This window comes from Triticum urartu, chromosome 4, assembly GCF_003073215.2.
Source record: "Triticum urartu cultivar G1812 chromosome 4, Tu2.1, whole genome shotgun sequence".
NCBI lineage: Eukaryota > Viridiplantae > Streptophyta > Magnoliopsida > Poales > Poaceae > Triticum > Triticum urartu.
Genome location: NC_053025.1, coordinates 162,262,720 through 162,334,808, shown reverse-complemented (window position 1 = coordinate 162,334,808; position 72,089 = coordinate 162,262,720). Strand labels below are relative to the sequence as shown.

General features: G+C 49.7%; 1 protein-coding gene across 1 annotated transcript; it reads right to left on the bottom strand.

Moving 5' to 3' along the window:
* Positions 1–47,281: 47,281 nt before the first annotated feature.
* Positions 47,282–62,540, bottom strand: LOC125551210 (nuclear pore complex protein NUP93A-like). Its single transcript, XM_048714368.1, has 15 exons — positions 62,254–62,540; positions 62,051–62,142; positions 61,851–61,917; positions 61,099–61,158; positions 60,938–61,027; positions 60,064–60,330; positions 59,761–59,856; positions 59,504–59,635; positions 53,803–53,856; positions 53,627–53,710; positions 52,713–52,799; positions 51,481–52,383; positions 50,826–51,007; positions 50,440–50,731; positions 47,282–47,629 (listed from the first exon to the last, which is right to left on the bottom strand). The coding sequence occupies exons 1-15, from the start codon at positions 62,374–62,376 to the stop codon at positions 47,552–47,554; spliced, it is 2,607 nt and encodes an 868-aa protein (XP_048570325.1). The 5' UTR covers positions 62,377–62,540; the 3' UTR covers positions 47,282–47,551.
* Between the last annotated feature and the right edge of the window lie 9,549 nt (positions 62,541–72,089).

Below are 72,089 nucleotides of genomic sequence, written 5' to 3'. Positions count from 1 at the left end.
ACAACCCACCTGGGCGCTCCAGGCGCGCCCTGGTAGCTTGTGCCCTCCTCGGCCCACCTCCAGTTCCCATCTTCTGGTATATAAGTCATTTTGACCTAGAAAAAAAATAAGGAGTGGACTTTTGGGACGAATTGTCGCCGTCTCGAGGCAGAACTTAGGCAGGAGCGCTTTTGCCCTCCGGCGGAGCGATTCCGCTGGGGGAACTTCCCTCCCAGAGGGGGAAATCATAGTCATCATCATCACCAACAACCCTCTAATCTTTGGGAGGCCAATCTTCATCAACATCTTCAACAACACCATCTCCTCTCAAGCCCTAGTTTATCTCTTGTGTTCAATCTTTGTACCAGAACCTCAGATTGGTACATGTGGGTGACTAGTAGTGTTGATTACATCTTGTAGTTAACTACTATATGGTTTATTTGGTGGAAGATTATATGTTCAGATTCATTATGCTATTTAATACCCCTCTTATCTTGAGCATGATTGTCATTTGTGAGTAGTTACTTTTGTTCTTAAGGTCACGGGAGAAGTCATGTTGCAAGTAATCATGTGAACTTGATATGTGTTTGATATTTTGATGATATGTATGTTGTGATTCCCTTAGTGGTGTCATGTGAACGTCGACTACATGACACTTCACCATATTTGGGCCTAAGGGAATACATTGTGGATTAGTTATTAGATGATGGGTTGCTAGAGTGACAGAAGCATAAACCCTAGTTTATGCGCTACTTCGTAAGGGACTGATTTGGATCCAAAAGTTTAATGTTATGGTTAGATTTTATCTTAATACTTTTCTCGTAGTTGCGGATGCTTGTGAGGGGGTTAATTATAAGTAGGAGGTTTTTTCAAGTAAGAACAGCACCTAAGCACCGGTCCACCCACATATCAAATTATCAAAGTAGCGAACACGAATCAAACCAACATGATTAAAGTGACTAGATGAAATTCCCGTGTACCCTCAAGAACACTTTGCTTATTATAAGAAACCGTTTTGGCTTGTACTTTGCCACAAAAGGATTGGACTACCTTGCTGCACTTTATTTACCATTACCGCTACTTGCTTATTACAAATTATCTTGCTACCAAACTACCTGTTACCGACAATTTCAGTGCTTGCAGAAAATACCTTGTTGTAAAACACTTGTCATTTCCTTCTGCTCCTCGTTGGGTTCGACGCTCTTACTTATCAAAAGGACTATAATTAATCCCCTATACTTTTGGGTCATCAGTCACTTGTACGTGATTGGTGGAGATGAAGAGAGAGAAAGAAAAGAATGAATAAAGACAGAGAAAAGTTGGTCTGGGGTGGGTCACAACCTACATGGAAGATTGACTGGATGTGTCCGCGAGCTCTCATATCCTCCCTACATTTGTCCTTAATATGAGGGTCCATGGATAGCCCAAACGTATAGTGATGATATAAGAGGTCTGGTTGAGTCATTTTTTCATTCTCTCTCCTATGCGTTCACTGACCGGGCGCATCCACGGACTTTTAGGAATATTTGACGATCTCGTTTACAGGTGCTCTAACTCTGCTTTGCCACTAGTGTCTTTCAGTTAGCATACAATAATGATAAGCTATATCCAATATATATCTAAGTAGTTAATCTTCACTATCTTAATTTTCTTAACATGCAACTACATCAACTCATCACTAGGTACGGAGGATACCAAACACGTATGGGAAATTTGGGGGATGTATGGAGTGGTTAAAAAAGCTTGTGTTGTTGATCGTGTAGGAGTGGCAGTCCTTAAATTATTACTCCTCATGCCAGATCGAGAACTATCTATATTGGGTTCCCATAATGCACGGGAGCTAATCGCTATAACCATGTGGTATTTATGGTGGAATAGACGGAAGCTGGTTCATGAGGGGAAGTCTAAGAGGCGTTCCAAACCTCGATGGGGATTCGTGCTATAACGGCAAATTATGTAAATACCCACTCGCCTAATGCAAATAGGAAGAATGGAGCAAACCTCCTATGGGGTTTGTTAAATTGAATGTGAATGCTTCATTTGATCATAATCTACTAAGGGGCATAGCAGGTGCTGTTCACAGGGATGACAAAGAAAACTTTATTGTAGGTGAAAATTGGCACATTGAGTGGTGTGTTGATGCTCTGATAGCGGAAGTGTTAGCACTTAGGTTTGGCTTATTGCTATCACAAAAGGTAGGCTGCAATCGTATCATTATTAGTTTTGATAAAAATGGAAGTCATTGACAAAATGAAGAACGGAGGACATTCTACAGGAGCGGCAGCGGCAATCTTTGATGATTGTTTTTTTATGGCTTGTAGTTTTTCTCTTACTAGTTTTGAACATTGTAATAGGGAAGCAAACAAAGTAGCTCATGAGCTTGCTAGACTAGCAAAATGTTCCAGGACTAAGGATTGGACCGAGGAGCCTATGAAAACTATTGTATCTTTTTTTTAACGTCGACACTTTATTGACTAAATAAAAAAGTCATACAAAGCCTCCTGGATATATTCTGGAGCAGAATTGAAAACACAAAGACCAGAAGAGTTAAAACAAGACCTAGCTAAAACATGATCCAACATGCCGACGAACATGCACAAATTAAACTGAGGAGAAGCCTAGAGTTACCATCTTGATATCATCAATGATGGAACCAACAACAGAACGATCATGGGCTTTGGATTTCAGCCTTTGCACCAAAGAGAGGCAATTAGTGGCAAAGATCACATGGAAAAAGTGTTCCAAGCATGCCATGTCAATCGCTCTGTGAAGAGCCAAGCTTTGGCCATCTTGGGTGTGAGAGAACCAGGCAAAACTTCAGTACATGCCTTGATGCATTGACCCATATGGTCCAGAGCTACTACACCAGCCCCAGACTTGTTGAATTTATGAAATAAAGCCGCATCAGGAAAAAAACATAACCGTACCTGGAGGCAGTGGAGAAAATTAGAGCTAGAAGCAATGGTCTCACATCTATTCACAAGAATAGGTTTGGAAATATGCTCAAATATCATGTCAACATAACCATGAATTTTGCTTGCAGTGCTTCGTAGAGTAGGAACTTCAGGAGTGTTTTGAGCCGAGTTTCGAGCATCCCAGATGTGCCAAATGGTTACAGCCATCATAGTTGCCTCATGATCCGTGCATCGAGACAAGAAATCAAAAAGGCACTGTTTTGGAGACCTGGATTCACCATGGCACAACTGGACATGAAAGAAACTCTTCACTTCATCCCACACATTTCTTGCATAATGGAAGAAGAGCAAGGCTTGCCCGATACTCTCTAGTCGGCCGCAGAAAGCACATGCAGTAGGAGCAGGAACACTGCATCTACAAAGTTGTTCCTCGGAAGGTAGCCAGTTATGCACAAGATGCCATAATATGATCTTCATCTTGTTAGGAGCAATAACAGACCATATAGATTTCCAGTCCTCCTCCACCGCTCTGTTAGAGGATTGGCCACGGTCATTACTACTAATATTTGCCATGAAGCTTTTCGACTGAGCCATGTCATATGCTGAATGAATGGAATAATGCCCTAACCTGGTAATAGGCCAATATGCAAAATCGGAACCACCATGCCTACTGATAGGAACCTGTAGGATCGCTGCCGCTGTGTCCGGCTCGAAGAACGCATGCAGAGTCTGATCGTTCCAAGAAACAGTATCTTCATCCAATAGACAATGAGCCGTGGCTATTTCCGGGATTGGCGAGGTTGTCCTAACCATGCTAGGAGGAAAAGAAAGGATCCAATGATCAGACAATATATGAGTGCCTTTACCGTCACCAATCCCCAAAAAATCCCTTGCTTCAGAAGTTCCCGGCCATAAACGATGCCTCTTCACGTGACTGATGCAGACCGAGGAGCTGTAGCATTCCAAAAGTCTCCATGAGGGAAGTATCTCCCTTTGAGAACCCGGGCACATAATGAATCTGGTTCTGTAAGTAAGCGCCATCCTTGCTTCCCAAGCATAGCTTGATAAAAAAGCGTCATATCATGAAAGCCCATTCTCCCGAGAGATTTTGGCGTAGTGAGCCACTTCCAGGACCGGCAGTGCAGTTTCTTATTCCCATCTTCCCTGCCCCACCAATGGTCTGAGATAATCTGACGAAACTTCTCACACGTGGCCACCGGAAGCCAAAAACAGCTCATAATGAAAGTCGGAATCGCCTGGGTAATTGATTTTGGCAAAACTTCCAACCCTGCTCTGGACAAAGGCCTATCAGACCAACCATGTATACGCTTCCAAGCTCTATCAGGGAGAAATTTAAAAGTACTCGTAGGAGACCGTCCAACTACAGTAGGCATACCAAGACAGGAACCATGGAAAGCTTCATTTGCGATTCCAAAACTTTCCTTGACACGGTTCTTTACACTCACAGGACACCTATAGCCAATAATTATCGAGGACTTGTCCTTATTGATAGGTTGCCCCGATCCTTCACAAAATAGCTTCAAAATGGAATCCAAAGAGGCCACACTACGGATGTCACTTTTGGCAAAGAAAATGTTGTCGGCAAACGGGAGGTGTGAGATAGGTGGGCCAGAGCAATCGTTGAGGATGCCATGTAGCTCGCCACAATTCTCCTTCTGTAATAACAGACTCGACAAGACTTTTGTGCACAAAAGAAACAGGCAGGGGCTAATTGGGTCCCCCTGACGAATACCATGTGAAGGAACCACAGGTTCAGTGAGCTCACCATTAACCCTGACTGCATACCAGACATTGGTGACACACCTCATCACTGACTCAATCCAGGCCGGGGCAAAACCAAGCCGGCACAAGCAGCCCTGAAGATAACTCCACTCAATACGATCATATGCCTTCATCATATCAATCTTTAGGGCAAAGAAAGGTTGCTTCGCCTTTTGTTGTCTAATAGTATGCAGACATTCATATGCAATAAGAGTGTTGTCGGTGACCAATCTACCCGGCACAAAAGCACTTTGGCACTCCGACACCATAATAGAGAGAAACACCTTTAGTCGGTTAGCCAAAACCTTGGAAGCAATCTTGTACATAACATTGCATAGACTAATAAGACGGAAATTCTTTAGCTGCTACTGTCTGGCATCCTTGGGGATTAGAACTATCACAGAATCACAAAACCCCTCCGGGATAGATCACCCCTCAAGCAAGCTTCTCACAGCATGGCAAATATCCTCTTCCAGAAAACTCCAATGGGTATGATAGAATAGAGCCGGAAAACCATCAGGCCTAGGTGCTTTCGTTGGGCCCATCTTAAACAAAGCCTCCTTGATCTCTTCATTAGAATAAAGTCTACACAGGTCCTCATTCATTTCCAAAGAAATTTTGGGAGAAATGGCATCAAGAATATCATCAGCATAAAAACAAGCTTTAGAAGTGAACAGTGTTTCATAAAACCTTTGGATCATACCTTTGATCTCTTCTTCCGACTTACATTTAGACACATCCTCACGTTCCAGCAAGTAAATCATGTTTGTTCGTCGAAGCTTTGCCGCTCGGGCATGGAAGAATCCTATGCTCCGGTCGCTCTCCTGGGGCCAACCCACCCACGAACATTGTCGCACCATTATCTCCTCCCGCTCAAACAACTCTTAAAGCACAAGTGCTACCTGGGTGATTTTGGTAATTAATGTCAACATATCTCTTGTTGGACTAATTCTTTTATCAAGTATATTTCAGATAAGTTCAACAGTGGAGTGGCATGGACAAGAGGATGTGGAAACCCTTCGTGAAGCTAAGGACAAGGATTGGCAAAAGCTCAAAAGCTCAGGACTCTTCACTTTCATTTTAGTGGTCCAAGATCACATTGAGTCCATAGGAAAACCAATACTATTAAAAGGGGATGAGGTGTTGCTTAATGGCTTCCTTGCTCAAAGTGCTTAGTGATATGCTCCAAAGCCCTCAACCACTTTCTCAGTTCCACATATGTCCCAAACCAAAAGTCAAACTCGGCCCCACTGATTTGATCTATCCGGTGCCACCGAGTTCACTTGACATAGCCACTGCCAGAAACCCTAATCAGATCGGTCTCACCGAGATGGGCTTGCAAACTCTCTGTTACCTGTTGTAATTATTTCGGTCCCACCGAGATAAGCAATCGGTCCCACCGAGTTTGCCTGACCAACTCTCTGTTTTTCTTATTACCAAGATTGTTCCTACCGAGTTTCTGTAATCGGTCAAACCAAGTTGAGGTTTTACCCTAACCCTAGCACATCGGTCCCACCGAAAATCCTAACATTCACATTTTGAACTAAATCGGTCTGACCAAGTTTCTTGATTCGGTCTCACCGAGTTTGGTAAATTGTGTGGAACGGCTAGATTTTGTGTGGAGGCTATATATACCCCTCCACCCTCACTCTTCATTCATGGAGAAAGCCATCAGAACGTGCCTACATTTTTACCATACATTTTTTGAGAGAGAACCACCTACTCATGTGTTGAGACCAAGATATTCCATTCCAACCACAAGAATCTTGATCTCTAGCCTTCCCCAAGTTGCTTTCCACTCAAATCATCTTTCCACCGAATCCAAATCTTCGATAGAGAGTTGAGTGTTGGGGAGACTATCATTTGAAGCACAAGAGCAAGGAGTTCATCATCAATACACCATCTATTGCCCTTTGGAGAGTGGTGTCTCCTAGATTGGTTAGGTGTCACTTGGGAGCCTCCGACAAGATTGTGGAGTTGAACCAAGGAGTTTTTAAAGGCAAGGAGATCGCCTACTTCGTGAAGATCTACCCAAGTGAGGAAATCCTTTGTGGGTGATGGCCATGGTGGGATAGAAAAGGTTTCTTCTTCGTGGACCCTTCGTGGGTGGAGCCTTCCGTGTACTCGCGCAACCGTTACCCTTCGTGGGTTGAAGTCTCCATCAACATGGATGTACGATAGCACCACCTATCGGAACCACGCCAAAAATCTCCGTGTCTCCAATTGCGTTTCCACACTCCAATCCCATCCCTTTACATTCTTGCAACTTGCATGCTTTACTTTCTGCTGCTCACATACTCCTATCATGCTTGCTTGAAATGTATTGTGAATGGTTAAACTTGTGCAAAAACTCCACCTTAACTTGAAGAAATTAAAAACTTCTACTTTTCTTTGTTAAGAGTCTATTCACCCCCCTCTAGACGCATCTTCTCGATCCTTTCAATTGGTATCAGAGCATTGGTCTCCATTTCTTTGGTTCAATCACCATTGGAGGATGATGGATGAGTCTATGTTGGGGAGTCCTAGACGTGGAGTTCGTATACTTGATGGATAGTTCTTTCATGAGTGGAAAATTGAGATGCTTGAGATTTTCAATGAATATCACTTGAACAAGTTCATTACTACTCCTTGTGCGCGCCTTGTTGACCCCTTGCATCCTACCCTTGATGAGTCTATTGACATGGTCCGTAATCTTAGAACTATCAATTTAATCACTAGAGGATTACCTAGAAACTTGCTTGGTAGCTTGCCTGCTCTTGATTGTGCCTATACTATATGGAGATTTCTTGAGGAAAGATTTCCAAATTATTCCTTGCAAAACTTAGATGAAATCCTTCATAAGTCCATTGCTTTGAGTAAGATGATTTCCAATGATCCTAAATTTGGTGATTGTCTATTTGAGCTTACTAATCTTATGCATGCCCAAGGAGATGTTGGAATCATTAGCAATATCATCTCCGAAGCTATTAGAATTCATAAAGACGACCATTGTGATGATCACTTATCTAATGAATCACTCTCTCTAGGAATTGATCAATCACAAGACGATGTTGAACATGGATACTACGGTAAGGATGATGATAGTGACTTTGATCTCGATGAGTCTATGAGACACTTTGGTCTTACGGCTAATCTTCGCGGCTACATGGCTGGAGGAAAGGAATGGGTTCTTGATAGTGGATGTACCGATCACATGACCGGAGACAAGGATATGTTTTGTGAGCTTGCTGAAAATGATGGCCCTCGAAAGTATGTCACTTTTGGTGACAACTCAAAGGGTAAGGTGGTTGGCCTTGGTAAGGTGGCCATCTCACATGATAGCTCCATACAAAATGTTATGCTCGTTGAATCTCTTGGCTACAATTTACTTTCCATATCTAGACTTGCTGACTTTGGTTTCAGTGTCCTATTTACTGAGGTAGATTGCCAAGTGTTTCGTAGAGATAATCATAAAATGGTCATTACCAGTATACGTAGAGGTTATCTTTACATTGTTGATTTCACTAAAAAGGCTCAACCTAGAACTTGCTTAATTGCTAAATCTTCTAAAGGTTGGTTGTGGCATAGAAGGTTAGGTCATGTGGGCATGTGAAATCTTGATAAGCTTATTAAAGGTGATCATATCCTTGGAGTGAAAGATGTTATTTTTGACAAGGATAGATTGTGTAGTGCTTGTCAAGCAGGAAAACAAGTTGGAGGAATCCACCCCGTGAAGAACATCATGACCACGAGAAGACCGCTCGAGCTACTTCATATGGATCTCTTTGGTCCCAATGCCTACAAAAGTCTCGGTGGAAACTCATTTGGTTTAGTTATAGTTGATGATTTTTGAAGATTTACGTGGGTGTTCTTTCTTGATGATAAATCTCAGGTCCAAAAGATCTTCAAGAACTTCGCTAGGAAGGCCCAAAATCAATTTGAAGTGAAGATCAAGAAGGTTCGCAGCGACAATGGAACGGAGTTCAAGAACGCAAATGTGGATACCTTTCTTGATGAAGAAGGGATTTCACACGACTTCTCGGCTACGTACACGCCTCAACAAAATGGAGTTGTTGAGAGGAAGAACCGGACTCTTATTGAGATGGCGAGAACGATGCTTGATAAATACAAGACACAAAAACACTTTTGGGCGGAAGCGGTTGAGACAGCTTGTCATGCAACAAATCGCTTGTATCTTCACAAGCTACTCAGCAAGACGGCTTACGAGCTTCTCACCGGTAACAAACCCCAAGTTGGATACTTTCGAGTATTCAGCTCAAAGTGCTATATTCTTGATAAGCATCATCGTTGTAAATTTTCTCCTAAATATCATGAGGGTTTCCTACTTGGTTATGGCTCAAACTCTCACACTTAGCGTGTCTACAACAATTTCACCCGAAGGGTTGAAGAGACGGTAGATGTGAAGTCTGATGAATCTAACGGCTCACAAGTAGAGCAATTGCCAATTGATGTAGGAGACAAAGACCCTTCGGAAGAAATCCAAGACTTGTCTATTGGCAAGATTCGTCCAACGGAGGTGAAGGAGAGTACCTCGTCCGTCCAAGTGGAAGCTTCTACCTCACGACAAGGTGAACCAAGAGTTGACATGGAAGCATCCACAAGTGGGACACGCCAAGAAGAAGAAAACAAGGAAGTACACCAAGATGAACCTCATCAACCTCCTTCTCCACCTAGACCAAAGAACGACAATGTCAACAATGAAGAAGGCCAAGAAGAAGAACAAGACGATGAAGAAGATGCTCCACCCCGACCCAAACAAAAGCTCCCACGAGTTCGAGCAAGAGTTTCACGAGACCATCCCGTTGAACAAATCTTCAACAACATCCAAACTGGGAGAATCACTTGCTCTAAAAATCGTTTGGCAAATTTTTGTGAAGATTATTCATTCATCTCTAGCATTGAACCTATGAAGGTTGAAGAAGCATTGGAAGATCCGGATTGGATAAATGCCATGCATGAAGAACTACACAACTTTGAGAGAAACCAAGTGTGGACATTGGTTGAGAAGCCCGACAACAACCACAACATCATCGGTACCAAATGGGTGTTTCACAACAAGCAAGACGAAGATGGACAAGTCGTTCACAACAAAGCACGTCTCATCACCCAAGGCTACACTCAAGTCGAAGGCATGGACTATGGTGAAACATATGCCCCCGTTGCTAGACTTGAGTCCATCCACATCTTACTTGCCTATGCTAATCACCAAGATATTACCTTGTACCAAATGGACATTAAAAGTGCTTTTATAAATGGTGAAATTGAGGAGGAAGTTTATGTTAAACAACCTCCCAGCTTTGTTAATCCTAAGAAACCCGATTATGTTTACAAACTTAACAAAGCTCTTTATGGTCTTAAACAAGCTCCTAGAGCATGGTATAAATGCTTGACCAAGTTCCTTATTGAAAAAGGCTTTGAGATTGGAAAGATAGATTCTACTCTTTTTACTAAAAGGGTTAATGGTAAATTATTTGTGTGCCAAATTTATGTTGATGATATCATATTTGGTTCGACTAACTGATATGTCTCCAATGTATCTACTTTTCCAAACACATTTGCCCTTGTTTTGGACTCTAACTTGCATGATTTGAATGGAACTAACCCGGACTGATGCTGTTTTCAGCAGAATTGCCGTGGTGTTATTTTTGTGCAGAAATAGAAGTTCTTGGAATGACCTGAAAATCAACGGCGATTATTTTTGGAATATATAAAAAATACCCACGAAAGAATCAAGGCCAGGGGCCCACACCCAATCCACGAGGGTGGGGGCGCACCTACCCCCCTGGGCACGCCCCCTGCCTCGTGGGCCCCCTGGTGCTCCTCCGACCTCAACTCCAACTCTATATATTCGTGTTCGGGGAGAAAAAAAATAGAGAGAAGGATTCATCGCGTTTTATGATACGGAGCCGCCGCCAAGCCCTAATCTCTCTCGGGAGGGCTGATCTGGAGTTCGTTCGGGGCTCCGGAGAGGGGAATCCGTCGCCATCGTCATCATCAACCTTCCTCCATCACCAATTTCATGATGTTCACCGCCGTGCGTGAGTAATTCCATCTTAGGCTTGCTGGACGGTGATGGGTTGGATGAGATTTATCATGTAATCAAGTTAGTTTTGTTAGGGTTTGATCCCTAGTATCCACTATGTTCTGAGATTAATGTTGCTATGACTTTGCTATGCTTAATGCTTGTCACTAGGGCCCGAGTGCCATGATTTCAGATCTGAACCTATTATGTTTTCATGAATATGTGAGTTATTGATCCTATCTTGCAAGTCTATAGTCACCTATTATGTGTTATGATCCGTTAACCCCGAAGTGACAATAATCGGGATACTTACCGTTGATGACCGTAGTTTGAGGAGTTCACGTATTCACTATGTGGTAATGCTTTGGTCCAGTACTCTATTAAAAGGAGGCCTTAATATCCCTTAGTTTCCAATAGGACCCTGCTGCCACAGGAGCGTAGGACAAAAGATGTTATGCAAGTTCTTTTCCATAAGCACATATGACTATATTCGGAATACATGTCTACATTACATTGATGAACTGGAGCTAGTTCTGTGTCACCCTAGGTTATAACTATTGCATGAGGAATCGCATCCGACATAATTATCCATCACTGATCCATTGCCTACGAGATTTTCATATATTGTTCTTCACTTATTTACTTTTCCGTTGCTACTGTTACCATCACTATAAAACCAAAAATATTACTTTTTCTACCGTTACCACTACTATCATATTACTTTGCTACTAAATACTTTGCTGCAGATATTAAGTTTCCATGTGTGGTTGAATTGACAACTCAGGTGCTAATACTTGAGAATATTCTTTGGCTCCCCTTGTGTCGAATCAATAAATTTGGGTTGAATACTTTACCCTTGAAAACTATTGCGATCCCCTATACTTATGGGTTATCAAGACTATTTTCTGGCGCCATTGCCGGGGAGCATAGCTCTATTCTTTGAGTCACTTGGGATTTATATCTGCTGGTCACTATGAAGAACTTGAAAGATCAAAGAACCAAGATTTTTCCCTCAACTACGAGGGGAGGTAAGGAACTGCCATCTAGTTCTGCACTTGATTCACCTCCTGTTTTGAGTAAACTTGCAACACCTACACCTGCTATTCAGTCTGATATGTCACATGTTATTGATGATGCCACTTCTGCTTTGCATGATACTTATGATGAAACTACTTCTATGCTTGATAATACTGTGCCACTGGGTGAATTTATTGATGAACAACTGGCTAGGGTTAGAGAGAATGAAATTATTGAAACTGATAATATTGATGAAAGTGATGATGAAGATTCTCCCCTAGATATGAATTGCCTGTTGTGCCTGAGGGTTATGTTATGGATGAAGAAACTGCTAGACTTTCTTGCTTGCAATGACAGATATGATCTTAAGAAATTATTAGCTAAGCTTAAATAAAATTATTTGAATGCTAGAATGGAATATGACCCTGCTTTTGCTACTTCACCTATATTTATTACTGATAAGGATTATGATTTCTCTGTCGATCCTGAGTTAATTACTTTGGTTGAATCTGATCCTTTTTATGGCTATGAATCTGAAACTGTTGTGGCACATCTTACTAAATTAAATGATATAGCCACCTTGTTTACTCATGATGAGGAAACTCGCTATTACTTTATCCTTAAGTTGTTTCCGTTCTCATTAAAGGATGATGCTAAAACATGGTTTAATTCTCTTGATCCTAGTTGTGTGTGTAGTCCCCAGGATATGATTTATTACTTCTCTGCTAAATATTTCCCCGCTCAAAAGAAACAAGCTACCTTAAGGTAAATATATAATTTTATGCAAATTGAAGAAGAGAGTCTCCCACAAGCTTGGGGGAGGCTTCTCCAATTACTTAATGCTTTGCCTGATCATCCTCTCAAGAAAAATGAAATACTTGATATCTTTTATAATGGACTAACAGATGCTTCCAGAGACTACCTGGATAGTTGTGTTGGTTGTGTTTTCAGGGAAAGAACTGTTGATCAAGCTGAATTGCTATTCAATAATATGTTGAGTAATGAAAATGATTGGACACTTCCTGAACCAACTCCTAAGCCAACTCCAAATAAAAGAGGTATTCTATTTCTCAGTCCTGAAGATATGCAAGAGGCAAAGAAATCTATGAAAGAAAAAGGTATTGAAGCTAAAGATGTTAAGAATTTACCACCTATTGAAGAAATACATGGTCGTGATAACCCGACACGGGTAGTAAAGGTAAATTATCTCTATAGATTTGATAAATGTGAAATCCCATCTACTAAGTTTGCTAGCCAATGCTTAGATGAGTTTGATGACTTTATGGTTAGGCAAGAAGACTTCAATGCTTATGTTGGTAGACAATCGAAATGCAATGCTTATATGATTGAACACTTGAGTGATTATATGTCTAGAGTTAAAGGTGAACTTAAACTCATTAGTAAACATGCTTCTATGGTTACCACTCAAGTAGAACAAGTACTTAAGGCTCAGAATGATTTTCTCAATGAATTAAATAATAAGAAAAATGATAATGTTGTTAGAGTTATGACTAGAGGGGGTAAAATGACTCAGGAACCTTTGTATCCTGAGGGCCACCCTAAGAGAATTGAGAAAGATTCTCAGAGAACTAATATTGATGCACCTGGTTCTTCTAAGAAGAAGAAAAAGAAAAATGGTGGGACTTTGCATGCTTCTAGTGAACATGTTGTTGACACACCTGAGAATCCCAATGATATTTCTATTTCTGATGTTGAGACACAATCAAGTAATGAACATGAACCTAGTGATAATATTAATGATGATGTTCATGTTAATGCTCAACCTAGCAATGATAATGATGTAGAGATTGGACGTGTTGTTGATCTTGATAACCCACAATCAAAGAATCAACGTTATGATAAGAGAAACTTCGTTGTTAGGAAGCACGATAAGGAAAGAGAACCATGGGTTCAGAAACCCATGCCTTTTCCTCCTAAACCATCCAAGAAAAAGGATGATGAGGATTTTGAGCGCTTTGCTGAAATGATTAGACCTATCTTTTTGCGTATGTGTTTGACTGATATGCTTAAAATGAACCCTTATGCTAAATACATGAAAGATATTGTTACTAATAAAATAAAGATACCGGAAGCTGAAATTTCCACCATGCTTGCTAATTACACTTTTAAGGGTGGGATACCAAAGAAACTTGGAGATCCAAGAGTACCAACTATACCATGCTCCATTAAAATAAACTATGTTAAAACTGCTTTATGTGATCTTGGAGCCGGTGTTAGTGTTATGCCTCTCTCTTTATATCATAGACTCGATTTGAATAAGTTAACACCTACTGAAATATCTTTATGATTTTTGTAGGATACCCTTTGAGGGAAGCATAGAGGAACCACTAGGATATCAGTAGGTGTTAACTTATTCAAATCGAGTCTATGATATAAAGAGAGAGGGAAGCATAGAGGAACCACATCGTAATGATGTGGAGGGATTTATTGATACAATTGTTGTAGGGGAAACGAGGAAAGTTTCCGATGCAAGAATCACTAGCATACATTTTTCTGTTCTACGTTACTTTGCAATATTTGCTAGTAGATGCTTAATTGGTCGCGGGAACTGTGGAAATCTTAGTGCTCCTGATATTTTTATTTTGCGCCATGCTTTGTTTCGTGATACCACTTTCAGCTTAGGCGCTATTGTTGCTAAACGGTTAAATTTGAACCGTACGAAGGGTCCCGTCTTAGGAGGCATCTTCGCCTCGCGCCTTGCTGCACACTTTAACATACCTATTAGGCATTATGAGAAAGAGCAAAAGTTGCTGCCTCATATTTTTCTAGATTATAAGAGCATGGTAGCACATGATTTTATTGTTAAGAATAAGAAGAAGATGCTTAACTATAGACTGATGTTTGATAAGAAGCACATTGAGACTATACCTTGCCTGCTCCCTCTTTGTTTGACATATTTTCATGGACGTACCTTATTTTGCCGGAGGCCGTTTAGGCATACCAGAGCCTGACTTTAGCCCCAGAGCCGGAGCCACTATCTGATCCTCACCGTCAGTCTATTTATTAGTGGGATCCGGAGGAGATCGCCAACCAGTGGCACCCCGAAGACCCTCCTCGGTACGACCCCAGCTACAAATTCGATACATGGGCATAGACCAACTTAGGCCAAAAGCCTAAGCTTGGGGGAGTACGTATTTCTCACCGACATTACATTCATGTTCACACACTCATGCCGGTTGTCGGTGCTCATACTTTTTCATTGTATCATCCATGCTAGTTTTTTTAAGCTTTCTTCTTGTGTGTTTGAAAAACCTTAATAAAAAACCAAAAAAAAGTAGTTGTAGCTTTTAGCTAGTTTACTTTCCATACCTGTAGTAGTAGTAATTAAAAAGAAAATCCAAAAGATTTCTCGTTCTTCTTTTGCTTGTTGGGAGCTTTCCCATGTAAATAGTTTTGTTTCTTTTCTTTGGGGGTGGAGAGGAAAAGACCACGATGAAAATGTTGATTGGCTCTCATATGCATTATTGTTGATCTAACAAAGAGCCCATATTACCTTGTCTTCTCCCTTGTATTGAATGCTTGCAGATTCCAGCTTAGTCCAATGCACGTGCACTATTATTATTATCCACACTATTCGGTCGTGCAAGTGAAAGGCAATAATGATGATATATGATGAACTGATTGAGATAAAAAAGCTGGTATGAACTCGACCTCTCTTGTTTTTGTAAATATGATTAGTTCATCGTTCCTGATTCAGCCTATTATGAATGAAACATGTTTGCAATGACAATTAGAGATTATAGTTGCCCATGCCATGCTTAATTTTCTAGGAGTTTATAATGGTTTACCTTGTGTGCCAACATGCTATTAAAATGGTTGTGATGTGGTATGATAGGGTGGTATCCTCCTTTGAACGATTCGAGTGGCTTGACTTGGCACATGTTCATGCATGTAGTTGAAACAAAATCAACATAGCCTCCACGATATTTATGTTCATGGTGAATTATATCCTACTCATGCTTACATTCAGTGTTGATTAATTTTAATGCATGTTCATGATTGTTGTCGCTCTCTAGCTGGTCGCTTCCCAGTCTCTTTCTAGCCCTCACTTGTACTAAGCGGGAATACTGCTTGTGCATCCAACTCCATAAGCCCCAAAGTTATTCCATATGAGTCCACCATACCTTCCTATATACGGTATTCTACCTGCCGTTCCAAGGAAATTTGTATGTGCCAAACTCTAAACCTTCAAATAGACATTCTGTTTTGTATGCTCGAATAGCTCATGTATCAACTAGGGTTGTCTGTATCTTCCATGCTAGGCGGGTTATTCTCAAGAGGAGTGGACTCCGCTCCTCACTCACGAGAAAATGGCTGGTCACCGGGATGCCCGGTCCCATGCTCAAATCAAATCAAAATAATTGCAAACAGAACTCCCCCGGGATTGTTGTTAGTTGGAGGCACCCGTTGTTTCGGGCAAGCCATGGATTGATGCTTGTTGGTGGTTGGGGAGTATAAACTTTACCATTCTGCTTGGGAACCGACTATAATGTGTGTAGCATGGAAGATATCGAGATCTCTCGGTTGTTATGTTAACAATGAACGTATACCGCTCAAAATATTATTCATCTCTATTTCAAAACCGAGCTCTGGCACCTCTACAAATCCCTGCTTCCCTCTGCGAAGGGCCTATCTATTTACTTTTATGTTGAGTCATCATCCTCTTATTAAAAAGCACCAGTTGGAGAGCACCGGTGTCATTTGCATGTATTAATGTTAGTTTACATTGAGTATGACTTGACTGGATCTCTTTTACCATGAATTACAATTTCCACTCATCCCTTGATCTTCAGGGGTGCTCTGCATTTATGTTTTGCAGTCTTAGAAAGGGCTAGCGAGATACCATCTTGTTATATCATATTATGATTATTTTGAGAAAGTGTTGTCATCCGAGATTTATTTTATTGCTCGCTAGTTTATTATGCCATTGATATGAGTAAACATGAGACCTAAATGTTATTGTGAATATGGTTATTTCATAATCTGTCGGTGTACAAAAGTAGGGGCTCTCCTTTTGACCCCTTTACTTGTGCGCGGGCTGTCAGAGCCACGCGCCGCGGCCACACTTAGAAGGGCAGACGAGGGAAGCCGGAGAGAAGCCGAAGCACCAAGGCAAACAAGACAACGCCAAGGCCGAGAGCACAAAGAGCAGAGGGACAAAACAGGTTCCCCCGGCAAGACTCTTGCCGGGCAGCCTCAGCGGCCCCGACGAGACCCTTGCCGGGGCAGCTCGCCCAACGCCAGTGGAGCGCACCACCCTTGAGCCCACGGTTTCCAACACCATCAACCACGTTGGGCCAGGGCTCGGGAGGCACCTCTAGGGTGGCATGCAGATCTTTGTGAAGACAGAGAAACACTCAGGATCAGATGAGGACCAGAAGACGGCGACCTCGGCGGGATCCTAGCCAAGGAAGTCCACAAGGCCCCCGGCAAGACCCTTGCCGGGGATGACAGCAAGTCCCCTAGCAAGACCCTTGTCGGGGATGACGGAAATGCCACGGAAAGACCCTTGCCGGGCCCCCGGCAAGGCCTTTGTCGAGGGCATCAGCAGGGCCACTGCTAGACCCGTAACAGCCAAGACTACCACCGCCGTTCGCATGCAGCTGCCAGCTCAACCAGCTGGGCAGCCACCTGCGTGGCAACATGCAGCTTCCAGGCCAAATCAACAGGCACCTGCGTGGCGGTGTGCGGACCTTCATGAAGGCCCTACCACCGCGCCACCTCAGCTGCCTGCATGTCTACATGGCACTGCATGCATCGCTAGCCTAGGCGCATGTCGAAGCGAGAAGCAGCGGCGACGGACGGGACGGGCCTCGTTCCCGTCCCCGATAAAGCTAAGGGACACCTAAGCGATGCATTAAATGAGTCTTGTCCTGTAATATGGGCGATAAGCTCATATTACTGTAGGCCTTTCCACCTCCTGTGTGCCACTGTGGCAGCCCCTTTCGACTATAAAAGGAGGCCTATGGCGTACTGGAGGGGGATTCGGCTCTTTTGAACTACACAGCCACCGTAGCTAGTTCGAAAGCCCAAGAACACTGAATACATCCACCAAAGCAGGACTAGGGTTTTACGCATCCTCGCGGCCCGAACCTGGGTAAATGATCCTCGTGTTGACTGCTAATCCTGCTCTTCTCACGACCCGCGCCCCGGCAACCGTAGTAGGGATTCTTGTGATCCCATAGGTGTCATTTCCCACCGACATCTTTGGCGCGCTAGGTAGGGGGTTGCAGTTGTGAGAATCTGGTCTAGCAGTTAGCCTAGTAGTTCTTCGTCGCCATGGCTCCCAAGAAGAAGGCGGCCATGGCGGCCGGTTCATCGGGAGCCGGACGGCCCGTACCGGTGCAGGCGAGCAGCGGGCCGGTCACGGACAGAACCTGAGGCGTGACCCGCGAGCACCAACATCGCTCTGCCAGTCAGAGCCTGGAGAGCGGCATTGTTCGTGCACAAGGCGACGGGCCACACGCCGCAAAATCCAGAGATGGAGCTGGGCCCCCCACAGACGGCGCGGGACCCTCCGGGGGCGTCGCCGTACCACCCGCGGGCGGCACGGCGACCTCCAAGACGCCCACTCTGGCGCCCACAGAGCGCTCTTCCCAGGTTGTGCGCGACGAGCAGCGTCACCACGCCGGTGACCCTGGACGCCGCCGTGGGAAAATTCATGTGCGTCATACGCGGGACGAAGGAGGCCAGCACGCCCGCCGAAGTGCTGGCGAGGACGGCGCACAGCCGCTGGGCCGTGATAGAGCTCCTTCTAACGTGGTTAGAAGTCGAAGCGCGCCACAGTCCATGCAGCTTTCGCCACCGCCCACGCCAGCAGAAGCCTTGGCACGCGCGCAGCTGCTCCTCGACTCCCCCCTCCCCCGTCGCGGAGAAGCTCGACGAGTGGAGAGCCACTATCTGGAGCCTCATCGGCGTCGCCAACAAAGACAAGACACGGCCAGCGGGGCCCTTGAGTCGGCGCTCCATTGAGCCACTGCATGCTAGCGGTGGAGAGGTCGGAGGCGCCGCGGCCACGGTGCACTCTCCTCCTCCACGCCAGCCACCGCGGATGTCGGTCCGTCGTGATGACACTTGTGATGACATTTCCATATCGTCGCCCGACCCACGTACCCGTTGCGATCAATGCTAGGTTCTTCAGGAACGAGCCCATGAAGACGCTCGAACCACCATCGAGTGCCGGCGCGATACGCGCCACCAATCAGACAGGCGGGCAGGGCCCGCTATGGACCACCCAACACTGAGAGGCTCTGGCGGCCTACCTTATGAGGTGGGTTGCCCAGCCTTTACCCGTGAGCTGCGGCAGTTCTAGTGGCCGTCCCACCGCATGTTCAAGCCCGACGTCGGCGAGAAGTACGACGGCAAGACCCACCCGTCAGAGTTCCTCAACATCTACACCATCGCGATGCAAGCCGCTAGAGCTCGTGACGACAAGGTGCTTGCCAATTACTTCCCTTTGGCCCTGAAACCCAATGTCATGTCTTGGTTGATGCACTTACCGGCGGATTCCACTTCTTCTTAGTCAGATCTCTGCCACGAGTTCGTTGGTGCCTTCACTGGAGGCAACCAAGCTCATGGCCAGGCGAGTGATTTGCATATCATTCCCCAGAAGGAAGGTGAAAACCTACGCAAGTACATACAGAGATTCAGCCGAGTGCAATACAACATCCCGGATGTTCATCCTGCCACCGTGATCAGCGCATCCATCAGAATGTGCGTAACCGCAAGATGCATGAAGAGCTGGCGATGAACAAGGTCAAAGACGTGGCCGAACTTTATGTTCTGGCCGATAGATGCGCCCGGGCTGAAGAGGGAAGGAAGTACCCCGGCGAAGACGCTGGTGCAGAAACCGACTCTACCGACGAAGACACCACCACCCCGACGAAGAAGGGTCAGCGTTGCAACAAGAAACGCAAGGACAAGACTGTGCTTTCCGTCGAGGGATCCGGCGACACCAGCGCCACCAAGAAGGCCAAGGCAGACGACCCCGACAAGGAGATTGCCGGGTGTGCCGCTTGCCGGGACTTGGCGTCTGCCGACAAGCCAGGAGGCTCCGACAAGCAGTACTGCAAGATCCACCGCACCAAGGGCCGCGACCTCCAGAATGCCGACAAGTTGAGCTGCTCGCTGAAAAGCAAAAATCCGTATATGAGAGGCGGGACAAGGAGAAGGGTCGGGATGGTGCCGAAGGATCCAGCAAGAAGCGTGGCGGCCAAGGGGGTCACCGCGGCAAGGATAACCAGCAAGAGAGGCCCGCTCGGGGCCGCAACAAAAAGCAGGAAGATGATGATCATGACGAGGACGATGAGTCTGGTGAGCATGAGTTCCAGAAGGCTATGGAGGCCATGTGCGTCGATGGTGGCGCCTCGCTGCACACTTCTCACCGCCAGCTCAAGCAGTGGGCGCGTGAGATTACAGCCGCAGAGCCATCGTTCGATGCTCAGAAGCCACTGAAGTGGTCCAGCACGCCCCTCATCTTTGACGCCGAGGACCACCCTGACCGCATGACTGCGATTGGGTGTTTTCCGTTGTTGGTCTCACCAACGATACGCAACCTCAAGGTGAATAAGATGCTGGTTGACGGCAGGGCCGGCCTGAACTTGGTCTCGCCCGTCGTAATCAAAAGGCTACAAATTCCTGATGGAGACCTTGAGGAAATGAGTACGTTTCAAGGGGTCAGCCCGGGGAGGAGCCAGCCGAAGGGGAAAGTCACATTGCCCGTGACGTTTGGAGGTGAGTTGAACTACAGGACGGAGAGGATCGTCTTCGATGTGGCCAAGATCCCCTTGCCCTACAACGGGATCCTCGGCCGCCCGGCACTAGCCAAGTTCATGGCGGTGTCGCACTACGCCTACAATACGCTGAAGATGCCTGGGCCGATGACCATCATCACCGTCCCTTCCGACAAGAAGGATGCGCTGATCTGCGCTGACCAACTCTATCGAGAAGCAGTTGCAGCAGCTACCGTCAAGGCACCTGCTCCTGCCGTTGAGGCCCCGGGAGGGAATAAGAAGACCGGCAAGACCTCTCGCACCCACTCCGGCAAGCGCGCCTCTTCGGAGTATTGTGCTACCGTCGAGGACATGCCCGAGAGCTCTACCGACAAGAGCAAGAAATCCAGAGCTGCACCACCAGAGACCAAGAGGGTGTCCGTCAAGGAGGATGGCACGGGAGGGGCTTTCACCATCAGCTCCACCCTCGACAGCAAATAGGAAAGGGTGCTCGTCATTTTCCTGCGAGCGAATGTCGATGTGTTTGCGTGGCAAGCATCCGACATCCTCGGCGTTCCCAGGGAAGTGATTGAGCACCACCTTGTTGTCTGTTCCCATGCGCGACCCGTCAAGCAGAAGGTCAGGAAGCAAGCTTTGGAACGACAGGAGTTCATCACAGAGGAGATCAAGAAATTGGAAGCGGCAGGTTTGGTGAGAGGAGTGCTCCACCCGATGTGGTTGGCCAATCCGGTGGTGGTGCGCAAGGCAAATGGGAAGTGGAGGCTGTGCATTGACTACACGGATGTCAATAAGGCTTGTCCTAAGGATCCCTTCTAGTTGCCGCACATCAACTAGATTGTTGACTCCACGGCCGGGTGTGATATGTTATCATTCCTCGACGCCTACTCAGGCTACCACAAAATCTTCATGGCAAGAGAAGATGAAGAGGAGACAGCATTTATCACCCCATGTGGTACGTATTGCTTTTTACGGATGCCTTTCGGGTTGAAGAGTGCTGGTTCAACATTTTCAAGAGCAGTCCAAATTGGTTTTGAACCCCAGCTACATAGAAATATGGAAGCCTATATGGATGACATAGTAGTCAAAACCAAGGATAGGGCGACTCTTGTGCAAGACTTAGAAGAGACGTTTGCCATCCTACGCAAGATCAACCTCAAGCTAAACACTGAGAAGTGTGTCTTCGGCATTTCGTCCGGCAAACTTCTCGGGTTCTTTGTGTCGCAGCGTGGGATCGAGGCAAACCCAGACAAGATCAAGGCTATCGAGCGGATTGAGGTGCCCAAGCGGATCAAGGATGTGCGTCGACTCACTGGCTGCGTTTCCACCAGCCGATTCATCTCCAAGTCTGCCGAGCGCGCCCTTCCCTTTTTCAAGATTTTGAAGAAGGCGGGCCCAATGGAATGGACCCCAGAAGCCGAGGCGGTGTTGCAAGACCTGAAGAGATACCTTTCCTCTACACTGATACTAGTTGCGCCTATACCACAAGAGCCGTTGCTGCTGTATCTAGCGGCAAAAAAATCAAGTGGTCAGTGCCGTGCTGGGGGCGTAGAGGGAGGTTGACGAAGAGGCAGTGGCTGCGGTAGGACAGGCAGACGGCAGGTCAGAGACTCCCCCGGCAGGGCCTGGTGCCGGCAAGGCAAGGCTCCCGGCAGAGCCTGACACCATCGGGATAGAGCCCACACCGTCAAGTGGGGTGGTGCAAAAGAACAAGATGATGCAGCACCTAGTTTACTTTGTCAGCTCCCTCTTGCAGGGGCTAGATCAAGATATTCCGGTGTGCATAAATTGCTCTTCAGCCTCCTTATGGCCTCGAGGAAGCTGCGTCATTACTTCCAAGCCCACGAGATCACTGTCGTCACCCGCCTCCCATTGCAACGGATACTGCACGACCCAGATGCAACCGGAAGGATTGTGGAGTGGGCCTTGGAGTTATCTAGCTTTGGGTTGAGGTTTGAAAGTACTTCGACAATCCAGAGTAGAGTACTGGCGGAGTTCATTGCAGAATGGACCTCGACGCCTGATGAAGAGATCCAGGAGACCACTCTCCCCGGCAAGGAAACAGCTTGTGACTGGATTATGTACTTTGACAGAGCTTTCTCGCCGCAAGGCGCCGGTGCTGGTGTGCTGCTTGTCGCACCCACCGGAGAGAACCTCAAGTATGTAATCCAGATGCACTTTCCCAGGGAGATGTCCACCAACAACACTGCTGAGTACGAGGGGCTGCTCGCCAGTCTCAGGATCGCAGCGGACCTCGGGGTGAAGAAGCTCATCATCAGGGGTGATTCGCAGCTTGTTGTCAGACAGGTCAAAAAAGATTGCCAGAGCCCGTTGATGGATGCCTACGTAGATGAGGTGAGGAAGCTGGAGGAGCGCTTCGACGATATTCAAGCGGAGCACGTTCCCCGAGCGGAGAATGACATCGCTGACTACCTGTCAAAGTGCGCTGCACTCAAGTTACCTGTGGAACCAGGTACCTTTTTGCTTCGGCTAACTCAACCATCCGTCGAACCATCAACGGAGCAGAACAAGTGGAGGAAATCGGGCCCTAGCAAGTACCTTCCCGCCGAGCCCCCAGGGGCCACCGGCAAGAGTGTTGTCGTGGATTCCGAGCCTGCCAAGGAGCAGCTGGCTCTGGCAGGGCGCCAACCCTGGCCATAGAGATGGCCGCCCCCATGGCGGAAGAAATGCCTTTGGTCCTTGCCTTCGAGCCCCAGGCTCCGGCATGGGCACAGCATACCGTTCGTTTCCTCCAGATAGGGGAACTTCCTGAAGAGCAGGAAGAAGCGGAAAAAGTAGCTTGTCGGTCTACCTTGTACCAGTTCGTCGATGACGTCCTGTACAGAAAAAGACCGAATGGTGTGAAATTGAAGTGCATCCCCCGGGAGGAAGGACTGGAGCTATTGGCAGAGATACGTGGAGGCATATGTGGCTCCCACATAGGGTTGAGGGCCCTTGCCGGCAAAGCATTCCAGCAAGGCTTCTTCTGGACCACCGCCCTCCAGGATGCAACGACACTAGTAACCAGGTGTGAAGCGTGCCAGTTCCATTCAAAGAAGCTTCATCAACCAGCTCAAGCCCTTCAAACAATCCCTCTCTCCTGGCCATTCTCGGTCTGGGGGCTCAACATATTGGGACCTTTCCCCCGTGCTGTCGGGGGCTTTGAGTACTTGTACGTCGCGATCGATAGGTTCACAAAGTGGCCGGAGGTGGAAGCAGTGAGGAAGGTGACAGCATAGTCAGCCGTCAAGTTCTTCAAGGGACTAGTCTGCCATTTTGGTGTGCCAAACAGATTCAACACCGACAACGGCACGCAGTTCACAAGCCACGCCTTCATGCAGTACACCCAAGACCTCGGCAGCAAGGTCTGTTTTGCTTCCGTGGCACACCCACGGAGCAACGGCCAGGCGGAGAGGGCAATGGCTGAAGTACTACGAGGCCTGGGAACAAAGACTTTTGACAAGCTGCACAGAAGCGGAAGGCGCTGGATTGATGACTTGCCGGCGATTCTTTGGTCGATCAGGACGACGCCAAATCGAGCCACCGGCCAGACACCTTTTGCCCTGGTGTACGGGGCAGAATCAGTTCTCCACGGAACTCATATACGGGTCACCTCGAGTGCTCGCTTTTGACGAGCTTGAGCAAGAGCAGTTGCGGCAAGACGACGCGACGCTCCTTGAGGAAGATCGTCTTCGGGCGGCTGTGAGAGGAGCACGCTACCAGCAAGCCTTGCGCCGCTACCATAGCCGCAAGGTTCATGACCGAAGCTTTGAGGATGGCGACCTTGTTCTTCGGCGCGTTCAGTCGGCCAAGAATTCCAACAAGTTGACGCCGAAGTGGGAAGGCCCTTATCGGGTAATACGAGTCACCAGGACCGGTGCAGTCCGCCTGGAGACCGAAGATGCCATCCCAGTGAGCAACTCCTGGAACATCGAGCATCTTCGTAGGTTTTACCCATCAGGTACGGCTTGCCGGGCTCCCCGGCAAGCCACTTTTTGTACAAGCTTTGCCGACAAGGCATGTAACCCTCTGTACAGAGCCAGGCGCAAACCCTGTGTCGGTGTACAAAAATAGGGGCGCATCTTTGTACCCCTTTTCCTGTGCACGGGCAGCCAGAGTCGCGCCCACGGCCACACCAAGCAGAACGAGGGAGGTGAGCCAAGGTAAGATCGAAGCCCAAGACAATCAAAGCAACGCCAAGGCCAGGACCACAAAGAGCAGAGGGACGAAGCAAGTTCCCCCGGCAAGACCCTTGCCGGGTGGCCTCAGTGGCCCCGACAAGACTCTTGCCGGGACAGCTCGCCCCGCACCAACAGAGCAAGCCACCCTTGAGCCCATGGCCCCAGTGCCATCATCAGCATGGGGCCAGGGCTCGGGAAGGCACCCCTGTGGTGGCATGCAGATCTTTGTGAAGGCATATTCAAGATCAGATTAGAAGGCGACGATTCTCGGCAAGATCCTTGCCAAGGAAGGCCACCAGACCCCCGGCAAGATCCTTGCCGGGGACGACAACATGCCACGGCGAGACCCTTTCCGGGCCACCCGGCAAGGCCCTCGCCAAAGACGCCGGCAAGGCCACTGCCAAGCCCATGTCAACCAAGCTTCCACCGCCGTTCACATGCAGCTGCAAGCCCAACCAGCTGGGCGGGCACCTACGTGGCAACATGCAGCTCCCAGGCCAACTCATCAAGCGCCTGCGTGGCGGCATGCAGGTCTTCGTGAAGGCTCCACCACCGCGCCAACTCAGCTACATGCCTGCCTACATGGCACCGCACGCATCCCAGGCCGAGGCGCGTGTCGAAGCGAGGAGGAGTGGCGACGGACGGGACGGGCCTCGCCCCGTCCCCGATAAAGCAAGAGGACACCTAAGCGATGCATTAAATGCACCTTGTCCTGTAATACGAGGGATAACCTCATGCCACTATAGACCTTTCCACCTCTTATGTGCCACTGTGGCAACCACTTTTCTATAAAAGGAGGCCCGGGGCGAGGAGGAGAGGGATTCGGCTCTTTCGAACCACACGCTGACCACAGCTAGTTCGAGAGCTCAAGAACTCTCAGAAATACACCCACCAGAGCAGGACTAGGGTTTTACGCATCCTCGCGGCCCGAACCTGGGTAAACAATCCTTGTGTTGTCTACTAGCCCTGCTCTCCTTGCAACCCTGGGCCCCGGCAACCGTAGTTGGGATTCTTGTGATCCCATAGGTGTCGTTCCACACCGACATCTTTGGCGTGCCAGGTAGGGGGCGCAATTGTGAGAATCTGGTCTAGTAGTTAGCCTAGCAGTTCTTCGTCGCCATGGCCCCTAAGAAGAGGACGGCCACGGCGGTCGATTCGTTGGGAGCCGAACGACCCGTGCCGGTGCGGATGAGCAGCGGACCGGTCGCAGATAGGACCCGGGTCGTGGCCCGCAAGCACCAGCATCACCCAGGCAGTCGGAGCCTGGCGAGCGGTGTCGCTCGCGCGCCAGACGACCGGCTACACGTTGCCGGATCCAAGGACGGAGCTGGGGCCCCCGCAGGCGGCGCGGGGCCCTCCAGGGGCATCGTTGTGCCGACTCCGGGCGGCGCGGTGACCTCCAGGACGCCTACACCGGCGACCACCGCGCGTTCTTCCCATGGTGTGCGCGCCGAGCAGCGTCACCACGATGGTGACCCAGGGCACCACCGTGGGAAGAGCCATGTGCGCCATCGGCAAGATGAGGGGGTTCAACACGCTAGCCGAAGCGCTGGCGAAAATGGCACGCAGCTGCTGGGTCGTGATGGAGCTCCTTCTAACGTAGTGAGAAGTCGAAGCGTGCCGCGATCCACGCGGGTGTCGCCGCCGCCCACGCCAGCGGAAGCTTTGGCACGCGCACAGCTGCTCCTCGACTTCCCTCCTACTGCGGAGAAGCTCGGCGAATGGAGGGCCACCATCCGGAGCCTCGTCGCCATCGCAAACAAAGATGATCCGCGACCAGCGGGGCCCTCAGGCCGGCGCTCCACCGAGCCACCACATGCTGGCGCTGGGAGGACGGGGGAGCTGCGGCCATGGTGCACTCTCCTCCTCATCATCGGCCGCCGCGGGCGTCGGCACGTCGTGAAGACGCTTGTGATAACATCTCCATAGCGTCGTCCGACCCGTGGACCCTCCGTGACCAGCGCCAGGTCCTTCGGGAGCGAGCTCACGAAGACGCTCGAACCACCGTCGAGCGCCGGCGTGAAACGCACCGCCATTCGGACAAGCAGGCGGGGCCTGCTATGGACCACCCGGCACCGGGGGGGGCGGCGGCCTACCTTACAAGGTGGGCTGCCCGGCTTTTACCCGTGAGCTGAGGCAGTTCCAGTGGCCGTCCCACTGCACGTTCAAGCCCGACGTCAGCAAGAAGTACACCGGCAAGACCCATCCGTCCGAGTTCCTCAGCATCTACACCATCGCGATGCAGGCCGCTAGGGCTCGCGACGACAAGGTGCTTGCCAACTATTTCCCGCTGGTGCTCAAGCCAATTGTGATGTCTTGGTTGATGCACTTGCCGATGGATTCCATTTCTTCCTGGTCAGATATGTGCCATGAGTTTGTTGGCGCCTTCACAGGAGGCCACCAAGCTCATGGCTAGGCCAGTGATCTGCATATCATTCCCCTGAAGGAAGGGGAGACCCTGCGCAAGTACATCCAGAGATTCAGCCGGGTGCAGTACAACATCCCCGACGTTCATCCCGCCGCTGTGATTAGCGCGTTCCACCAGAATGTACGCAATCGCAAGATGCGCGAGGAGTTGGCGATGACCAAGGTTAAGGATGTGGCCGAGCTCTACGTTTTGGCCGATAGCTGCGCCTGGGCTGAAGAGGGAAGGAAGTACCCCGGCGAATACGCCGGCACGGAAACCGACTCTACTAATGAAGACGCCGCCACTCCGACGAAGAAGAGTCGTCATCGCAACAGGAAACGCAAAGGCAAGGTCGTGCTTGCCGTTGAGGGATCTGACGATACCGGTACCGGCAAGAAGGTCAAGGTAGACGCCCCCGGCAAGGAGATTGCTGGGTGCGCCGCCTGCCGGGCCCTGGCGGCTACCGACAAGCCAGGAAGCTCCGGCAAGCAATACTGCAAGTTCCACCGCACCAAGGGCCACGACCTCCAGAACTGCCAACAAGTCGAGCTGCTTGCTGAGAAGCAAAAGGCTGAGTACGAAAGGTGGGACAAGGAGAAGGACCAGGACGGTACTGAGGGATCCGGCAAGAAGCGTGGCGGCCAAGGAGGCCGCCCCGGCAAGGACAACCAGCAAGAGAGGCCCGCCCGGGGCTGCGACAAGAAACAAGAAGACGACGATCATGACGATGACGATGAGTCTGGTGAGCAAGGGTTCTAGAAGGCTACGGAGGCCATGTGCGTCGATGGCGGCGCCTCGCTGCATACCTCTCACCGCCAGCTCAAGCAGTGGGCGCATGAGATTACAGCAGTAGAGCCGTCGTTCGACGCTTAGAAGCCGCTGAAGTGGTCCAGCACGCCCCTCATCTTTAACGCCGAGGACCACCCTGACCGCACTACCGCGGTCGGGTGTTTGCCATTGTTGGTCTCGCCAACAATACGCAACCACAGGGTGAACAAGATGTTGGTTGACAGCGGGGCCGGCCTGAACCTGATCTCGCCTGTCGTGATCAAAAGGTTGCAAATCCCTAATGGAGACCTCGAGGAAACGGGCACGTTTCAAGGGGTCAATCCGGGGAGGAGCCAGCCGAAGGGAAAGGTCACACTGCCCGTGACATTTGGAGAGTTGAACTACAGGACGGAGAGGATCGTCTTCGATGTGGCCGAGATCCCCTTGCCCTACAACGGGATCCTCGGCCGCCTGGCATTGGCCAAGTTCATGCAGCGTCACACTACGCCTACAACATGCTAAAGATGCCCGGGCCGTTGACCATCATCTCCGTCCCCTCCGACAAGAAGGACGCGCTGATCTGCACCGACCAACTCTACCGGGAAGCAGTTGCAGCAGCTGCCGTCAAGGCACCTGCTCCTGCGGCTGACGGCCCGGGAGGGAAAAAGGAGCCCGGCAAGACCTCTCGCACCCACTCCGGCAAGTGCACCTCCTCGGAGTGTTGTGCTACCATTGAGGACGTGTCAGAGAGCTCTGCCGACAAGAGCAAGAGATCCAGAGTCGAGCTGTCGCAGACCAAGAAGGTGCCCGTCGGGGAGGATGGCACGGGAGGGGCCTTCATCATAGGCTCCACCCTCGACAGCAAATAGGAAGGCGCGCTCATCACCTTCCTGCGGGAAAATGTCGACATGTTTGCATGCAAGCGTCCGACATCCCCGGTGTTCCCAGGGAGGTGATTGAGCACCACCTTTCTGTCTGCCCCCATGCGCGGCCCGTCAAGCAGAAGGTCAGAAAGCATGCTCTGGAAAGGCAGGATTTCATCACAGAGGAGATCAGGAAGTTGGAAGCGGCAGGTTTGGTGAGAGCGGTGCTCCACCCGACGTGGCTGGCCAATCCAGAAGTGGTGCGCAAGGCGGATGGGAAGTGGACGTTGTGTATTGATTACACAGATATTAATAAGGCTTGCCCTAAGGACCCCTTCCCGTTGCCGCGCATCGACCAGATTGTTGACTCCACAGCCGGGTGTGATCTGTTATCATTCCTCGACGCCTACTCAGGCTACCACCAAATCTTCATGACAAGAGAGGATGAAGAGAAGACGGCATTCATCACCCCATGTGGTACGTATTGCTTTTTACGAATGCCTTTCGGGTTGAAGAGTGCCGGCTCAATGTTTGCAAGAGCATTCCAAATTGGTTTTGAACCTCAGCTCCATAGAAATATGGAGGCCTGCATGGATGACATAGTGGTCAAAACCAAGGACGGGCCAACTCTTGTGCAAGGTCTAGAAGAGACATTTGCTAACCTGCGCAAGATCAACCTCAAGCTGAACCCTGAGAAGTGCGTCTTCGGCGTTCCGTCCGGCAAGCTTCTCAGATTCTTTGCATCACTGTGTGGGATTGAGGCAAACCCAGACAAGATCAAGGCTATTGAGCAGATCGAGGCGCCCAAGCGGATCAAGGATGTGCGTCGGCTCACCGGCTGCGTTGCCGCCATGAGTCGGTTCATCTCCAAGTCCGCCAAGCGCGCCCTTCCCTTCTTCAAAATCTTGAAGAAGGCAGGCCCAATAGAGTGGACACCAGAAGCCAAGGCAGCACTACACGATCTGAAGAAATACCTTTCCTCCATGCCGATACTGGTTGCGCCTAAACCACAAGAGCCGTTGTTGCTGTATCTGGCAGCGACGAATCAACTGGTCAGCGTCGCACTGGTGGCACAGAGGGAGGTCGACGAGGAGGCGGCAATGGCGACAGAACCAGCGGATGGCAAGCCAGAGATTCCCCCGGCAGGGCCTGGTGCCGACAAGGCGCGGCCCCCGGCGGAGTCTGGTGCCACCAAGGCAATGCCCGCGCAGTCGAGTGAAGTGGTGCCAAAGAAGAAGATGATGCAGCACCCGGTTTACTTTGCCAGCTCCCTCTTGCAGGGGGCTAGGTCGAGGTATTCCGGCGTGCAAAAATTGCTCTTCGGCCTCCTTATGGCCTCGAGGAAACTGCGTCACTACTTCTAGGCCCACGAGATCACTGTCATCACCCGCCTCCCATTGCAACGGATACTGCACAACCCGGACACAACCGGAAGGATTGTGGAATGGGCCTTGGAGCTGTCAAGTTTTGGTTTAAAGTTTGAAAGTACCTCCACAATTCAAAGGAGAGTCTTGGTGGAATTCATCGCATAATGGACCTCGACGCCTGACGAAGAAATCCAGGAGATCACTCTCCCCGGCAAGGAAGCAGACCGCGACTGGATCATGTACTTTGATGGGGCTTTCTCGCTGCAAGGTGCCGGTGCCGGTGTGCTACTCATCGCACCCACCAAAGAACACCTCAAGAACGTGATCCAGATGCACTTCTCCAGGGAGATGTCCACCAACAACACCGCCGAGTACGAGGGATTGCTTGCTGGTCTCAAGATCGCGGCAGACCTCGGGGTTAAGAAGCTCATCGTCAGGGGCGACTCGCAGCTCGTTGTCAGGCAGGTCAACAAGGATTATCAGAGCCCATTGATGGAAGCCTACGTAGATGAGGTGAGGAAGCTGGAGGAACGCTTTGACGGTATCCAGGCGGAGCACGTCCCCCGAGCGGAGAACGACATCGCCGATTACCAATCAAAGCGTGCTGCATTCAAGCTACCTGTGGAACCAGGTACCTTTTTGCTCCGGTTAACTCAACCATCTGTCGAACCATCAGCGGGGCAGAACAAGCGGAGGAAATCAGGTCCCGGCAAGTACTTTCCTACCGAGCCCCCTAGGGCTGCCGGCAAGGGTGTTGCCGCGGACGCTGAGCCTGCCCAAGAGCGACTGGCTCCGACAGGGCGTCAAGCCCTGGCCGTAGAGACATCCGCTCTCATGGCGGAAGAAATGCCTTTGGTCCTTGCCGTCGAGCCCCAGGCTCCGGCATGGGCGCAGCATACCGTCCACTACCTCCAAACAGGGGAGCTTCCTGAGGAGCAGGAAGAAGCAGAGAAAGTAGCCCGTCGGTCCGCCCTGTACCAGTTCATCGATGACGTCCTGTACCGGACGAGGCCAAACGGTGTGAAACTCAAGTGCATCCCCCAGGAGGAAAGACTGGAGTTGTTGGCGGAGATACATGGAGGCCTATGTGGCTCCCACATAGGGTCAAGGGCCCTTGCCAGGAAGCCATTCCGGCAAGGTTTCTTCTGGCCCACCGCCCTCCAGGATGCGACGGCACTAGTAACCAAGTGTGAAGCGTGCCAGTTCCATTCAAAGAAGCTTCATCAGTCGGCTCAAGCCCTTCAAACAATCCCTCTCTGCTGGCCATTCTCGGTCTGGGGGCTCGATATACTGGGACCTTTCCCTCGCGCTGTCGAGGGCTTTGAGTACTTGTACGTTGCAATCGACAAGTTCACAAAGTGGCCGGAAGTGGAAGCAGTGAGGAAGGTGACTGCTCAGTCAGCCGTCAAGTTCTTCAAAGGATTGATCTGTCATTTTGGTGTGCCAAACAGAGTCATCACCGACAACGGCACGCAGTTCACAAGCCACACCTTCATGCAGTACATCCAAGACCTCGACAGCAAGGTCTGTTTTGGTTCCGTGGCACATCCACGGAGCAACGGCCAAGCGGAGAGGGCAAATGTTGAAGTGTTGCGAGGCCTAAGAACGAAGACCTTTGACAAGCTACACAAGAGTGGAAGGCGCTGGATTGATGAGTTGCCGGCGGTTCTTTGGTCGATCAGGACGACGCCAAATCGAGCCACCGGCCAGACACCTTTTGCCCTGGTATACGGGGCAGAAGCAGTTCTCCCCACGAAACTCATATACGGGTCACCTCGAGTGCTCGCTTATGATGAGCTTGAGCAAGAGTTGTTGCGCCAAGATGACGTGACGCTCCTTCAGGAAGATCGTCTTTGGGCGGCTGTGAGAGCGGCACGCTACCAGCAAGCCTTGTGCCGCTATCATAGCCGCAAGGTTCATGCTCGAAGCCTTGAGGAAGGCGACCTTGGTCTTCGGCGCGTTCAGTCGGCCAAGAATTCCAACAAGTTGACGCCGAAGTGGGAAGACCCTTATCGGGTAATGCGAGTCAGCAGGCCTGGCACAGTCCGCCTGGAGATCGAAGATGCCATCGCAGTGAGCAACTCCTGGAACATCGAGCATCTTTGCAAGTTTTACCCATAAGGCGCGGCTTTCCGGGTCTCCCGGCAAGCCACCTTTTGTACAAGCTTTGCCGACAAGGCATGTGACCCTTTGTACAAAGCCAGTCGCAGACCCTGAGCATAAATAAATGAAGCGCTGGCGCCCTAAGTTATAGCATGCATGCTAGGTCGAGTCTCTTCCTTGGTTAGGGTTGATAGTGCTTAGCGGCGACTAACCCCTAGCCTAGAGGTCGAGTGCGCGTCTGTCTATTCCTTTTCTGTCCTCCTTTGGTTCGCAGGGCACATGAGCACTTCTGTTGAGCTACTCGGAAAGAAGGAAACGGACCGGTGCCCCAACCCCGGCAAGCCAGAGTTGCCGGGGGCTACAAGCACAGGGATCCAACCGCGGAAAGATGAGATTGCCAAGGGCTGCGGATCCAGATAAGTCTTTTATCCTCTGTCATGCATTTCAGAACCGGACTGGGGCATGTGAAACCTCGTTTTTATCTCTAGGTTGTCGTGCTCCCCTTTTTCCTATACCTAGGGATGATTTCCTGGGTCCGGATTAGGTCGTAGCCGCAGCGGCAAGGAGGTGGGATGAGGAGCCTAAAGCCCACTTCGTCCCTGCCTCCGCCAAGAGCACGAGAACGGTCGAGTGGAGTGGGGGGATGGCAAGGCCTGTTTCCGGGCGAAAAAACATTTATCTTAAAACAATAACAAGGATTCGCTCCTTGTCGCGGGATTTACCCGCGAACGAAAAACCCGGCAAGCATCCCTTTTTCATTAAAAACATCCCATACAGGTACAGTTCATGCAAGATGAAAAACATGAGCAAGGGGATTACAAGTTTTCTTACAAACTAAAAAAGAGATAAGATGCCCGTAATCCATTTCTTGTCCCTCTCCTCAGGAGGTAGGTCAAGGAGGCGAAAGGGTAAAAGGGGCGCCTAGGCGAGCTACGAGCAGCAGAAAGCACCAAGAGAACATCTCGGTGGCCACCCACGGGTGGGCCGGTGATGACGGTGCCGGGAAGGGAGCTGGAAGACGAGGCAGCAGGACCGGCAATACGCGATGAAGGCGTCAGTGCCCGCGTACTCCGAGTTGACGGCCTTGTCGCCCACCCTCTTCCTCTTCCACAGCCTCCCAACGCCAGCCGCCCGAGGAGACAGCCCCGAGAAGTTCAAGGAGCTGCCCTGCACCCGGCTAGCTTCTGCCGGAGGAGCGGCCAGGTGCAGATGTTGCTACTGCTGCCGCACCCGCCCAGGCGCGGGGCGTCCGACGCCTAGTCGGAGTCGTCCCCGCTGTCCGCCCCGCTGTCCTCCTTGTCGCTCTCGCTCGAGGACGAGCTTCCATCGTCAGAATCTCCATCGGAGGAGCTCTCCACGCGGCATTTCAAACGAGTTCCAAGATCTCCGAAGACCTTGACGGAGAGCAGGCCTTCCTCCATTAACTTGAAGTAGAGGACGAGCCCCGCCGTCAAGCTGTGGATGCGGGCGAACGTCTTCCATCCACGGCGGAGATACATAACTCGAGGAGCCGGGAAGTCGACGCCGACCCGCGTGCCCCCGTTCCCGCAGCCCCTCATGTGCAACCTGAGGGTCTGGGGCGGGGCACGCTCCATCACCCGAGCGAACGGAGTGGGGAGACGAAGACGATGACACGGGGGCCGGCGGAGCCTGATGAAGAACTCGCAAGGCTGGTCTTCAACGTGGCCCTCCATCGGGAAGGGCATCATTGGCAGGGCGAGGCCGGCGCGTCGCCCCGTCCTCCTCTTCCCCGAGCGCTACGGCCTCTGCCCCGGCCTCGCCCCCTTCCCCTCGCGGTCGGTTCCACCACCACGGGTTCAGAAGGGGGAGGGACGCGCTGTCGAGCGGTGACCCTCGCCGCCATCGTCGAAGGACCAGGATTCCCTTTCTCCATGGCGGGTGAGAGGAAGGAGCAGAAGCAGAGGGAGATAGAAGATGGAAGAATGTGGGGTGCCATCCCCCCCCCTCCTCCTCTTTATAAAGGAATGGGTTTGAGGCTCGGCCGCCCCGCTCGGCCAATCCAGACACCGGAGGCGCGGGGAATCAGGACCGACCCGCCGCCCCAACCAGCGGCGGCCCAGTTTCTCGCCTCCATCGTCTGCCACCACAAGCACATGAAAGACGCGTGGCAGATGTGCACAACTGAGGGGACGGGTGAGGCGACCTCTCCCCACCCCATGATCGTGGGGAGTGGACGCCTTGAAGACCGCACCCCGACCCCACTCAGTAAATGAGCCGCGCCTCCACGCCTCCCTCTTTTTACGGGGAAGACGCGAGCCGCCTCTTTACTGCAATGTAACGCCTGTGTGTGGAAACCGCCCCACCCACGTCGCCCACGTCACGCACGCCCCTCCACGCCGCGCCACGCGTGCGGGTCGTGGGAGGCGGAGCACGTGAAGAATCTTACCACGGTAAAAACCGCCCCACCTGCCCGTGCACCGTTTTGGGCCTGGCCCAACAACGTGTTGCGCTTATGTGTGGCCTAGGCCCAGGGGCTCCTGTCGGTGTACAAACATAGGGGCGCATCTTTGTACCCCTTTTCCTGTGCACGGGCAGTCAGAGCCGCGCCCACGGCCACACCAAGCAGAACGAGGGAGGTGAGCCAAGGTAAGATCGAAGCCCAAGACAATCAAAGCAAGACAAGGCCAAGACCACAAAGAGCAGAGGGACAAAGCAAGTTCCCTCGGCAAGACCCTTGTCGGGTGGCCTCAGCGGCCCCGGCAAGACTCTTGCCAGGACAGCTCGCCCCGCACCAACAGAGCGAGCCACCCTTGAGCCCACGGCCCCCAGTGCCATCATCAGCGTGGGGCCAGGGCTCGGGAAGGCACCCCTATGGTGGCATGCAGATCTTTGTGAAGGCATATTCAAGATCAGATTAGAAGACGACGATTCCCAGCAAGATCCTTGCCAAGGAAGGCCACCAGACCCCCCGCAAGATCCTTCCCGGGGACGACAACACGCCACGGCGAGATCCTTGCCGGGCCACCCGGCAAGGACCTCGCCAAAGACGTCGGCAAGGCCACCACCAAGCCCACGTCAACCAAGCTTCCACCGTCGTTCACATGCAGCTGCCAGCCCAACCAGCTGGGCGGGCACCTGCATGGCAACATGCAGCTCCTAGGCCAACTCATCAAACGCCTGCGTGGCGGCATGCAGGTCTTCGTGAAGGCTCCACCACCGCGCCAACTCAGTTGCCTGCCTGCCTACATGGCACCGCACGCATCCCAGGCTGAGGCGCGTGTTGAAGCGAGGAGGAGCGGTGACGGACGGGACGGGCCTCGCACCCGTCCCTGATAAAGCAAGAGGACACCTAAGCGATGCATTAAATGCACCTTCTCTTGTAATACGAGGGATAACTTTGTGCCACTGTAGACCTTTCCACCTCATATGTGCCACTGTGGCAACCCCTTTTTCCTATAAAAGGAGGCCCGAGGCGAGGAGGAGAGGGATTTGGCTCTTTCGAACCACACGCTGACCACAGCTAGTTCGAGAGCTCAAGAACTCTTAGAAATACACCCACTAGAGCAGGACTAGGGTTTTACGCATCCTCGCGGCCCGAACCTAGGTATACAATCCTTGTGTTGTCTACTAGCCCTGCTCTCCTTGCAACCCTGCACCCCGGCAACCGTAGTATGGATTCTTGTGATCCCATAGGTGTCGTTCCACACCGACACCCTGAGCATAAATAAATGAAGCACTGGCGCCCTAAGTTATTAGCATGCATGCTAGGTCAAGTATTTCCCTCGTTTAGGGTTGATAGTGCTTACCGGCGACTAACCCCTAGCCTAGAGGTCAAGTGTCCGTCTTTCTGTTCTCTTTGGTTCGCAGGGCACTTCTACTGAGCCGCTTGGGAAAAGGAGAACAAGCCAGTGCCCCGGCCCCGACATGGCAAGGCTGCCGGGAGCTGAAGATACGAGGGACCAACCACGGCAAGCCCAGGGTTGTCGTGGGTTGCGGATTCAGATAAGTCTTTCATCCCCTTGTTGTGTGTTTCCGTATAGAACTGGGATATGTGAAACCTCGTTTGTGTTCTTGAAACCACCTTGCTCCCCCTTTTCTGTACCCAAGAGCTACCTCCTGGGTAGGAATTTGGTTGTAGTCGCGGTGGCAAGGAGATGAACGAGGGGCCTAACCCTAGTTCGTCGCTGCCTCCGCCAAGAGCGCGAGAATGGTCGACTGGAGTAGGGAAACGGCAAGGCCTGTTGCCGGGCGACAATGCTTACCTTAAAAATAACAATGATTCATCCTTGGCATGGGCCTCGCTCACACGCAAAGAACCCGGCAAGCACCCTTTTCATTAAAAACATCCCATACAGGTACAGTTCATACGGAATTAAAAACATGAGCAAGGGGGTAACGAGTCTTAAAATAAACAAGTGCCCGCAGGCTTACAAAAAAAGATAAGATGCCCGTAATCCCTTCCTTGTCCCTCTCCTCAGAAGGTGGAACAAGAGGGCCGGAGGGCGAAAAGAGCACCTAGGTGAGGTGTGAGAAGCAGAAGGCGCCAAGAGAACGTCCCGGTGCCGGGAGGGAAGCTGGAAGATGAGACAGCGGGCCGGCAATACGCGATGAAGGCATCGGTGCCCGCGTACTCTGACTTGACGGCCGCCACCCACCTTCTTCGCCCTCTCTGGCCCTCCTACGTCGGCCGCCCAAGGAGGCGACAAGGAGCACCCCGATGGAGAGCTTGGCGAGGATGGCCCTCGGCAAGGCGCGTGGCCGTGGGAGGGGCGCCGCGATCAGTCGGAGTCGGCATCCTGCCGCCCGACTCCCTCGTCGTCATTGTCGCTATCCTCCTCACTCCCGCTTAAGGAGGAATCTTCATCGTTGGAGGAGCTCTCCACGCAGCACTTAAAGCGAGTTCTGAGGTCTCCGAAGACCTTGACGGAGAGCAGGCTGCCCTCCGTTAACTTGAAGTAGAGGACAAGCCCCGCCGTCAGGCTGTGGTTGCGTGTGAACGTCTTCCATCCGCGATGGAGGTACATGACATGAGGGGCAGGGAAGTCGATGTTGACCCGCGTACCGCCATTCCCGTGGCCCTTCATGTGCAACCAAAGGGTCTGGGGAGGATCAAGCTCCATCTCCCGAGCGAAGGCAGTAGGGAGACGGAGACGGCGACGCGGTGGCCGGCGCAGCCTGATGAAGAACTCGCGGGGCTGGTCCCCGATGTGGTGCTCCGTCGGGGGAGGCATCGCTGGCGGAGGCAGGGCCGATGTGCTGCCCCGTCCTCCTCTCCCCCGGGCACCACGACGGCCTCGACCTCGCCCCCTCCCCCTTCCTCTCGTGGCCGGTTCCGCCGCCACGAGCTCTTGGGAAGGAGGAACGCGCTGGCGAGTAGCGACCCTCACCACCACCGTCGAAGGGCCAGCGCTTACTCTCGCCATGGCGGATGGAAGGAAGAAGCGGAGGTGGAAGGAGACGGATGATGGAAGAGTGTGGAACGCCGCCCACCCCCCCCCCTCCCCTCCTTATAAAGGGGTGGAGTCGGGGCTCAGCCGCCCCACTCGACCAGTCCGGGCATCGGGGCGTAGGGAATCAGGACCGTCCCGCTGCCCCAATCAGCGACAGCCCGGTTTCCTGCCTCCACCTCCTGCCACCTGCATGAGGGACACATGGCGAGCGAGCAACATTGAAGGGACAGGCGAGGCGTCCGCTCCCCGCCCCGTGATCATGGGGCGCGGGCGCCTTGAAGGCCACGACCCGAGTCCACCCGAGTAAATGGACCGTGCCTCTGCGCCTACCTCCTTTTACGGGGAAGGAGCGAGCCGCCTCTTTACCATGATGTGACTCATGCATGTGGAAATCACCCCACGCATGACCTCCACGTCAGCACGACCCTCCACGTCGCGCGTGCAACACAGGTCATGGGGAAACGCACCGGACGAGAAGTTACTGCGGTAAAATCCGCCCCACCTGCCCACGCACCGTTCTGGGCCTAGCCCAACAATGCGTCACGCTTATGTATGGCCCAGGCCCGGGGGCTCCTGTTGGTGTACAAAATTAGGGGCTCTCCTTTTGACCCCTTTACTTGTGCGCGGGCGGTCAGAGCCACGCGCCGCAGCCACACTTAGCAAGGCAGAGGACGGAAGCCGGAGAGAAGCCGAAGCACCAAGGCAAACAAGACAACGCCAAGGCCGAGAGCACAAAGAGCAGAGGGATGAAACAGGTTCCCACGGCAAGACTCTAGCCGGGGCAGCCTCAGCGGCCCCGACGAGACCCTTGTCGTGGCAGCTCGCCCAACGCCAGCGGAGCGCACCACCCTTGAGCCCACGGTTTCCAACACCATCAACCACGTTGGGCCAGGGATCGGGAGGCACCTCCAGGGTGGTATGCAGATCTTTGTGAAGACAGAGAAACACTCAGGATCAGATGAGGACCAGAAGACGGCGACCCTCGGCGGGATCCTAGCCGAGGAAGACCACAAGGCCCCCGGCAAGACCCTTGTCGGGGATGACAGCAAGGCCCCTTCGGGGCTCCGGAGAGCGGAATCTGTCGTCATTGTCATCATCAACCTTCCTCCATCACCAATTTCATGATGCTCACCGCCGTGCGTGAGTAATTCCATCGTAGGCTTGCTGGACGGTGATGGGTTGGATGAGATTTATCATGTAATCAAGTTAGTTTTGTTAGGGTTTGATCCCTAGTATCCACCGTGTTCTGAGATTGATGTTGCTATGACGTTGCTATGCTTAATGCTTGTCACTAGGGCCCGAGTGCCATGATTTCAGATTTGAACCTATTATGTTTTCATGAATATATGTGAGTTCTTGATCCTATCTTGCAAGTATATAGTCACCTATTATGTGTTATGATCCGTTAACCCCGAAGTGACAATAATCGGGATACTTACCGGTGATGACCATAGTTTGAGGAGTTCGTGTATTCACTATGTGTTAATGCTTTGGTCTGGTAGTCTATTAAAAGGAGGCCTTAATATCCCTTAGTTTCCAATAGGACCCCGCTGCCACGGGAGGGTAGGACAAAAGATGTCATGCAAGTTCTTTTCCATAAGCACGTATGACTATATTCAGAATACATGCCTACATTACATTAATGAACTGGAGCTAGTTCTATGCCACCCTAGGTTATAACCCATGCATGAGGAATCGCATCCGACATAATTATCCATCACTGATCCATTGCCTACGAACTTTTCATATATTGTTCTTCGCTTATTTACTTTTCCGTTGCTACTGTTACAATCACTATAAAACCAAAAATATTACTTTTGCTACCGTTACCACTACTATCATATTACTTTGCTACTAAATACTTTGCTGCAGATATTAAGTTTCCAGGTGTGGTTTAATTGACAACTCAGCTGCTAATACTTAAGAATATTATTTGGCTCCCCTTGTGTCGAATCAATAAATTTGGGTTGTACACTCTACCCTCGAAAACTGTTGTGATCCCCTATACTTGTGGATTATCACTAACCCTCATTTTAATGAAAAGTTTGGAAAGCTAATGTCAGAGAAGTTTGAGATGTCTATGATGAGTGAACTTAAGTTCTTTCTTGGTTTGCAAATCAAGCAAACTAAGGAGGGTACCTTTGTTTCCCAAACAAAGTATACCAAGGACTTATTCAAGAAGTTCAACATGCAAGAATGCAAAGGTATGAATACACCCATGCCTACTAGTGGACATCTTGACTTGACTAAGGATGGTGAACCAGTTGACCAAAAGGTTTATCGCTCTATGATTGGTTCATTGTTATATTTATGTGCCTCCCGTCTCGATATTATGCTAGTGTGTGCATGAGTGCACGATATCAAGCGGCCCCAAAGAATGTCATCTTAAGGTTGTGAAAAGGATAGTGAGATACTTAATTCATACACCAAATTTTGGCATTTGGTATCCTAAGAGGTCTTCTTTTGATCTTGTTGGCTACTCCGATTCGGACTATGCCGGTGACAAGGTTGATAGAAAATCCGCTTAGGGCACTTGTCAATTTCTTGGTAGATCTCTTGTGTATTGGTCCTCCAAGAAACAAAACTCGGTATCCTTATCCACCGCCGAAGCGGAATACATTGCCGTCGGTTCATGTTGTGCTCAATTACTTTGGATGACCCAAACTCTTAAAGATTATGGGATCTATGTGAAACATGTTCCATTGCTTTGTGACAATTAAAGTGCTATTAAGATTGCTCATAATCCCGTGCAACATTCTCAAACTAAGCATATTGAGGTTCGTCATCATTTCATTCGAGATCATGTTGCTAAAGGGGACATTGATCTTAAGCATGTTTGTATCGATAAGCAATTGGTGGATATATCACCAAACCGCTTGATGAGAAAGTATTTTGCCCTCTGAGAGGTGAATTGAACATCATTGATGCCTCAAACTTGGAGTAGGAACTCCATTTGGATACATGCAAGGCATGAGCCTGTGACTAATCCTTAATATTTCTCTTATGATGATGATCGTATGTCTTGGATATACTTGTACCCTTGCATGTGTATCTAACCCTTGTAGGTACTTGGATGAATCTAAATCTATGAGATTGCAAATCACTCACATCTTGAGCAATCTCTACATCACCAAGTCTCTACAGTATGGTGGTTGAAGACAAGGAAGCATGAATCCTTACAACATATCCTTTGACAATTTCTTTATATCAAGATTCACTTGATATCAATTTTCATGATTGTCATTCTGGATACACAAGTGATTTTCCTTGCAAGACTAACCCATGTAGGTTGATGAACTCAAACTACAAGTGGTGCTCCCAATCATTGATGAGCTACATCAACCTTGAGCATCCCGCACAAGTTCAACTACGTGATCAAGATCAACACCACCACCCAAGGTATGTCATTCCATCTTAGAGAAGCTTTATCCCAAGTCATGGGTCAAAGCATCTCAACAAGATGTGAATACATCAAGATGCTTAAACGAAAAATGGTAACCCCATTTTGAGCTTAAACGATGAGTATGACCTATGATCAAGTGTACTCACCTGACTCCTCGGTCAATATACTCTAACATAGGTGAATTTGTCGCCAACCAATTCTAGATGAAGTTCTCTAGTGTTTCTCTGTGTTCTTGCATTTGTCTCTTGCATATTTGTTCCCCATCTTAAAAAAACTTCATCTAGATTTCTTTAATTTTTCTGTTCGTTTCTGCATTCCCTGCATCAAATTCTTTGCAAATCCTTCAGTTAATTCCTTGCCAATCTTTGTGAGATCTTCTTTGCCTAGTGAACTGAGGTGGCAAGTGTTCTCTCTATGTTGAACTCGGCCACACCGGATTGCCACTTTCGGTCAAACCGGACCATTTCGGTGCCACCGAAGAAAACAACTCGGTGTAACCGATTTCAACACTGAGAAGACAATCTGTCATTTGCATCCTGCATATTTGTTCCAGCTCCACTCAATGATTCTTATCCTCTACCTGCATCATATTCTACATGCTGCTTTGCCATGTGACTCAAGGACCAAACCTATTCGACTCACATTCCAGAAGACCCTTCTTGGAAAGTGATGTCAAAGGGGGAGAGAGAGAGATCACATAAAAGCTTAATCACTTCAAAAGGGGGAGAGTGCTTAATCACATTAAAGAACTCAGATGCTTCGTATTCAAGAGGAGAGAAGTCACATGTCTTTAAGAGGGGAAAGACATGTTAGTTTGTGTCATTTTTGTGCTCTTATTTGTTTTGCTCTGATTTCCTTTTCCCTACATTCTCCCATTATCTCATATAAGATTCGGGGGGAGAAAGACTTCTAAGGGAAGGAAATCTTCGAATTCATTGCATATCCTTATTCTTTACCTTTGGGGACATGTCTATATCCAGTAGAGTACCTAGTACTCGCTCTCTACATGTCATCCCAATCTTGGTACTCTTATGGTTTCTCAACTGCTTTGTCTCGTAGGTGTATCTGTGTTATCTAACCTCGTTTACCCAGGTTCATCTATTCCAAAGCCACCTCAAGACCACAAGGTAAGTATATGCATCACACTCATGTGCATGACAATCTCTTGCTGGTGTACATATTGTTTGCAAGAAGGACTCATGAACATGAAGGTATATTTCTTGTATCTATATCATTTGCTCTGATGCATATTGCCAAGATACATGTAACTCATTGCTTGCTCTGTCATGCTTATGCATTCACATGCTCCTATTCCATATTTACATGATTGCATAATGTAGGGGGAGCCTATGCATGTTACATGTTCTTCCAAAGCTTTGCTTGCTATTCTTCATATCTTTATCAAAAGCTCTGATGTATGTTGTCATCAATTACCAAAAAGGGGGAGATTGAAAGCACAAGTGCTCCCTGGGTGATTTTGATAATTAATGTCAACATGTCTCTTGTTGGACTAATTCTTTTATTAAGTATATTTCATATGAGTTCAACAGTGGAGTGGCGTGGACAAGAGGATGTGGAACCCCTTCGTGAAGCTAAGGGCAAGGATTGGCAAAAGCTCAAAAGCTCAGGACTCTTCATTTTCATTTTAGTGATCCAAGATCACATTGAGTTCATAGGAAAGCCAATGCTATTAAAATGGGATGAGGTGTTGCTTAATGGCTTGCTTACTCAAAGTGCTTAGTGATATGCTCCAAAGCACTCAACCACTTTCTCAGTTCCACATATGTCCCAAACCAAAAGTCAAACTCGACCCCACCGATTTGATCTATCCGACGCCACCGAGTTCACTTGACATAGCCACTGCCAGAAACCCTAATCAGTTCGATCTCACTGATGGGATCTCGGTCTCACCGAGATGGGCTTGCAAACTCTGTGTTACCTGTTGTAATTATTTCGGTCCCACCGAGATAAGCAATTGGTCCTACCGAGTTTGCCTGACCAACACTCTGTTTTTCTCATTACCAAAATCGGTCCCATCGAGTTTGTGTAATCGGTCAAACCAAGTTGAGGTTTTACCCTAACCCTAGCACATCGGTCCCACCGTGTTGATCATATCGTTCCCACCGAAAATCCTAACGTTCATATTTTGAACTAAATCAGTCTGACCGAGTTTCTCGATTCGGTCTCACCGCATTTAGTAAATTGTGTGTAACGGCTAGATTTTGTGTGGAGACTATATATACCCCTCCACCCACTCTTCATTCGTGGAGAAAGCCATCAGAACGTGCCTACATTTTTAGCATACATTTTCTGAGAGAGAACCACCTACTCATGTGTTGAGACCAAGATATTCCATTCCAACCACAAGAATCTTGATCTCTAGCCTTCCCCAAGTTGCTTTCCACTCAAATCATCTTTCCACAAAATCCAAATCTTTGAGAGAGAGAGAGAGTTGAGTGTTGGGGAGACTATCATTTGAAGCACAAGAGCAAGGAGTTCATCATCAACACACCATCTATTACCTTTTGGAGAATGGTGTCTTGTAGATTGGTTAGGTGTCACTTGGGAGCCTCCGACAAAATTGTGGAGTTGAACCAAGGAGTTTGTAAGGGCAAGAAGATCGCCTACTTCGTGAAGATCTACCCAAGTGAAGCAAGTCCTTCGTGGGCGATGGCCATGGTGGGATTGACAAGGTTGCTTCTTCGTGGACCCTTCGTGGGTGGAACCCTTCGCGGACTCGCACAACCGTTATCCTTCGTGGGTTGAAATCCCCATCAACGCGGATGTACGATAGCACCATCTATCGGAACCACGCCAAAAATCTCTGTGTCTCCAATTGGGTTTGCACACTCCAATCCCATCCCTTTACATTATTGCAACTTGCATGCTTTACTTTTTCCTGCTCACATACTCCTGTCATGCTTGCTTGAAATGTATTGTGAATGGTTAAACTTGTACTAAAACTTCACCTTAATTTGAAGAAATTAAAAACTGCTACTTTTCTTTGTTAAGAGTCTATTCCCCCCCCCCCCCTCTAGACGCCTCTCCTCGATCCTTTCAAACTCGCAGAGGTGTCCCTCAATGGATCGTTCTTCCATTAGAGACGCGGGAGAAGGCAGCGACGATCTGAAGCAAGCTAGCGACGTGGTTCAGATTTGCCCAGGTAGAGTGAACACTATTGTATCTCTTCTTATAGACGACGTAACCATTATTTTTAATTATAAAGTCGATGATGTTTTAAAAAAAGGTACAACACAGGAGTTCGTGTGTGGAGAAGCACCAGGACCAGGTGGGGCGCGCGACGCGCTTCCTATTTTGATGGACCACGTCGGGCTTCCTATTTTGATGGACCGCGTCGGGCCTGTCGATTGTTTTTTACCGAAATCACTAATTGAGGAGTGCTCCTTCCAAAGATCACTCCCACCTCACCAGATTGTGACAAGTTATGCGCTGCACGTGTGCCACTTGTTGCAACTTGGCAGTTTTATCTTTTTTCGTAGATTCTTTTATTCAAAATGTTTTATCTCTTAAACCGTACGTCCAAATCTCGAACCGTTTTCATCGTTGGATTCCTCGTGTCAGATCTTCAAAGCTAGATCCAATGTTGACAGGTTTTGACTAACTTTTTTTCACGAAAAAACCGAACCGGGAGAACTTTTTTTCCCTTTCCGAAAGTCGTTCCTAGAGGCACGACCATGCCTCTCGCGAAAGCAAATCCATGCCTCTAGCAAAAGCAAAAGAGTAAAATGCACTAGTGGTCATTGAACTTATCGTGTACACTCACTTTGATCACTGTACTTAAGAATACAGTCAATACGGTCATTATATACATGTTAAGATGATTATATGGTCACTGCCAGATCGTATAGCTATGTATTTCATCTGTTTGACTGGTCAAACAAGGCCTTGTCAGTTTTTTTTCTGACTGTGTGGGCCCTACCTGTCAGTGGGTGGAAGAAAGGAGTAGGGTGAAATAAAATTATGGCGCCTGTGTGGAGTCGAAACCAGGCGAGCAGGGCAACCAGCTCCACCTGTCTCCCATCTTGTCTAACTTGAGCAAAAAACCGTTTATATCCTACTAGATTCACGTGACAGCCATTGCATTTTTTTTCTTTAGCGTGCGAACCATTTGGGATTTAAATAATAATCGTTTCGGCTTCAGTGGTCGGGCCTTTTAGGATTTAAAAGGCTGTTTTAGCAGTACTGTGTACTCGTACATATGATTCACGGCCAAAATTGCATTAGCACTTCCCTCGCAAGAAAACGAGATTGGATTAGCACTCCAATTTCTTTTGTTCAACATGCACGCGTGGACAGCGGCTCGACAGTGATGCGGCCGCAGCGGCAGCTCCAGTAGATTTGGCGGGCGTCGTTGCTCTGTTTTTAGCACGAGACGACCAGGGATTTGGCGTGCGGTCATCTTGTAGCTAATTATGGCGTAGTGTACTTATCAAAATGGTTAATATATGTCTATATAAAATTTTATTAATAAACGTTTAAATGCATAGAAGTAATATACACGTGTTAAGTACTCCAAATTATGCCTATAAATGATATCAACAGAAATATATACGTTAGTCAAATTACGCTTGCGATGGTGCAATTTGGTACGGTAAAACCGATATGGAAGAAATCACTATGAATTAGAATGCACTATCATCTAAACCAATAGAATGGTCTTATATGAACATACGCAAAAAAGAAATATCCCAACGCTGTCACGTGAATGACTAGAAGATATAAAAGGGTTTGTCCTCTAATTAGACACAAGATTGGAACCGGAGCGGCTGGTCAGCCTGCGCGCATATTAGCTCGAGGTATTCGGTTTGAATCCCCACTGCAGCATTTCTACTTCTTACTTCCACCCACTGACAGGTAGGGCCACAGGCCATGAGGATTGTTTGACCTGTTTGACCAGTCAAATGGATGGAATACGGAGTTATACAATTTCACAATGACCGTATAATCATCTTAGCATGTATATAATGACCGTATTAACCGTATTTTTAAGTACACTGACCAAAGTGAGCGTACACGATAAGTTCAATGACCACTAGTGCATTTTACTCAAAGCAAAACCAAGCCTCTCACCAAAGAAGAAAAAGAGAAAATATGTTTTTTTTTCGTTTCCGAGAGGCACGGCCGTGACTCTCGTGAAAGCAAAACCGTGCCTCTCACGAAAGAAAGGAAAAAAAGAAAACGCGGGTTTTTTCCGTTTTCAAGAGGCACGGCCGTACCGCTGGCGGAAGAAAATCCGTGCATGTTACAGAAGCAAAACCATGCCTCTCACGAAAGAAAAAAAGCACGTTTTTTCACGCAAAAAATATCAAAAAAAATTGTCGAAAAGCTAAGAAAGACCGGTAAAAAACTAAAAAAACATCTAAAACCCAAAAACACGTGCGAAAAAAAATCTGGACAGAGCGTGACACATGGCGGCGGCTGAGAGCACGCCAACACTCTCAGCCCACCCCATGTGATCGTTGGAGAGGCTCCCGAAGAAGCGCTTCTCAACTAGTTGCTTCCGCTTCTTACATATTTAGACTAGTTGCTCCTGCTTCTTACATAGTTAGGGCGTGTCCTGATCTCCTCCCGCTCAACTCTTCACAAATTGCTGAAATGGAGACGAGCCAAACATTTTATCTGTAAGAAGCGGAATCTGCGAAGCTGGAGCAGCCGGTAGTGCAAAAAAGCAAAGCTGAGAAAACCCAACACCACCAAACCAAGAAGCATGGAGTTCACCATATTTACAGAGAGTTGCCCCCGCCAAAAAAAACATTTCATTCAAAACAGAACTACACGGCCATCTTCCCCTCAAATCGGTACAGTTTTCCCTCTCTCGTATATAGACTGGCCGACCTGGGCTGGTTCCAGCCGGGCCAACATGGCGCTAAAACAGGCCCTAGCGATGCAGAAGCTAGCCACGCTACCAAACAGATTTCTCTTGCTGCATAGAGTTGGAAGCTGGAAGAAAAGCTAAATACCTGAAGTTTTGTGAAGCTAAATGGTTGCCAAACACGCCCTTAAACGAGCGGGAAGCACTCCTCAACTAGTTGCTCCCGCTTATATATTTGGACGAGCGCTCGCTCTCATCAACGGGCACCCGCTAGCCACGTCTTAAAGTTTACAAGGCTTTACACCGGAACGACGGACTGCTACGGGTCAGACTCCCTCGTGCCACGCAAGGTGCCCACTGCGTGGTAAAAACCAAGAAGCTGTATCGATTGTCGCAGCGTCGCATTTGATAAACTGAAAAGAAAACCAGACTCCGCAAACTTGAATGCTAACGAAAATAATTCAAGATTCAACACCAAAATTGACTAGTAGATGAATTCTTGAAAATTAAGATTCAAGAGGCTGCTGCAGCAGCCTTGGATTTAGTAACAAATTATGAAAAGTGGCAATTTTCTCGAATTTTGACACCCACCAACCAGACAGGGCCTACAAACAAGACAGACGACATGGTTCTGCAACCAAAAAAACATTTGTGGAACTTTAAACCTTCAACTATCTGTTCAAATGGTGTCGGGGAGCTTCCGATAGAGACAGCCCATTTCCCTAGCACTTCAGCCCAAACACCAACTATTCATATGCACTGAGCCACCTTCTGGTACAAATCCTGTGGCCAATTCCTGCTCATGTTGCTTGCCACAAGGTTTGCAATCTGCTCATCACAAAAATATTGCATCAGAAATTGCAGGAGCATTTCTGTTACAATTTAGCAACGTAAAAACAGTTGGCGATTTTTTCTTCCCTGGCGACACCGACAGAAAAACAAGTTTACGTATGCGTAGTTAGCATGAATGTGCAACACCGGGAAAGGTCTAATATCACTGTATTTTCCCGTCTCCAGCTGGTTCAGTTTTATTAGAGGCAGTCTTTAACAAGCCTACACAGTCATCATGGATAAAATTATCCTGCAGCTGCTTATCGGCACAAAGCTAGGCATAGCAACCATGGTTGGTTGTTAGGGCATCTCCAGCCGCACCCCCCTGGCGTTTTTTTTGCGCCGGTGCCGAAAAAACGGCCCAGTCGCGTCCCAGGAACCCGATTTTCGCCAGCCTAGGCCGAAAACAGCGCCGGCGGACCCAGACCGAACCCGGCGCGCTGGGGGGCGTCCGGGGGCACCGAGGCGAACTGTTTTGGCGCGAAAAAGCCGCGGGCCAGCCGCGTCAGGGACACGGCGGCTCTTCTTCCCTCAACTGCCTCGGTTCCCGCGGGGAATCAATGGCAAGGCTGCCGCTGGTCAGCCTTGCCATTGATTCCTCACAGGCGGCGCGCCGACGCCTCCCCTCCCTTGCACGCATACACACGGGCGCGGAGCGGCTATAAAAGCCGGCGGTCGCCTGTGCCCACACCAGACTCGCCCCTCGCCGCCGCCCAGCCCCTCTCTCTCCGTCTCCGTCTTCCTCTCCCGAGCGCCACCGGCAGCCCCTCTCTCTCCCTCTCTACCATCGCCGAGCCCGTCGCCATGGCAGAGCACTTCCCCGGAGACGAGGCGGCGGCGAACGGCTTCGGCCGCCGTTCGCTCCGCGAACAGGAGTCCTGGCTCCTGTTCCAGGCGAACATCCCGGCGCCGCCGGACATGCGCGCCGGGCCGACGGGGTGGCGGCTCAGCGACGGGGGAGGTGCCCGTTCCCCCGTTACCCGACGTCGTGGCGAAGCCCAGGTACTTCGCCGAAGAGGTCGAGGTCGCGCGCGCCTCCCTGACCGACAACGAGCGCTCCCTCCCCCAGTACGCCGCCGGCAATCACGCGGCTTGGGCGGCGTACTTCCAGCGCCGCCAGCAGCAGCGCCTGGCCTCCACCAACGGCGCGCCGGTGGTCGGCGGCGTGAAGAACAGCAAGGGGCGCCACCTGTGGTGGGGCGTCCCCGGCCGCACGCTGGATGGCGTGCTGGCGTACCTCGACGGCAGCAACAACCCGCCGTTGACCTATCCTGCGACGGGGGCCGCCCCGTCGCAACACCGACGCACATGGGCGCCAAGGAGGTTTGCCTCCTCGTCTTCCTCCTCTCGCTCATCTTCCCACTCCTCCGGTTCTCCGGCGCTTCTCGGCGTCAAGGCCGAGCCCGCGGCGGAGACGCCAATCGGTCAGCGCACTCGCAGCGTCGGCATCGTCATCAATGAGGGCGGCCGGCGCGCCTCCTCATCGGCTCCTCCGCGCTTCGTCAAGCCAAAGATGGAGCCGGGGCTGGCTCCGGTGAAGACGGAGCCAAGGCTGGCGCCGGTGAAGGCGGAGTTCGACGACGACAATCCTAGAATGGGCGCGCCAGGACTCCATTACGATGGAGAAGGCGTGCCGGGAGAAGAAGGAGCGCCAGCGCGCCGCCCTGCGCCGCTTCGAGGAGCGCCGACGCGGCCGTGATGAAGACGGGGTCGTCGTCTTATGCGACAGCGACGACGACGACGACGCGCCGCCGCCAGTCCGCCATGGCGACGCCGGGCAGGGGTCCAGCAGGGGCGCCCGCGTCAAGGAGAAGGCCGACGACGACGATGGCGGCGACGACTTCAGCCCCTTTCTTTTTTAGATTAGGTTAATGTAATGAAAATGCGCGAATTTCATCGAAATTTGCCATGTTTGGCCGAAATTTAACTAGTTTTTATCATAACTTCGCCGAACGGTCCTTTTTTTATTTTAATACGCGCCTGGGGGCGGCCCTGGGGGCCGACAGCTGGGGACCGACTCGCCCCCAGGGCCATTTTTTGCGCCGGCTCACCCCCAGGCGGCGCTTTTAGACGCCCCCTGGGGGGCCAACGGCCGGAGATGCCCTTAGGCACATTTGGCAACATGTTGATAGGCCAACACTTTTTTGCCAAATATGGACTCTAAATTTGCCAAATGTTGGCTTAACCACATGTTGCCAACGTCTTGGCTAGCCAAAAGTAGGCTAGGGTTAAATTGGCTACAAATCAAGTAGTCCCTACCCCCTCCCTAGCTACTCCCTCCGTTCCAAAATAGATGACTCAGGGCCTCTTTGATTCGTAGGATTTTGAAAACATAGGAATAGGAAAAGTGTAGGGTTGGAGTGGCATGCCCATTTGAATCCTATAGAATTAGCAATGATTGTTTGATGCCACGGGAAAAACAAAGGAATTGTAAAAAGAGGTTTGAGTGGATGTTAAATTTCCTATGAAATGTAGTACAGAAGATTCCATAGGAAAAATTCCTATGGGATCCAATCCTATGAATCAAAGGACCAACATAGGAAAAAATCCTAAGGATTTCAATCCTCCAGAAATCCTATAAAATTCCTTTGAATCAAAGAAGCCCTTTGTACTAACTTTAGTACAAAGTTGAGTCATCTATTTTGGAACAGGAGTATGTGCTAAGCAGATCCAAGAAATGGTCGGTATTGCACCTATTCCATGCAGTTCAGCAACATATTTTCTGTGGTAGTGCAAAAAAAGTGCCTTTTAAAGCAAAATCTACTGATAGACGCAATAAAAATAAAAATAAACAGGATAGAGAATACCTTTGACTTGACAGCACGCAGGGTCCCATCGGTATCTCTAACATTGTCCATGCAGTTTAGAGCAACCTTCAGGAGATCTGACACACAAGCTTGAACATGGGGTGATAAATTCCTGAATACATCGACTGATACATTCGAAGACTGTGGATCCAAATGAAGAAATGGAAGTTTGATGGTTTCCCTCAGAGCGTCAACAGTTTGTCCAGCACGAGCTAGCCTATAAATGTGAAGAATAGCTTCAAGCTGTCTCAGTACAATTTGCTGTTCAGAAATGAGATCCTTGTCTTGAACACTGCAAGCGAGTTTTCACATGATTAATTAAGTTTTCAAGGCATAAATAACCAACAGTCACATGATGTAGAAGCAGAAGATAGCAGGTAATTAACCTGGCTTCAGAAGAATATCTGGCTGTCTCCAAAATTTCATTGCCAGATTGAATTAGAGCAACAGCACGGCTTTCGCCATCTGACATATTGTGTGCCAGGGCACATACTGCATCCGATAGACACTTGTTTACTGTCTGAAGTGCCATGGCAAAGGCTCCAACTCTTTTGTGAATTTCCACTGACTGTTATTTCATGTAAAAAGTGAAGTAACATGAGATGGATACATGATAGCTCAAACAAGACTGAAGTTACATAGCTCAATAACATGAAGTAAATGGATTCAGATACATGTGCATCACATCGAAGTTGATAAACCATGCATGTTACATGTGCCAATGAAGACTAATCGATGGCATGTCATCTTGAGAATACTACTGCAGAATATGGTATGATAACCAGTGTTCAAGCATCTAGAATCAGTCCTAGGACGGGTCATATCGCTTTAAGAGCAGAGAAGTTTGACTTTCAACTCAGCTATGAACATGATGAGATAAAATAATTCAATAGAAATATAAATCCATGACAGTAATAAAATAACTTGCTCTTGCTGATCCTTTTGTGGATCCCAACCTAGGAAGATACAAAATAAAATGTTCCCTGAAGCACAAGAACCCAAAAAATTCTAAAAACAATTTGGTTCAGGAATTAAACTTACTTTGTCATAAAGCCCTGCCTCTTGACACCGATGGGCGGCTTCAAGCAAGAATTGCTGCCTACTTCTCAAATCCATCATATACTTTTTTAGTTCTCCTTCTTCTCCCATTCCACTTGGACCAAGCAGAAGTTGAATACCACCATCCCTTAGTAATATCTCTGTGAGCAGTTGCATCAACATTGAACTTCGTTGACGTTGTTGATCAGCATTCCCTTGACCAATCCATGATACCTCTCCTCCACCCATTGCAGCAGCAGCCTGTGCATAATACTCCAAGGCCAAATCAAGGTTGCCATTGCGCAAGTAAATAGAGCCATATTGCCGTATAATACTGGCAGCTTCTGCGCAAGCATCCATTACACCCATCTTCTGGCCTGATCCAACTCCCTCAGGGAGAATACCATGATCAGCTAGAGTAATTGAAATATGCACAGCATCAACATGGTACCCTTCCTCTCCAACTTCTTTAGACAAATAAAGAATTGCTGGAAGTGATTGGATGCTTAAGAGCAGAATATAGGGATAGACCAAGGGGTCTTTTCCACTTTTTGTATAATACGATGGCTCAAATTTGTTCAGATAATTTTGTAAATCCTCCAGCATATAAGGAACCAAGCCTTCATTCGCAACATTAGAAGAAGATGCACTGGGGTATTCCCGTAGAGCTGACAACTTGAACCACAAGAAATCCTCTATAGTATTGAAAAGTGTTGGCAGATCTTTAAGTAATCTGTCAATTTGCCGTCGACAGCCACAAATTATGGCATAAAGAAGCAACTTCTTTCTATCATAACCAGGACGCCCTGGTCGGTCACCCATTCTGAGCATTTTTTCACATTCCTCAGAAGCTGTCAGAGCGGTCTCTAATGACACAGCACCATTAGTAGTAATCCATTCTGCAAGCTGCCAGAGAACATATTATATGTATGTTTCCTATTAAGAACAAACCGCCATCATTATTCATGGACACTCCGCCAGTCCTTTTTACTCCACGTATTAGATTAGGTCAAGTCAAACTTTGCAAAGTTTGACCAAATATATATTAAAAAATATGAACATCTACCATACCGAATATATATTCCATGAAAATACATTTCATAATGAATCTAACAATATTTATTTGGCATTGAATGTGTTGATACTTTTTTCTATAAGTTTGGTCAAAGTAGAGATGCTTTGACTTCAGACAAAACTTATATGCAGACTAAAAAGGACCGGAGGGAGTACTTTACCAGAGGGGCGAAGTTGTAAGCAGCACGAGATGATTGAGCAACTTGCCTTGCTTCATCATAATACCCAGTTCTTAAGCAGAAATAAATCTGCAAAAGATGGAACAATAATACATAAATATATTTCTCATTGAGAAGGTACGTGCAGAACTTGTATAGGTCATAATAAAAACAATGAGTTGCATGATGATGGTAATCCTACTGTTTTTTCTCATGCTACTTTGACTTACTCATGTGATGCCTTTAACCTCACTGACTGGAACATGTGGAGTTGATTAGATGTGATGAACTGTTCACTAGGATATCTTGTGATAATTCTAACATTCTATACGGCATGTCATGCTTGATAGCCTTATATACTTGTCTTGTGCTATGGATAAGATTTCTGAGATTACATCTTTGAGATCTATTCATAGCACCTATACCTATCAACACATTCAGTTTGATTTGTGAGTATGGTACAGATGACAAGTTCTTGATTTGAGAACCATCTACCATCAAACAACATACATCATAGGTGTGTAATCACGAAATAAATTATTCAAATAAATCCCATGGCCCCAGCAAGAAATCATTTTCTGTAGTGATCGATTAATTTTAGTAAGTCCGCAAATAGGTCGGTCAATGGCCTACCATATGCATGGTTTCATGACAGACCTAAGATTAAGTTGAACAGAACAGTCCCCCTTTAAAAACCAATGGTTGCACCGTGCTTCATCTTGATGCTCTAATGAAGTGATGCGATAAACGTATCAATTCCTTGATTACTGCTCTTATCTTATTCTAGTAGCAATTTTCCATTTAACCTATTAAGCTTACTTTTAGGAGTTTTATGTTGCCATTACTAGATAGAAAAAAAATGCTGTCAGTTACAATTTTCATTCGATGTTTAATACAGTCAAACAGGCAAAGTAAACCTGCTGCCATGTTGTATCCACTGGTGGTTGTCTGCGAAGATCACTTGCATCAAAGTCTAACACGCCATGATCCCGCAACCGGACCTGTCAATTCATACAGATAAAATATTTGCATTTGGTTACAGATTTAAAGAATGCAGAAAATAGACAGATTAATCATCAAACTCAAAACAGACCCGAAGAAATGCACGAATCTTTTGAAGATTGCCAACCGATCCACCAAGAGCAGCCTAGAACCACAAAGCATGACACACAGATTAACCATAATCGATCTTCTACATTAACAGGGTTCACAAAATATAAACCAAGAATAAAGGAAAACATCATTTGGTTAGAAAAACTATTAACAGGATGGTAGAGGACTGATTGGGAATTTGAGATAGTATACAAAAAACTATAAAAATGGATGCAAGAGTAAATCAAACAATCACCACTGACTTCATCACTAACTAAACTAATAAGTGATTTTTTCCCTAAATACACAGGCATATAGGATCCACTCCATCTTCAGGGAACTCAATAATGAAAAGCAACATGGGAGCACTTGAGGTGTCAACTTCCACGGCGATGACGGAGATCGCGTCCGGGACCACCGCCCCCTCCGCGCCAGCGGCCATCACCACTACGGGGGATCCGCCCCCGCTCCTCTCGCCGGAGGAGGTGTCGGGCACCCTGCGGGAGCTTGTCCAGGCGGTCATGGGCATTACCCTCTACCTCGCCGGGAACCAGCCCCCACCACCGAGCGCCGTCACCACCGCCTACGGACCGCCGCCGCTACAGTGGGCCGCCCCGGCCCTCCAGGCGCCCTCCGGAGGGGCGCCGCACTACTCGGCGGCGGGACAGCCTTGGCCAGCGTGGCCGGCCTCCACCGCGCCGCTGGGGGGCCCGACCCAGCAGTTTCTTCCGGCGCCACCGCCGCCCCCCCCCCCGACGCAGGCGCCGGTGCAGCAGCTCCACCCAGCGCCACCGCCATCGTCAGCACCACCACCCGCATCTCGGGCCACGGGTCGGCCCCTGCACCAGGTGCAGTTTCCACCGTCACCATCGTCGATCCCTGCGTGGGCGACCGGCTCGTCTCCGGGCCCGGTATACTCCACGGCGCCGGAACACCCGACCCCCTCCCTACGATTCGATCACCCTTCCAGCTCAGTGAACTACGCCCCGGCGCTTTCCGAACCGGCATACGCGCTGCCGGCGACCGCGGCCGCCCCGGGCACGGCGGGCCGCCACCCCCTCGCTTCGCCAAGCTGGACTTCGCCACCTACGAGGGCACGGAGGACCCCCTCAACTGGCTCAACCAGTGCGAGCAGTTCTTTCGAGGGCAACGGACACTCGCTTCGGATCGTACCTGGCTCACTTCCTATCATCTTCGAGGCGCAGCACAAACTTGGTACTACGCTCTCGAGCAGGACGAGGGCGGCATGCCACCATGAGAGCGCTTCCGGGAGCTTTGTCTCCTCCGCTTTGGGCCTCCTATCCGCGGGAGCCGACTGGCGGCCCTCGACCGTCTACCTTTCACATCTACGGTGCAGGACTACGCCGACCGCTTCCAGGCCCTGGCGTGCCACGCGTCGGGCGTCTCCGCGACCCAGCGCGCCGAGCTCTTTGTGGGCGGCCTGCCGGACCATATTCGCTTGGACATCGAGCTCCGGGACCCCCCCGACCTCCAGACGGCCATGTACTATGCCCGGGCCTTCGAGCAGCGGGCCCAGGCACTGCAGCAGCCACTCGGACGGAGCAGCCGCCAGCTCAGTCGGCCAGCTCCGACTCCCCCAGCCCCGGGTCGGCCTCCTCCAGCCACGACGGCCACACCCCCGGCCGCCACACGACCTTTTTGTCGGCTATCACCGGCCAAGCAGCAGGAGCGCCGCCGTCAGGGTCTCTGCTTCAACTGCGATGAGCCATACACGCCGACCCATGTATGCCCCCGCCTATTTTATTTGGAGACGGTCAACTACACTGAGGCGGACGACTCGCCCGACGCCCTACCTCCACCTGCGGCGCCCGAGGACGTGGCCGCGGATCCCGCGGCGACGGCGTGCGTCGTCTCCCTTCACGCCCTGGCCGGCATCCGGGGCGAGCGGACCATGCTGCTGCCTGTGACGATACATGGCGCGCGCCTGGTGGCCCTGCTGGATACGGGCTCCACTCACAACTTTCTGCCCGAGTCGACCATGCGTCGACTAGCCCTTCCGACGACAGGCGGGGAGCACCTGCGGATCACGGTGGCGAACGGCGATCGCCTCCGGTGCCATGGACTCGCCGGCAACGTTCCCATCTCCATCGGTGGCGAACACTTCTCCATCACCTGTGCAGGGATCGACCTCGGCTGCTTCGACTTCATTCTCGGGGTGGACTTCCTCCGGACCCTCGGCCCCATCCTGTGGGATTTCGATGCGCTCACGATGACATTCTGGCGGCAGGGCCGCCGCATCCGGTGGGAGGGCCTTGGGGGCGCCGCGCCGGCCGTGCCACACCTCCAGTTGGCCGCCGCGTCCTCGAAGGCCGAGCACCCCCTGCTGGATTCCCTTCTGTAGCAGCACAGCAACCTCTTCGACGAGCCGCAGGGTCTTCCGCCTGCCCAAGTGTACGACCATCATATTCACCTCGTACCGGGCTCCACTCCGGTGGCGGTGCGGCCCTACCGCTACCCCCAGCTGCAGAAGGATGAGTTGGAGCGCCAGTGTGCACTGATGCTCGCCGCGGGCATCATCCGGATCTCCACGTCGCCCTTCTCGACGCCGGTGCTTCTCGTCCGTAAGTCGGACGGCACATGGCACTTCTGCATCGACTACCGCACCCTCAACGCGCTCACGCTCAAGGACAAGTTCCCTATACCGGTGGTCGACGAGCTCTTGGATGAGCTCCACGGGGCGCGCTTCTTCACCAAGCTCGATCTCCGGTCGGGCTATCATCAGGTGCGCATGCATCCGGACGACATCGCCAAGACGGCATTTCGCACCCACCATGGTCACTTCGAGTTCTTGGTGATGCCCTTCGGCCTCGCCAACGCCCCGGCGACGTTCCAGGCCCTGATGAACGACGTCCTTCGACCCTACTTACGGCGGTTTGTGCTTGTTTTCTTTGATGACATTCTTATCTACAGCGCCACCTGGGCCGAGCATCTCCAGCACGTCGCCATCGTCTTCAACAAGCTTCGAGCGCACCACCTCCACCTTAAGCGCTCGAAGTGCTCGTTCGAGACGCCTACCATCGCCTACCTCGGCCATGTCATCTCGGCCGACGGGGTGGCCATGGACGCCGATAAGGTGGCGGCCGTCTCCGCATGGCCAACGCGTCACTCGCCGCGGGCTCTCCGCGGGTTCCTCAGACTCGCCGGCTACTACCGGAAATTTATCCGGGAGTTCGGACTCATCGCGGCGCCCCTCACGCGGTTGCTTCGCCGCGACGCCTTCGCCTGGAACGACGAGGCGACGGCAGCGTTCGAGACCCTCAAGGGGGCCCTCACGACGGGCCCCGTCCTCCAGATGCCAGACTTTGACCGCCCGTTTGTGGTGGACTGTGACGCCTCGGGCGCCGGTTTCGGCACCGTACTTCATCAGGGCGATGGGCCCCTCGCTTTCTTCAGTCGGCCTTTCGCGCCGCGCCATCTTAAGTTGGCAGCTTACGAGCGGGAGCTCATTGGCCTCGTCCAGGCCGTGCGTCATTGGCGACCATACTTGTGGGGGCGGACCTTCCATATTCGCACGGACCACTACAGCCTGAAGTTCTTGCTGGATCAACGGCTGTCGACCGTTCCGCAGCACCAGTGGATCAGCAAGCTCTTCGGCTTTGACTTCTCCGTCGAGTATCGGCCGGGCCGTCTTAACACCGTGGCCGACGCGCTATCCCGTCACGATTCCGACCTCGCGCCACCCGCCGACGCGTCCGCCGGGACGGCCCTGTGCATCCGCAACGGGCCATCGTTCGGTCTCTTCGCCGACATTCGCCGCGCCACTGCGACGGCCGATGACGCCGCACTTCTTCAGCAGCAGCTCGCGGGCGGCGACTTGGAGGAGCCCTGGCGCTTCTCTGACGGACTGCTCCTCCATGGGCGCCGGATCTTTGTTCCGGCTCATGATGATCTCCGTCACCAGGTGTTGCAACTCGCCCACTCGGCGGGCCATGAGGGTGTGCAGAAAACCCTCCATCGTCTTCGCGCCGACTTCTACATCCCTGGCGATCGTGCCCTGGTCCGCGACTGGGTTCGGTCTTGTCAGACTTGCCAGCGCAACAAGACGAAGACCCTGAGGCCGGCTGGGCTCCTTCAGCCCTTGGAAGTGCCATCTCAGGTCTGGGCGGATATCTCCATGGACTTCATCGAGGGCCTTCCCAAGGTGGGGGGCAAGTCGGTCATCCTCACGGTGGTCGATCGCTTCTCTAAGTACGCCCACTTCATTGCGCTCGGCCATCCGTACACGGCGGCGTCCGTGGCCCGGGCCTTCTTCGACGGCATCGTCCGTCTACACGGGTTCCCTACTTCGATTGTCTGTGATCGGGACCCAGTCTTCATGGGCCATGTCTGGCGCGACCTCTTCAGGATGGCGGGTGTCCAGCTCCGCCTGAGTACGGCATTCCATCCTCAGACGGACGGTCAGTCTGAGGTGGTTAACAAGGTCATTGCCATGTATTTGCGTTGTGTGACAGGTGATCGGCCTCGAGCTTGGGTGGACTGGCTCTCTTGGGCGGAGTACTGCTACAACACCTCTTATCACTCCGCCCTGCGCGCGACGCCATTTGAGGTGGTCTATGGTCGACCACCCCCGCCTATACTTCCGGTTGACCCGGAGATGGCTCGGACGGCGGTTGCGGGTGACCTTATCCGCACCCGTGATGAGATGCTGGCTGAGGTCCGTCAGCGTCTACTTCAGGCCCAGCAGACGGCCAAGCACTACTACGACGATCATCATCACGAGGCGGAGTTCGCAGTGGGTGACTGGGTGTGGCTGCGTCTTCTCCACCGCTCTACGCAGTCACTGGACCCGCGCGCGAAGCGCAAGCTCGGCCCCCGCTACGCCGGGCCCTTCCCTATCGTGGAGCGCATCGGGAAGGTGGCCTATCGTCTTCAGCTTCCAGCTCGCGCTCGCATCCACGACGTGTTCCATGTGGGGCTGCTCAAGCCTTTCCGTGGCGAGCCACCGGCGGCCCCTCCGGCGCTTCCTCCAACCGCCGATGGTCGCATTCTTCCAGAGCCAGCAAAGGTGTTGCAGGCCCAGCTACGTCGTGGCATCTGGTTCGTCTTAGTTCAGTGGGCAGGCCTTCCGGAGGAGGAGGCTACTTGGGAACAGCGTGAGGAATTCCATCAACACTATCCAAACTTTCAGCTCGAGGACGAGTTGTTTGCGCAGGCGGGGAGAGATGTCATGACCGGTTTGGTCTATACTAGGAAGAGGCCCACCGGGCATTAGTATTAGGGGCTTGGCCCACAAGTTATCTTAGGCAAGTTATCTTAGGCTAAAGTTATAAATACTCGTGTAAGACATCGTTTGAGATCGAGCAATAAGAAGAATATTATCTCCTATTGCCCGGCTCCCTGAGGAGCCGGAAACCCTAGCCGCCAACAGCCCTAACCGCCGCCGCCCTTCTCCTAGCTCGCGACGGCGCCCTGCCGCCGGCGCGCCCGTTCCTCGCCACGCCCTCCTCCATCCTTCCCTTACCACCTACGGCCTAGACCTGGTAGAGTACTTGATTCTACCATATGTATAGAACAGAAGTACCAATAGGCCATACCACAACATAGAAAAAAATTCAGGTAAATACAAAACAAATATCATTATTCAGAAATCTTACATAGCACTTGTGAAATCTTTTTTTCATTTTCAGAAGTGAATTTGGATAGAAGTATTCAGTAATAAAAAGCTACACAGAAATACTCACTAGTGCTGTCTGGCTGTTGATGGTCTCAATAATGTATTTCTCATGACCCCATTCAAGGTGTCGCCTTGCTCCAACCACTAGTGACATTTTTCTTGAAACATTTTTATGAGTTGACCCTTCCCCTACTAATGCCTGAATTAGACAAACAGGAAAAGCACCTTAAATAAATCACAATGAAATAAGAGAAACAAGGAAATGTCACATAGACATCATATAGTTGATATTGCATACTGTTCTGTACAATTAAAGGTTATTACCTGAATCAAATGCCACACTTTCTGCATGGTCACTGACTTCGAGCCAGTAGCATCAAGAGACAAGGACTCGTAGGCAGCTCTGAAAGCTGTAGCAGGCTAACAAAAAAAGGTCCCAATAAGCATTAGTAGAATTCGGTGCATCAAGAGAACTTATTGCCCCGATGATAACATACAAAAATACACTTAAGACATTTGTCAAACCTAAATTAATTGGAGAAAAACAGGATGACTAACAGACATGAATACTAATCTGCACATGACCAATAAGGCGCTGACATATAAAATCTTGATATAGAAGCTTACACTGAAAGGCAGACTGCGTCCTCTAGCGTCGTTGAGATCCTTCACAACCCCCGCGTAAACTGAAGATTTACTATCATTTATGGTCTTGTTAGGTATGGGCATGACTTCCGCAGCAGGCAGCCCTGATGAAGCTTGAGGACTGGAAGCTGAAGATGGCATCAGAGCATAACGAGACAGACCACCAGCTAGATTGGTGTTTCTCTTTGGTAATGTAGAAAGTCGGCTTAGACTCTGCAAGAAATCTCTCTTCTCCTTCTGCCAGTCATCCTACAACAAAGTTACTAAAAATTGTTAGAACTGAACAGTAAAGGTATGTTTGGATCGTAAACAAAGTGTACCCTGCCAATTTTTTGGTATAACCAAAACATTGGTCTTTGTTTGGATGAGGACCAACATTTTGGCATGCCAATGCTCCTTTCCCAACTCTAGTTCATTTAATTTTTCTAGCCAATGTTGGCCAATCCATGGGCAAGCAAAACCTCAACCAAAAATTTGGCTAGCCAATATTTTGGTAGGGCAACCTTGACACAAACCAAACACGCCCTAAAACAATTCAAAGCATCCACTACCAAGCATATTAAATTGCTAAGTTGTCAGCGTAGCAATTGAAAAATGAAGACATTAGCTCAATGGTAGAACTTGCTCCGACCTGTTAGTTACAACACCTAGCATTACAAAACTACCACAAATATAGCTAATTTCTGAAAGATGCAACAGATTTGATTAGATAACACGACCGAAAGCATGGATGGTAGTGGTACAGACCTCAAGATGCTCCAAAAAGTTGCAATATGAACTTATGAAGGTATTATCATAGCTACTAGATCTGCTACAAAAATAAAGCTGAATAGAATAAAACCAAAAGGCAACCGACCTCAAGAACTTGCATCATATAATTGTTAAAACTCTGTAAGTTGTCCTTTTGTGCTCCTTGGATGGATGAGACAATTGCCATTTCATGAAGCTGAAAACACAAACTCCGTGATGCACTCCATGAAATTCAGAAGAAAAATCACTAAAGAGAGAGGTGTTCACCTGTTGCAGGTATTCCTCGACAGAAGTTGCTTCCGATGGAAAAACATCCTCAAAGGTGGTCTACAATTAAAAAAAATGCAGCCACTATGATGTATACTGATAACCTGTTGCCTGAGTGATATTCAAGAGCTGTAGATGTACAATAACAAGCAAGCGCAGATATACATAGGGCAACAGGGTAGAAAACTATGTGCTGGCCTAATTGGTCGCAAAAGATTGTTACACTATGATAAGTAGTAGCATCTGACCTGACCACTCACAACAATATTTTCTGTCTTTTGAGTAGGAAGCTTTAAATGAAAACACTACATTGCCTCAACTGAGACTAGAAAACATTGTTTCAGATAAGTGAGTGATTTGCAGCCTCCATACTTAGGGAATGTGTATTAATAAAGTGGACTACAAGCTAAAAAAAGACTAAGGAATGTGTGTCTAAAAGTAAAACTAGGATCTTATGTAAGAAACTGAGAAGGTAGCGTTATTCATGCTATTCTTTTCTTTCAGGCAATCAGCATGAGTTCTGCAGTTCTGCCTCTTCATGAAGTGGGGAAATTCTTAACACTGCTAATCGAAGAAAACAAGTGAAGAGACCCAATGGCCGGCTATGGATGAAAGAAAAAAGAGTGCAGCACAAAATGTCAAGACTTCGACAAAATCAACTGCCTCGTCTAAACGACCGACACATAAGATTATCTATATAGCATTCTCTGAAATGAACCCTGCATGCATTTCCAGGTTTACAACCTAATCACCTTGAGTTCAAATGACTTGAGGTCCCTGGTGAGCTGCTCCGCATTGATCCCCTCGCGCGCCAGCAACCTGCAGATGCACAGCCGAAACCCTAAGTACCTCCAAAACACCAGAAGCAGCAATCCCTATTCGAACGCAACATCACGGAGAGATGGGCAGAGAGGCCCTCTCAGAGTTAACTAAAGGGGTCCAGGAGAGCAACCTGGTGGCGGAGAGCGACTGCGACGGCGCCTCGGCGCGGATCGTCTTGGCCTTAAGCTTCGTGGAGAGCACCTCGAGCTGGTCCAGGTTCCTCTGCGCGGGCCAACAACAACGAACCCATCAGGCGGAAGAAAGCGAGGGAGGCGCCGGCGCGGCAAGAGATAGATGCGGGCGAGGAGGGCAAGGAAGAGCGCGATGCGGCACCTGGAGGGTAGGGAAGTGAGGGGTGGGGGCGGCCTGCTCGAGGAGCTTGGTGGAGGTGTTGAGCAGCTCTGACCAGCCGCCCATCTCCGTGTCTCCTCCGCCATCGGCGCCGACGCCGGCCATCGCCGCCGTAGATGGAGGTGTTCGCGGGGAGCTATTTATCTGCGCTCCGGCGCCGCGCTCGAACTGGGGTTTTGGGAGTGGGGAGGGGAGGAACGAGTTGTTGGGCAAAATGGTTTGGGCTCGCTTCTTCGCTCCTTGTGTACCCTCGGGCTTCTTTCTGGCTTTTGAATAGGAGGGGAGCTTGGGTTGTGGGTATATATGGGTTGGGCCAGATGCCAGAACTGATCATTTTTCAGTTCAAATGCACCGGAATTGCTGAAAAAAAAGGTTAAAATGCGGGTCAGACAATCTTTTCAAATGGGTGGTCTAAGAAACAATCCCCTCTCGTTAGGGTTTTAGGGTCCTCTCGGCAACGCACTGGCGGCACCGTTGAGATCTCACCTCCCCCGCTATTTTCTTCCAGCGAACAGCTCAGGCTCACCAAGGGGCGATCTCCGCATCGCTTCCCGGCCTTGGTTATTTCGTTTTGACAGGACGATTTTGGAATTTTCCCTCTCGACGATCTACTACTCATCAGGTTAGGATTCACAGTGGCAGAAAAGGCATCAAGCTCGAGGACGGCCCCGAGCAATGTCAAAGAGATGATGGCAGCGTTAGGACTCTCAGAGAAGACCTTGACGATGTAGTTGTCCAGGAAGAAGAGGAGATTCCGGCGACGGTTGTTCATTGAATGGCTATTGCAAGAGTGCACATGGAGAAATCCTATAGCCAATACTTGTTCTACTGAAACATGACAGTTGCATGGGATCTGGCAAAAGAAGTGCAGATCAACCCCCCCCCCCCCACGGACAAACATGTGCACGCTTCAATTCTCATGCTTGGGCGATTGGGAATGGGTCATGGAAAAAGATCCATGGACATTCAAGGTAATGCAGTGATCTTGGCACCATACGACAGATTCACTAAACCGTCAGCATATGCACTGGACACATTGGAGATTTAGGCGCAAATTCATGATCTTCGAGATGGCTATTTCTCCGTATGTGTATGCAGAACCAAAGTCACTTGATTTCGAGGGTAACTTCTTTCAAGTGCGGGTCAGGATCAACATCAAGAAGCCTCTCAAGAAGCAGTTTCACTGGTTAAGGGGAAGAAGAGAGAAATATTCTATATTAAATATGAATGCTTACCTGATTGGTGTGCGGTGTGCGGCCATCTGGGGCACATGTTCAAGGAGTGTGGAGATGTAATCCATCCACTCAAAGCCGTGGTTTTCAAGGACCTCCATGCCTCCTAGTTATGTGGTGGTGGCCCTGGCCTAGGCGAAGGTATAGGGAGAGAAAGAGGACAGGGATGCGGTGGCGGTTGTGTAGATAGAGGCCCTGGACGTGGATCTGCACATGCTAGTGACGATCTGGCTGGCCATGCGAGTGGGGGAGAAAACTCTGATGCAATAATGTCTTAAGTCGATCTGAACAGGAAGCCCCTGTCTAATCTTGTTGATCTCTCTCAGGTTGACACGGCTGCGAGCCTTGCTTCTGTGTAGGGTAACTTGCTAGCCCTCCCACCACCGCAGATCCCTCCTAGCCCATCATCTAAACAAGATCTGAAGCAGATTGGAGCAGCGGTTGACAAGAGTACTACACCAAGCACTTCAGCTCCTTGCAAGGGCAATGAAGCAAAACTGGTGGGCTCCCAAATAGAGCACCTCCGAGCCCAATGAGTATATTATGCTGGAACTATCGTGGTGCAGGCACGTCGGCTATAGTTTGGGAGCTTCATGACCTAGCGAAGCAATATGCCCCAATGATGCTATGTATTGTAGAGACACAAATTTCAAAAGCACGTGTCAAAGGTTTAGCAAATACTCTTGGTTTTAATCATATTTATTATGTTGGTAGTTCTGGTCGAAGTGGTGCACTACTGCAGAATGCTGCTAACGCGACACTACAATCAGAGACCCTTTAACGAAATTGTGTGCGATGCATAAATCGCAAACAGGGATGTAAAAAACCATCAAAAAAGATGCAAAACATTTGCGATGGCGGAGACATCAAACACGGTTCAGATTTTAGTTACGTGTGCGTCGAGGGGCATAAGGTTGATCCATAAGAATTGTTTGCCATGAGGAAGAACAACAAAAACAGGCAGCCATATTAATGTGTGTGTGATATACGGCATACAGTTCGCTCCGATGAGCTATGTCCTATTAGGGAATGTAACAGAAATGGTCAGCCAGATCAAGGTGTGTGTGATATACGGCATACGGTTCACTCGGATGAACTGTTTTTGATTAGGGAAGAGAACAGAAACGGTTCAACATAACAAGATGTGTGTGATATGCGGCATACAGTTCACATAGATGAACTGTTTGCCATGAGCCAAAAGAACACAAACGATTCGTGTAAACAAGATGTGTGTGATATGCAGCAAACAGCCCACTCGGATGAACTGTTTGCGATGAGAAATTATAACACAGACGGTTACTATAGTTAGTTCGTGTGTGATTCTGTTCGTACAAAAAACTTTGAAAAATGCAAACTAGTTGCTTGCGGTGGCTAGGAGTATCGCACACGATGCGTCTGCGAGTACTCGTGTGCGATGATTAGTAAGTTACACATCGATGTGCTGGCCAGGCTCGAGCGCATTCTTGGCGGAGTTGACGTCCCCGATGAAGTAGAACATCGCCAACGTGATATCTTGAGGATGCAGGTGATGGACGGAATTTGCTACCAGGCCAAAGACATGGAACTGGAGCGGTTCCGCGAAGATATCATGCGCGTGGTTGCACGCTGTCAAGCTCTTCTGGAAGAGGCCCAGCAGCCCCAAGAGCCTCCCAGTGCTAGCAGCTCCGTAAGCGGAGGCGGGTCGGGACACTTGGAATGAACGGCCGGGGTGCTACGTTGATCATGGAGTCCGAGAAGACCATCGCCGGAAGGCCGCCAACTCAGCCTTTTAGCCTATATTTTATTATAATTGTATGCATATGTAGGTCGTGAGTGTTTTGGGTCTTGCCACATGTGGCATTTTAAATTATCCTGAATATGTAAGACAATTACTAACCGTTGCCATTATAAATTTGCCTCAACGGTGAGCAGAGCGCGCGTAGGGACGCCAGAGCGGAGCGCGCCGCGGCCGCCTCAATGGCGAGCAAAACGCGTGGACGAATGCGAGCAGAGTGCATCGCGGCCGCCTCAACGAGGAGCAAAGCACGTCGCGGCCGCCTCAACGGCGAGCAACCACGTGGTCAACCTTCTGGCACCTAGTAGGAGGCGCGACGGCGCATCCATAGGACATGATGGTGATATCTTGACCGCGTGTGATAGTGGGCAAACATGTACACGTACATCCGAGAACGTGGGCCCATGTTTCGAGCTTCCGATGCGTGGCATACGGTTGGTCCAAAAGAACTGTTTGCGATGATCCAGAACAAAAGAAACAGGCTTTGTAGGCCCAGAACCATCGATAAATTTTGACTTTGTTTCTCGTCACATTGCAGATTACAACGCAATAAGTAATTGCAAATCTGTTCACACCTATCAAACTAATATATGTTCACACTTAGCACCAGACTATAAAAACTACCCACTCAAAAATTACTTCACAGTTCTTCTCCTCATCACCCACAAAACTAGTCTTTCCTGTCAAGTCATTCCACGCTCCATGACCAGTAGGAGGAGTTTCGGGTGGACATATGTGACGACCCGAGACCGACGCTCCAGAAGCCTTCCAGTTGTTTCGTTGTTGCTGTGTGTTTTTATTTATTTGTTGCATTCATCATGTCATCATTTGCATTCAATCAGCACTCTGTTGTCGTCATGTTTTCAAAACTTGCATCTGTTCGTGGTTGCCGCTTCTTCCTTGTCTGCCAGACCATTCCCTTCTCTTTTACTTCTCCGTGGCAATGTTGTCAGACCGTTTGTCTTCCTTGACGATTCTCAGTCCAACCACACAGTTGACCTCGTCTGCCTAACCCCTCTTTGCATAGTGCATTGACCCCTCGCCCGTGTCTGAACTGCCCCGAACTCGACCCGCTCAGTCATCACCGTTGGATTCAGATCATCCCCAAACATCCCTAAAGTATCTTCGGTTTCTCATTTGGACTCCCTAACCCATTTATTCCAGACCGCCCGATCACGATCGAAGGATCCAAATCACCACCCATTTCGTATATATAGACCCCTAGTCCATTTAGACCAAACCCTAAAATCTAGGAAGTTTGTCCCTGCCGCCGCTGTCGCACTCATCTCCCACCTCGGGATCCCCATCGCTCGAACCCATTCCATCCTCTCCTCGTTTTCACCACCACACCAACCCGAGCGAGCCACCTCTCCTTCCACTGCGCCTCTCCATCGGGATCCTCCTGCAGCATCCCGTGCTCGATCCAGGTGGGATCGAGGCGACCACCTCGTGCACGCCGAGCCGGCGAGTCCAATCGTCGGACCAGCACCACCACCAGGCTGCACCTCTCCTTCCCTGATCCCCCTACTGCTTTCTCTCCCTCCCTTCTCTCTCTCACGACCTCCCTTTCTTTGTACTTTACCACTGCAGGAACGGCTGCAGCTCACGGAAGACGCCAACGTCCGCCTCTAGCCCGAATCTGGCCATCTCCGACGCCTCCTCGTCGGATCCCGTCATCAAGTCTTCGTCCCCGTCGCTCGCACGTGCTCCATCGTCGGGTCAAGGTCGCCGACGCCCTGCTTCCTGTCCCGCTCGTGCATCGCCAGCACCAAGGCCAGAGCCCATCCTCTGCTTTGTCTCGACCAGGCCTCCCCTGCCCCGTGTTGACCTGCTACTCGTCCTCAAGGTCGCGGGCGTGCGTCCCGCCAAGCCGCCGCGCCCGTTCCCGATCTCGTCCCCGCCTCGAGCCGCGCCGCCCTCGCCGGAGTACGCGCCAAGTCCGTCGGTGTCGTCCTGCTTCGCGAGGACAAGCACGCCCCTGCCTCCTCGCCCGCTTCGTTCCGCTCGCCCGTGCCCATTGACTCCGTCATCCCACGCGTGGGCCACGAGGGCGCCGAGGCCCAGCACCGCGCGCCTTGCCAGCCGCTTCACCGAGCCGGCCCATCTTCTCCTCTGGCCCAATGTGAGCAGCGCCCATGTCCTGTTTCGGCCCAGTGCATGGATTCGGCCTGTAACTTGTTTTTTTCCGAGTCTGTGAATTTGCCCAGTAATTATGAGAAGATAGATTTGCAGAAAAACCCTCATAGTTCATGCATTTAATAACTCAACAACCGTGCATCGTAATAAAATGTTTTATACATGTAAAATGCTTAGTTTTTCATGTACTTTCATAATATGCCACTTTAATCTATGTTTAAAATGTTTAAAATGGTGTTTGATTAAATTTTCTCAAATGCCATGTCAAAATGATTTATTTCATAACTAATTAACCGTAGCTCTGAATTAAATAAACTTTATATGTAAATGAGGTGGAAAAATGCATAGATTAACATGGTGCACTTACTGTTGCTATTTAACAACTCTAAAATTGTGCAATAGGTAAAACAATAGCAAATCTGAAATATGCATATGAGGGTTTCCGGAATTGGTGTTTGTTATTTCGGCCTCATTTAAACTTGCCTAGATAGATAGTTTTATTATGCCTCACCTCTTGCCATGTTAACCAACATTTAATATTGTTGAGTACCTAAACGGGAGTGAACTAAATAATCGAATGTGGTGTTTCGTCAATATGCAACTTGTTACATATTGAGCTCCACTTAACTTGTAGTGTTGTTTGTGCACTTTGCCATGCCATGACTCATTAAATCGGACATGCATCATACTTGATAGTGCATCATGCCATGTTTATACTTGTGTGTTTACCATGTTGTTTGTTTCTTTCCCGTTTGCTTCTCTCATTAGCTTCGGTTTCGTTCCGGAGTTGTGAGGATTCGTTTGACTACATCTGTTTGTCTTCTTCATGGAGTCGTTCTTCTTCCTTGCGGGATCCCATGCAAGATGACCGTTCCTTGATATCACCTCTATCTTTGCTTTGCTAGTTGTCTCGTTCTATCGCTATTGTCACGCTACCTATCTATTTACTTGTCAGCCTCCTACATTGCCATGAAACCTCTAACCACCCTCCTAGCAAACCATTGATTGGCTAAGATACGCTCTGCTCAGCCCCTCTTATAGCGTTGTTAGTTGCAGGTGAAGTTGAAGATTGCTCCATGTCAGAACTTGGGTATTTTGGGAATATCACAAAATCTCTTATTTAAGTTAATGCACCTATATACTTGGCAATGGGTGGAAGGCTTGGCCTTTTTCTCGGTGTTTTGTTCCACTCATGTCGCCTTAAGAACTGATAAACCGGTGTTATGTTCCTTGATTTTGTGTTCCTAACACGGTTGGGGTTTATGGGACCCCCTTGATAGTTCACTTTGAATAAAACTCTTCCAGCAAGGCCCAACATTAGTTTTACCATTTGCCTAATAATAACTAAAACTTGCATAGGGACCGGCTAACACCCGAGGACTTGATTAACAACCCGGGCCAGTGCTCCTCATGAGTGTTGGTCCAAACTAGGCAGCCTGCGAGGCTGCCTCGGGGAAACCCGAGGTATTTGGTATTCACCCGTAGCTTGTCCCATCCGATCGTGGCCTGAGACGACATACGCACGGCTCCTATCGGGGTGTCGGAACATCGGGAGGTCTTGCTGGACTTGTTTTACCATTGTTGAAATATCTTGTGCACCTGGATTCCAAGTCTGATCGGGTTGTCCCTAAAATAAGAGGTTTTACCTCTGCTGATCGTGAGAGCTTGTGATGGGCTAAGTTGGGACACCCCTACAGGGTTATGATCTTTCGAAAATCGTGCCCGCGGTTATGTGGCGGATTGGAGTTTGTTAATATCCGGTTGTAGATAACTCAACACAAAAACTCAAATAAAATACACAACTTGTGTGCGTAGCTGTGATGGTCTCTTCTTGAGGGAGTTCGGGAAGAGAACACGACTGGGTTATGAATGACTCGTAGGTAGACAGGATCATCTAGTGATCATGACTAGTTTACGATCGTTGGCTTAGCTTCTCTTCTCGCTCTGAAAGTCGTAAGCTAGCCACCACATATATGCTTAGCGCCTGTTGCAACCCCACTTGATAGCTTCTCCCCTCCTAAAAGCTTTGGTAGTTTTGATACCCAGGAACAAGATTGCTGAGTCTTCGTGACTCACGGTTTACTACACAAACAAGTGCAGGTACAGCTGAGTTTGATGCAGGCGATGGCCAGGAGCTCCAAAGGGAGTTTGATGAAGAGCGTGGGCGTATGTACGTGACATACCCCGATGATTAGTAGTGGTTCCTACTAGGGTCGATCGGGTATAGTTGGGTGGTTATCTTCTTTTCTTTTGGATCCGTCCGTAGTCGGACCTTGTGTGTACTCTGAACGATCTATGAATAATTTGATCATTGTGTGACGTGGCGATTGTAAGCCAACTATTTACTTCCTTGTTCTTTTACATGGGAATGTGTGAAGATGACCCTTCTTGCGATCATAACAAAATGTGGTTATGCCTCTAAGTCGTGCCTCGACACGTAGGAGATATAGCCGTATCTTGGGCGTTACAACATATAACTAGGCAACAAAGACCAAAGCCGCGGAAGCACTAGAGAGGTCCCACCGCGAGGCGGACGCAGCAGAGATGTCCCAGTGCGCCGCGGAGCCCTCGAACGAGCTCTCACGGGCAAGCGAGGGATCTCACAAGCGCGGTCGCCGCGTCGGCGATTGCGGCGAGCTGGCGTTGCTGAAGTCCTTGCCCAGCGATGACGACATTCTCGCTGGCCTCATTAAGCAGCAGGAGCTGGTCGAAGGCTTGATGAAGCTGCTCGAGATCAGCGATGCCTCGGTTGACAAGGCGACCAACCATGTCGAGCAACTCATGGGTGACAATGCGAAGCTCCTCAGGGTGCTTGCCGAGAAGGAGGAGGAGGCCGCCAGTTGGAAGATGCTGCATGAGCAGAGTAGTGCCTCGGGGATGACGCTGGCAGCGGTCATCGAGGAACTGATGGGTGAATTGAGGAAGCTCCGGATCTAGCGCGAGCAGGAGGTGGAGGAATCCGTGGCTGCTTCCAACCAAAATCGTGAGGAATTGAAGAAGGACCTGGAGGATGTCGTCGCCCGGCAATCCATCGATGAGTAGAGACAGTAGCGACCCAAGTCGTTGTCTGTGATTTCCTTCTTTCTCTTGCCCCTGTGTCTTCTGGGCTTTGCCGCATGTGGCATTTTAAATTATTCGAAATATGTAAGACAACTATTATCCGCGCCATTGTAAATTTGTCGTCGTATTATCCGTTGCCATTTTATTTGTTGTCGTATTATCCGTTTCCCTATGTGGCACTTTAAATTAGGCCGGAATACGAGTTGAAAACATGAACAAAGCAAAATGCTGCCATGGGATCACAAGTAAACACCCTCCGTCCAGGTGCTTTAATTAACCGTGTGTTAAGCAGCATCTCGGACGCCATTAATGAAGAAGTTGTGAGCGAGGCGGGCGGCTGGTGGATGGAGGTCAAAGAGATCGCTTCCCGGTGAGCATGGGCGGCCTTGCTACTCGCACGTGTCCCGTCGAGCCCGTGAGGTGGACAAGATGCACGCGTCCCGTCAATCCTGCGCGACGGACTGCTCGCACGCGTCCCGTCAAGCCTGCACGGATGACTTCTCGCGCTCGTCCCGTCTAATCAAAGAGCTGCACGCACGCCACCAAGTATGTTTAAATTTTGGCAGAGGTAGTGGCCGCACTTAAATGGTTACGGGAACACGTGGTTCATATAATACAACTATTTGCGATACTAACGTGTCAGCTATTTGTTTTATAAGGACTTCGTTGGCTATTAATGTGCGCGCCTTGTCTCAAACTGGACGAGTTTTTTACCACGTCATATATGTGCCATGTCATGAAACCATGCCAAGTTTCATGTTTTTTGGGTGAGTTTTTGATTTACTAGGATTTAAAAACTGAGATTCCCAATGCTTCAGGACAATGTGAAGTTTGTAATTCGTTCCCATTCCTTAAATGAGACCTAAACATGCACCCATTCACACATGTATGATTTCTCATCCATTTTGCTTCACTGGAGCATGTGCTTGTATTTCAAATTTGAATTATGGACTACATTAAATGCCTATAAAACTTAATTAATCTATACAATGGCCAAACGAACCCTGAACAATTTCAAATTTCAACACGACACTTCAGTTATTCTATGTTGCCTGTAGAAAACAAAGTTCAAGGCGAGAAGAGGCAGCGATTATTGTTTCGCCCATAAGAGGGGCATCTTTCCCTACCGGAACCACGAGGGTTGCAAGAAGCTTCAGTTTGTAAGAGGCTTGTAATATAGCTTGGCCCAAATTGGACAATTATTTTATCACGACATATATGTGCCATGTAGTGACACCAAGCCAAGTTTCATGATTTTCTAGTGAGTTTTGGATTTACAGAGATTTAAAAACCGAGATTCACAATGTTTGTGGCCAAGCAAGGACACCGAGATGGTTGAATTCATTCCCATTCGTTCCATGGGACCTAAACATGCACCCCAACGACACATGTACGTTTTTTCTAGCCATTTTGGTTCACTGGAGCATGTATTTGTAGTTCGTATTTGAATTATGGACATTAAATGCCTAGAAAACTCAATTAATGAATAAAAAAGGTCGAACGACCTCTGAATAATTTCAAAGTTCAGTGTGAAAAATCTCCTGTTGTTCCGTGTTGCGTGTAGAAGAAAATACAAGGCTAGAAGAGGGAGCGATTATCGATTCTCCCACAAGGGG

Excerpts from the sequence above, each read along its gene's own strand:
- LOC125551210 (XM_048714368.1), bottom strand. The coding sequence starts at position 62,376 with ATGGCCGGCGTCGGCGCCGATGGCGGAGGAGACACGGAGATGGGCGGC. Across the intron at positions 61,918-62,050 it reads CAGTCGCTCTCCGCCACCAG|GTTGCTGGCGCGCGAGGGGA; the intron begins GTTGCTCTCCTG and ends GTGCATCTGCAG. Across the intron at positions 61,028-61,098 it reads TCGAGGAATACCTGCAACAG|CTTCATGAAATGGCAATTGT; the intron begins GTGAACACCTCT and ends TTGTGTTTTCAG.